At 38.3% G+C, this 72,089-nt stretch overlaps 3 protein-coding genes and 3 pseudogenes across 4 annotated transcripts; 3 read left to right on the forward strand and 3 right to left on the reverse strand.

The window, feature by feature from the left end:
- Positions 1 to 1,458: 1,458 nt before the first annotated feature.
- Positions 1,459 to 3,294, forward strand: LOC143620160 (feruloyl CoA ortho-hydroxylase F6H1-3-like; annotated as a pseudogene).
- A 5,740-nt stretch (positions 3,295 to 9,034) lies between these two features.
- LOC143620237 (feruloyl CoA ortho-hydroxylase F6H1-3 pseudogene) lies at positions 9,035 to 10,726 on the forward strand (annotated as a pseudogene).
- A 1,551-nt stretch (positions 10,727 to 12,277) lies between these two features.
- LOC143620316 (putative CoA ligase CCL12) lies at positions 12,278 to 21,005 on the reverse strand. Of its 2 annotated transcripts, XM_077092017.1 has the most exons (13): positions 20,724 to 21,005; positions 17,668 to 17,797; positions 17,337 to 17,578; positions 16,984 to 17,226; positions 16,748 to 16,876; positions 15,633 to 15,706; positions 15,329 to 15,549; positions 14,321 to 14,415; positions 14,034 to 14,250; positions 13,817 to 13,942; positions 12,948 to 13,046; positions 12,665 to 12,871; positions 12,278 to 12,585 (listed from the first exon to the last, which is right to left on the reverse strand). In XM_077092017.1, exons 1-13 carry the CDS (start codon positions 20,996 to 20,998, stop codon positions 12,472 to 12,474), a joined length of 2,172 nt encoding a protein of 723 aa, XP_076948132.1. In that variant the 5' UTR covers positions 20,999 to 21,005; the 3' UTR covers positions 12,278 to 12,471. The 2 variants fall into 2 exon arrangements, with proteins under 2 accessions (XP_076948132.1, XP_076948133.1); XM_077092018.1 differs by lacking the exon at positions 17,668 to 17,797 and having other exon boundaries at positions 20,724 to 20,844.
- Positions 21,006 to 56,761: 35,756 nt separating this feature from the next.
- On the forward strand, positions 56,762 to 58,230 carry LOC143620238 (feruloyl CoA ortho-hydroxylase F6H1-3 pseudogene; annotated as a pseudogene).
- Positions 58,231 to 59,445: 1,215 nt separating this feature from the next.
- On the reverse strand, positions 59,446 to 63,086 carry LOC143620317 (glucan endo-1,3-beta-glucosidase 4-like). The gene is made up of 6 exons (XM_077092019.1): positions 62,935 to 63,086; positions 62,344 to 62,386; positions 61,962 to 62,074; positions 60,601 to 61,848; positions 60,488 to 60,515; positions 59,446 to 59,802 (listed from the first exon to the last, which is right to left on the reverse strand). The coding sequence occupies exons 3-6, from the start codon at positions 62,023 to 62,025 to the stop codon at positions 59,670 to 59,672; spliced, it is 1,473 nt and encodes a 490-aa protein (XP_076948134.1). The 5' UTR covers positions 62,026 to 62,074; positions 62,344 to 62,386; positions 62,935 to 63,086; the 3' UTR covers positions 59,446 to 59,669.
- A 2,613-nt stretch (positions 63,087 to 65,699) lies between these two features.
- On the reverse strand, positions 65,700 to 66,944 carry LOC143620239 (F-box protein At5g07610-like). The gene has a single exon (XM_077091967.1). It carries the CDS (start codon positions 66,942 to 66,944, stop codon positions 65,700 to 65,702), a length of 1,245 nt encoding a protein of 414 aa, XP_076948082.1.
- Positions 66,945 to 72,089: the final 5,145 nt, after the last annotated feature.

Below are 72,089 nucleotides of genomic sequence, written 5' to 3' on the forward strand. Positions count from 1 at the left end.
ACACTATGGTTATGTTCTCCTCGAAAAACTAGGCGATTTCCGCTATTGATTTACTTGATTTTGTGGAGAAATAAGAAATATGGAGATGAAAACTGGTTATGGAGGTTTAGGGGTTAGAGGTATAAGATGATGAATTTTGTTGGATCCATTAGCACGTTGACACGTGACGCGATTTTAAAGGTCCACAAATTCTGTCGGGTGATGTTGAAATTCTGTCGGATCCGACCCCAGAAAAAATAGGCAATTTTGAAGAATTTTTATACATCTAAACTATTTTTAGAAAAAATAATCAGAGAAGGCTGTTTTAGGTATTTTCCTATATGTTATAACCTCTTAATAATATTCTCTATAGGCCGGCCTAGATGCAAATCATCTTTCACTAATTTCCTGTCACGAAGTTGCTGTTGAATTACCAAAAGATAAGTGTTAGATGGAAATTTGTTCTTCTCACTAACCAAAATAATGGATCCGGTCATTCATTAGCGATGCATTCATTGGTGATGCATGGACGAAAACACGTGGAGAGAGGTACCGGGCCTAAGGGAAGCTTCGTTGCCCCGGCCATTTATATTGATTTACCAAAAATAATTATTTTTATTGGAACGACGACTTTCATGTATTTAGTCCATCGCACTAGGAGAGCCTCGTTGCCTACTTGCCCCATTATGACAAGACTATAATATTGTTGTGTTAACCAGGTCCACGCATATTTCAGAGTTTGGCTTGGACGTTTCACGAAAAACCATACTGTTGGCTGCAACTTGACAATCTTGTGCCGCCACAAGAGTATGACGTATCATAACACACGATGTGACTAAAACCCTAGTGGGCTTGGGATTCAAACTGGACAACCTTGCTAGGCCTAACTCAAATTATTCATTGTCTTAATCTAAAAAAAATGACACAAGTTGAGATCGAATTTGAATCTCCATTAGAAAACCCAAACCACGTACAACTACGCCAGAGTGACATATACCAAAAATAAATATAGCAATCACAAACTTTTTTTACGTTTTATTTTAATTTTTGTTTTCTATTTCTCGTGATATAAGGCCATTTAAACATGTGACAAAATGGTCTCACTACCACCAACTTATATGGAAGATACGAGGGATGACCCTGGCTTGCTAGGGTTCGAGTCCTGATCTCACCCGGCTTTACCGGCTCCTCGCTGTCGTGCCGTTTGGCGGGCGTGGGGGTCGGGTTTTATCCGGTGAATCCCTCAACAGGTGGACCGCTAGGGGCTCCGTCCGTCCGGAGTAGTGGCCGGCTCGGGCTACCTTTAGCCAATGGGGGCCACGTACGGGGTACCCGGCGTTACTTAGTTGGCCGTTCAAAAAAAAAAACATGTGACAAAATACGTCCCATTTTTAAAGCATGAATACTACATGATCACTCCACCACTTGCTATATATATTGCAGCCCTTCATCTAAGCGAATTCATCAGATTAAACACTTGATCATCTATATATCTCACAAACCATGGCTCCATCAAACATCAACTCAAACCCACTCAATATTCTTGATTTTGTAGTGAACAAAGGTGAAGGAGTGAAAGGCTTAGCAGAACTAGGACTCAAGTCCCTACCAACTCAATACACTCAACCTCCAGAAGAACGTTTCGATAGGAGCATTGCACGAGTGCATGATCATGACTCCATCCCAGTCATTGATATGTCCTGCCCGGATGACCCGAAAGTAGCTGAAGCAGTATGTGATGCAGCAAATAAATGGGGCTTCTTTCAGATTGTGAACCATGGTGTTCCTATTCAAGTTCTTGAGGACGTCAAAGATGCAACTCACAAGTTTTTTGGGTTGCCAGCAGAAGAAAAGCTGAAATACTCAAAACAACAATCAGTTACCAGTAATATTCGTTATGGTACAAGCTTTTCTCCTGAAGCCGAGAAAGCTCTTGAGTGGAAGGATTATCTCAGCCTCTTCTTTGTCTCGTGTGACGAGGCTGCTTCCCTCTGGCCTCCCATTTGCAGGTAAGTATCTTTTGCGTCGACGCGTCAAAATATCTCTGGTTGTGGGAGCACATCCCGCGCGTCCCACAACTCTACATCCTCCAAATCAGCCTTGCAAACCTTTTTCATCCAATTTTCAAACCACAGGAAATGCATTCACCAAATCATATCATTACACCATTCCCAAAACCATTTTTCATTAATTAATATAACATTATTATTAAAATTAAATAACAATTAATTTTTATAATTTAACTAATTAAGTATAATGCATTTTAAGACCCCCAATAAAAAAAGCTACCTTAACGTTATATTAAGCTGAAACATCAAAATAAAACATCCAAAAACATTAGACGTAACAATTTATAAAATTACATTAAAAAAAACTCATACAATTCAAACAACGAGAAGTACTTTGTTTCAAAGTTCGCTTTAGGCCTGAAATATGTTGAGGCGCCACTGTTTGAAATCGAATACGCTATGATTTTCATCATACAATTTCGTTTGTATATTTAACGAAGTTAAATTTGACTTGGCTTTCTCGGTACAAACTCTAGTAATTTGTGGGAAGCTGCTCTTCTTACAATTAGTTTCCATGTTCACGAGAAAATAATATCGATGTGACTCCATGTTTAGAATTCCTTGCATGTAGGCCTGCTAGATGTGATATCTCAATATGGGACTTTGTTGGCCTGAAAAACTTAAAAAAAACTATTGCTACCAAGTTTACAATGTCAATAGTTTCATCTTTTTATGGCAGGAATCAAGCTTTAACATATCTCGAGAGATCTGAAATCGTTGTCAAGAAGCTGCTTGAGATACTTATGAATGGACTAAATGTACAAGAGATTGACGAGAGCAAAGAATCAACACTAATGGGGTCAAAAAGGATCAACTTTAACTACTATCCCAAATGTCCTAACCCAGAGAGCACTGTCGGTGTGGGGCGTCATTCAGACGTATCCACACTAACCATACTCTTTCAAGATGACATTGGAGGGCTTTACGTGCGCAATACAAGTACAATGGACTGGATTCATGTCCCCCCGATTAGCGGATCTTTGGTGATTAATGTTGGAGATGCACTCAAATCATGAGTAATGGGAAGTACAAAAGTGTTGAGCATCGTGTAAGTGCTAATGGAAGCGCTAACAGAATTTCAGTCCTGATATTTGTGAACCCAAGGCCTAGTGACATTATCGGGCCTCTTCCTGAAGTGCTCAAGAGTGGAGAGAAACCGGTGTATAAGCATGTACTCTACCCTGATTACGTCAAGCATTTCTTTAAGAAAGCACATGACGGGAAGGCTACAATTGAGTTCGCATAAGCATAAATTTGGTGTGGGATCAAATCTTTTCTCTATATTCCCATGTATAATGATCATATTTTGATCATAAAATAAAAAAACCAATCTCACCTTGGTTATATTAATTACGTGTTTCCTTTTTCATGATATGCACTTTGTTTCACCTTTTAATAACAATAATATTAATGCTTCAATTCTAGATTTGAGCTTGAGAAAAAACATGTGTTTATGATTTCATATTTCTAAATTAATTACCAGCTACCAGTTTCTAAATTATTGTATTTGAAGAAGAGTGAGACTGCTGACGATATTTGTATGTGATTTAAACCCAAAGTTCTTTTTAAGTCTTTTTTTCCTAAACTTTTATTCAACATTTTACTTGAAAACTTTAAGTTACAAAATGTTGACCGAAGTAAACTTTCTAAAACGTGAAAGTCAACTTCGTTGTCTTTCTAGAAAACCGGTAAAAACTTTCTAATCTACTCCTGAATCTACTATAAACCACCTATTCTTATACCTCGTATGATTTGAAGTTTGAACTCTCCATCTCTAAAATAAAGGCGAGGCATGTTACCACCGTATGTACCATGTCTCTTGGAGACGGTAAAAGTTTACAATTCATAGTAGAATATTCGACCCCATAAGCACATGATAATTAATATCAAACTACATTTGGGATGTACATATTAAATAACAAAACAAAATTCAAGAGAAGGCAGTTGTAGACATCAGGGACATCTTCAAGGATTTAAATATCTTGGCCGCTTTGAAATGAAAACGTTCGTAGTCCTTAACGAGTAATGAAATATATAAGTTATTTTTTTTAAAAGGTGATTAACATTATAACAATAAACAAGCAAAAATATAATGTTATAATTAAATACCGTAAAAGCTAACGCCTAACCAAAAATCATGAAGCTATCCTAGCATTCTTGACAATAAAGAATGAAGGATACTTGGAAGAATTTCAATAGGCTGCTATTTCTTTTATTTTTTTATTTGGTTTTTATATATTTTTTAGTTTTTAATTGTGGTTTGGGCCCAACAACTTAAACTTGATTAATGGAGCCATAACAAAGATAATCAAAACAGAAAACGAATCAAATGCTCATGAATTGGCTTGAAAGCTCGTTTTTAAATAAAATTTCGTTACAACAAGCTTGGTCGTGTATCGCGACGGGCCAGGGGTGGCTCCGTCGCGTAGCACGACGTAAACAAGACTATTGTGTGTTCTTGACTGCGTCGTGCTATGCGACGCGTCCAGAAATGTTTTTTTTTGACACAAATGGTCCTTGAACTTTGTTTTAGTCTTTTAGATGCAATAATGGTTCGAAATACATGAAAATTAACTTGTAAACAATTAACTAACATTCCAACAACATAACATGCATAAATGCTCTTGATAGAAACAGATCCGAGTTACCAAATGAATCGGGTAAACGGATTCAAATACAAATACAAAAACTAACAAATGTCACAATGAAAATGTGGGAAAAAGTAATTGAGACAAAATTAGACGGAAATTTAGGTTACAGTGAACCAATACGGATTTATGCCAAGGCGGTTTGTTATAGAGGCGATACACATCCTAGATATGGTTATTCACCTGGAAAAGTATAGCATGAAGAAGCATGACTTGCATATGGTGTTTATTCACCTTAAAAATGCCTATAAAAGTGTGCCTCATGGAGTAAGATTGTCTTGAGGGGAGAGGGGTTTTGGAAGGTACATAGACATACACTAAGAGCATAGGCTAGCCAAATAAGATAATGGTTTTGGGCCTCAAGTATTTTTAGGTCTTCAATTTTATATGAGTTATGTACTATAAGTTTTAAAAATGAGTTTTTTATTAAGAACTAGTTGATGGGCCACAAGTTAAGAGTGAGGCCCATGTGATTTTTGGTTTTATTTTTTTGCAACTTAGATTTTCTTTGAATTGTAGTTGTTTTTTAAAATCTTAGATTATTTATAATTAGATTTTTTATAATGTCAAATACAATTCAAAAGTTTGAATCGGATCATTCTAAAAGGTTAAAGAAATTTTTTTTTAACTCCACCAACTATAAACTTATTAATTTATTCTTGTTGGTTCCATGCTCGGGAAAAGGAGGATTTACATCAAATAAAGTTTTGAAAAAAGACTCAATAGTTTAGTTCGTTTTAGGCCTCCACGAACGTGGCCTTGACTAAGAGTCGTCTCGTGAGAGCTAGGGTGCAAAACTCTTTCTCCACCATATTCATCCAGGCAAACTAATAGCATGGAGTTAAATAGTTAATAACAAACCTAGAATATGTAAATATTATGCAGCCCATAATTAATTGTTTCCCATAGCAAAAACCTGTTTGCACTTTCCACAGTTTAGAAGTCTACAATGAGGGAAGCCTTGATTGTTCCAATTAATTAAAAAGCTCCACAAATTTGTCATAGGAAATCAAAGTTAACCAGAAAACGCAGACACCAATGTGGATCTTTTATATCAGTGCAGAATTCGCAGTGCCCGTTGTTGAAATGCATTACATTTTTCCAGTGAGATCGTTGACATGATTCCGAGCTGAAAGATACATTAATACAAGAAATTAAAACTTAAAACAAAGTTGAAACATCCAATGACATAGCAAAAGATTTCCACACGGGTGGACCTACCCCTTAGAGAACAGGGACGGCCGCCCACCTTAACTCTTTTTTTAGTGTTATTAAAAGTATGCGAAAATCTCAACCACCCATCTTAAAATTAGTGTTAAACCATAGGACCATTTGTGTAATTAATGTTAAACTATATTATATTGAGTTATTTTTGTGTTTTGTAGGCATTAGAAGTAAATAAGCTTAGAAGATGGATCTTTACTAGACTTTTTAAAAGTGTGTGGTTTAGAAAGTTGTTAAGTGATCATAGGTGGCCGGTGTTTAAAAAGTGGACATAAAATAAGTAGTTCGCTACTTGAATAAGCGGACTCCAACTAAATTTTATAACAAAAAAAATGAGGTGGTGCGTTGGAACACACACTTGTACTTGAGATTCCTAGTATGCTCCTTGAATAAGCAAGGTCACCTCTAGTTCTCTCACGGACTTGTATAGTTTGCTTCTTGAACCAGCAAACTCTAGGATATGACAAAATATAAAAGAGAATCAAACCTGCTTGCAAACTGAAAAAGTAAGTCCGCTTGATGAACAAGCGGACCTAGAAAACTTCAAGTGCAGCATGCATTTGACTTACGAGAAAATGAAGTGGCCCAAAATAAGTTCAACTGTTTAGCATTTGATCATCCATTAAATTAAAAGGTTAAACAGGCTGAAGAGGATACCCACAATAAAATGGAATTAAAACTGTGAGGGTTTGTATGGACACATAAGCTTTTGTACTGTAAAACATGCAGCCTAATGCCTTCCCATCTAATCAAAGAGCCGAGTGGCCACAGGTACCCCACTCCAACTTTGGGAAAGGCAGGTCAGGTGACTAATGATTATTTGACGCGTTACGGCGGGACAAGTCGGATCAGTTTATGTATCCATTGTGTTGCGGCGGTGCACTATTGTGGGTTCAGCTCGTATGGGCTAAGTTCATTAAAATACTGACACTAAATAAAAAATCTAACCTATCAGCACAATAAACACTAGCGACGCTCGTATAACTTATAATAAAATAATTAATATACTAAAAAGGTTGTAACAATAACGGCACTAAGTTTCTACGCGCCTTCATATTTATTTCACCTACTTGCATGCCCTGGTAAATGTTTTAACAAGAATAGAGTGATTTAGAAAAGATGATAAAAAACCACAATATTATAATAAGAGTATAATCAAACACATTTTGTCTGTTACAACAAGACACACACACACATATATATATAAGAATTGAAAGCTAACTAGGAATACATTTAATTATAATTATACGTAAGACATAGCTTATGGAGAGAATATCTCAATCTTTGACTAGCCATGATTCGTAGGATTATATTAATTATTATCCTTGATATGTTTACCCATAGTTTTTACGGGCCTTTATATTTATTTCACCTACTTACATGACTTGATAAATGTTTACCCGTAATTTCTATGCTAGGGGCGGATATAATACATAGAGGGTGAAAGGCCTCCACTTAATTCCTGGTCAATAGTGTAAAATTTAAAGTACACACATAATGTCACCAAGTGTTGAGTAAGGGCGCCACCAAACCACACCCATGGGGAAGGTGGCATGTTGGCGCCCTCACTCACAACACTTGGTATAAATGCCCTCTAAAATTAATTTGGACGTAATAGCGTTAGAATGACCCTAGTAATTTGTATAACAGTCCCCTAGTTTCAATCCAAAATCTGAACTTCCAAATCAAAAGAATTCCTGCATGCATTCCAAATGTTGTGTAGACTCTTCCCAACGCTCTCTGCTCCTTCATTTGTCAACTTCATTGTTTCAAGCATATTTCAATCCCACGTGTCACTAGTTATTTGACGACATCTGATTTATTTTTTTACTAGCTAGGATTATTTAGGTATCCTTAAAGATGTATTTTATATATATCTTTTATTCTTATGCATAAGATATGATTAGTGTATTAACTATCTCTCACCAAAGGGCTTATAGTTCTATGGTATCAAGAAGAAAAATAAGATATAGTAGAGTCTCTCTTAACTTAAGTGATGACTTTTGAGGATTCAAGTCTTATTATATGCAAAGTTGGTGTAATTTTGGAGAACGTTAGATTTCATATTTTGCTTGGTGGAAAGAAATTGAAAAAAAAGGAAGAATATCTCTGAGTTACACTTGCAATACGCTTCAATTGGAGAAAAATGAAAAGAAAAAAAAATGTAATTTGCCATGAATATAATGGAAGTAAATTGTCAGTCTTAGTTTTTTTATCTTTAAGGGGTTTTAGTAAAAACGACGTAGTTTTGAAGAGTTTTACGTCTAAACTTAGGTGTCTGACAACACTGTATTCGATTATCGCCACATTTCACAATTTTGTAACTCAATTTACTTTTCTCTTTCTCTTATTTCAACTTTCACTCAATCCTAATATATAAATTTTCAACTTGAGAAATAACTATCCACGGCCACATTTCACAATTTTGTAACTCAATTTACTTTTCTCTTTCTCTTATTTCAACTTAGTATTTATTAATAAATTATAATTATAAATTATTTCCAAACTAACATACGTGAATTTTACCCGACCTATTTTGACCATATCGTCTTAAAAACCTGACCCGTTTAGATCTAACATGTTCTTTGTAGTCCCACCAACGAAATTCTTGTAGTACTAGCCATAAATGACCTTCTCTAGTATAGGTCAGTTTGAATTCAACATTAATTTTTAAGCTTTTGTATAAGAGTATGAAGGGTGCTTGAAGAAGTACCAAAATGAACCTAAATCATCCAACCAATCATTTAAAGACACCATATTTACCTAGAGTACCCACATTGATGGATGACGGTGTTTCTAAGTACCCAAATGCATAACAACAATAATTCATCTGAGGTTTACATATATTCGGGTAGTATAACCCGAATTGCACGAGCTGGTTGCACTACCCGTGAGTTCAATGGAAGTGTACTTGTACTACCCAAAGAACCCGATTCCATTACCCGAGCAACGCCTCAGATGCCGTAAAGGCGTAAACCTCTTGAAAAGCTAATGAAATTAAAGAGAGATTGAAAACATAAAATGAAAAATGTTGCAAGAAAACTTTTCTTCTCACTGGCAACAATATAAGAGTTTTTGTTGTATATTTTCATATTTTGTAGTCTAAAACATATTGATATAAGGTGGTTTCTAATCTGCACAAAGCATCTAAGCGAACCCGTCTGGACATTAGCTACTTCGTCTACGCACATCATATTATTCATATCTCTTCGAACCATGGCTCCATCAATCAACAACTCAAACCCACACAATATTATTGATATTGTGGTCAACCAAGGTGAAGGAGTGAAAGGCTTAGCAGAACTAGGACTCAAGTCCCTACCAACTCAATACATTCAACCTCCAGAAGAATGTTACGATAGGAGCGTTACACAAGTGCATCATGACTCCATCCCAGTCATTGATATGTCCTGCTCGGATGACCCGAAAGTAGCAGAAGCAGTATGTGATGCAGCACATAAATGGGGCTTCTTTCAGATTGTAAACCATGGTGTCCCTATAGATGTTCTTGAGGATGTTAAAGATGCAACTCATAAGCTTTTTGGGTTGCCGGCAGAAGAAAAGCTGAAATACTCAAAAAAGCGATCAGTTACCAATAATATTTGGTATGGTACAAGCTTTTCTCCTGAAGCCGAGAAAGTACTCGAGTGGAAGGATTATCTCAGCCTCTTGTTTGTGTCGTGTGGCGAGGCTGCTTCCCTTTGGCCTCCCATATGCAGGTAAGTATATATGTTGCGTCTATACACATTTAGCACCCGTTTATAGTTATACATTTAATTTCAAGTTTTGACAAGAATAGTATATAATCACTATATTTGAAATGAATTTTTCTCACTAAAACTCACTTCAACTATAATATGTGCATATGATTGTTTGCTTTTCAGAAATCGTATACAAAAAATGTGTGTAATTGCATTCTCGCGTGTTAAGATCCTAAGCAAATTTTATTTTATTATTATTTTTTTTTACGAAAATGAACCTGATTTTAGAATCCGATTTTGATACTTGGGTTGATCAAATATATTTCTTTTTTAAAGTTTGCAACTTTTCAAAACATCCATTTGATTCGTGTGAGATTTAAGTGACACAAATCTACCAATTGATAATTAGTATATGATCGATCAAAGTGTCACCTCTAGTATATTTGTGTGTGCTACGAATTGAATTCATGGCAGGAATCAAGCTTTAGCGTACATAGAGAGTTCTGAAATTATTGTCAAGAAGCTACTTCAGATACTCATGAACGGATTAAACGTGAAAGAGATCGACGAGAGCAAAGAATCAATACTAATGGGGTCAAAAAGGATCAACTTTAACTACTATCCCAAATGTCCTAACCCAGAGCTCGTAGTGGGTGTTGGAAGTCATTCAGATGTATCCACGCTAACAGTCCTGCTTCAAGATGATGTCGGAGGGCTTTATGTGCGAAACACACATACCATGAACTGGATTCATGTACCCCTGGTTAGCGGATCTTTAGTGATTAATATTGGAGATGCACTTCAAATCATGAGTAACGGGAAGTACAAAAGTGTTGAGCATCGTGTTAGTGCTAATGAAAGCAATAACCGGATTTCAATCCCGATATTTGTGAACCCGAGGTCTAATGACATTATTGGACCGCTGCCAGAAGTGCTTAAGAGTGGAGAGAAACCAGTCTATAAGCATGTACTCTACTCGGATTATGTCAAGCATTTCTTTAGAAAGGCACATGACGGGAAGGCTACAATTGAGTTCGCAAAAAGCATAAAATTTTGTTTTCCTTTTCATGATTTGTATTTCGGTTTTAACTTGTCAATAATATAATAACCACGTAACGATTTTTACATAAATAAATGTAGTATTTTTGCCTCTGTTGATGAAAAATCATGCATCTGTCAATGGCTATACCCTTCTCTAGTATAGATCGATTTAAAATCCAACTTTCTGATTTTTTTGTATAATTAAGGCCCTAGAAAAGCTAGCTCACAGGATATCATTTTTTTAAAATTGAAAAATGTTACATCGAAACTTAAATTCTACAAAATAAGACACTGTGACCTTGAGTAGACTCTTCCCAAAGCTCTCTCCTCCCTCAGTGTTCAATAGCTTAAGGGTCGTTATATTCAAACACCACCCCTATGGTGTGTTTACGAGTCGTATAGCCCTCACATGACTAACTAATGTACTGATGGCAGCTTTTCCAGTCTATATAGGTCGTATAGCCCCTATACGAGCTTTATAGACGCATATGGTGTCCAAATAACGTATATGTTTCCATCTATTTCGATCAACAACCCAAAGCCACTCAATATTATTGATTTTGTGACGAACCAAGGTCAAGGAATGAAAGGCTTATCAAAACTAGGACTCCAGTCTGTACCAAATCAATACATTCAACATCCAGAAGAACATTTCGATACGAACATTGCAGACGAATCAAGTCCCTACCCAGTCATTGATAATTTGATATGTCCAACTGGGATGACCCAAAAGTATCAGAAGCAAGTATGTCATGCAGCACAAAATGGGGTTTCTTTCAGATTATGAAATTGTGTCCTAACCCGGAGATCACTGTGGATGCGGTGCGCCATTCATATCGAGGCACATGAATTCATGCCCCCCCCCCCCGGGTTAGCGGATCTTTGGTGATCAATGTTACGAGATACACTTCAAATAATGAGTAACGGCAAGGTTCAAAAATGTCGAGCATCGTGTAAGAGCTAATAGAAGCAATAACAGGATTTCTGTCCCGATATTTTTGAGCCCAAAGCCTAATGACAATATTGGACCATTGCCAGAAGTGCTTAAAAGTGGAGAGAGACCACTCTACAAGCATGAATCCTACTCGGATTATGTCAAGAGTGTCATCAGAAAAGCATATGGACGAGAGTTAGAAAAGGACTTATAGGCTATAGCTTGAAAGCGTACAGTGGTTCAGTTAAGTCTTAAGATCCTGTGAGGTGGCTTGGAAGATATCAAAGATAATAAATATTTTCCTTATTGGTTTATCCTTTAGCTCTTTGTTTTGGATTATGTAATTCGCTTCTCAATTAATAAAAAGAGTTTTATGCAAATCGTGTTCGTTTTTTATCCACTTGTCTAAAGTTTAACGGGAAGGCCACAACTAAATCCGCAAAAACATATATTTTGTTCTCATTTTCATGTACTTTTGTTTCACCTCTTCAAATATCAACTACAAATCAAGAACAAATCACACAATTTAATCTGTTTTTGACATCGTTTATGTAGTAGTTGAAGCAGTTGAACGGAAGTATGAAACGACATGATCAATCAAACTGTAACCACCTCACTGTCTATAACTCCCAAGCGTCATTTTAAACCTATGCGGACTAAAACCAAGCATAACAATTATAACCAGCACTTAACAATTAACAATTGTCATGATCAAACTAAATACATATTAATAAATGTGTTGACCCATTACACCTTTCATTCCCATATAAAGAAGAAATAGGCTTCATAACAGGCACCATTGAATAGTAATTATCATCTAAGTAACTTACATTCAAGAAAAAACTTACATTTATTTAGCATCAGTACCCATGTGCTTATATTTTACTTCGCCTGTGAAGCTCTTCCTTCAATTTATCTCTTAACACTCTTCTAAGTAACTTGTTAGAAGCCGTTCGAGGGAACTCCGGAACAATCTTAACAAAGCTTACCTGTTAATTAACATAATTAAAAACACATAACCAACTCTTGCAGTAATTTTATAAATACAAGAGCGCGTATTAAGGTAACCTTAAACAATGGGTTAAGGTTTCTTTGAATGGCCTTTGAGAATATCATCTTTAGCTTGTCTGGTTGAGCGTTGAATCCTTGCTTGAGTACCACAAATATGGCTAACAGTTCTGGACCACCGGTTGGGGGTTGACAACTTACTGCAGCGGTTTCCATGATGCTGACATCAGCTTGTTCACACACTCGCTCGATTTCAATCGAGCTTGTCTGCATGTACGTAACCGTTTTAGTTTCTTCGTTTTTTATAGTTTTGTTAATAGAGTTGTGATAACAACTTCTTTACCTTTATGCCACCAAGGTTCATGGTATCATCAGCCCTGCCTTGTACAATATAAAAGCCTCCTATCGTTCTCTTGATGATGTCACCATGTCTCCTGAGTTGCTGGAAAAACACAGCACGCGATCAGTTTCATTATGTTTTTTTAAGTGTTTCGCTAAAGTACCTTTTCTTATTTTAAAGGCATTCAAATTTCATTTGTGGTTCCAATCTTGTGAATTTATTTTATAAATACTTTAACTTCTTTTAAAAAATTGAGTGATCTGGAACACATATGAATACTAGTTATTATTTAGTGATTATATTTTTCAAAATTAACACAAATTAGGAGGTAATGGTGAAGAAAACAATCAGCAAATAATAACCAAGTTTGGTAATTGTCCAATTTAATTCAACTAGAAAAATATATTAATAACCAAGCTTCATAATTATTCCACTTAAGTCAAATTGGAAAAAAGAATAATAACCACTAAATGGTAACCAAGATTTATAATTGTTCAATTGAAGTCGAATCGGAAAAAAAATTCACTAAAGAATAACCAAGATTCATAATTGTTCAACTTAAGTCAAAAATAGGGGAAAAGATAATCACTAAACGATAACCAAGTTTCATAATTGTTCAATGTAAGTCAAATTGGAGAAAAAAAAACTTATCACTAAATGGTAACCAAGATTCATATATGTTTCATTTGCCTCAGGTAATTTTCAAAAAATCAAGCATTCCCAAAACAAATTTACAATATCGGAATGCCTTAATAGAAAATCTGACTGGCTTTAGAAGAATAAAAAAACTGACTGATTTTAGTGGGGACAGTAAGATAACTTGGTTACTATAGTGTAAAGTTGCCCTTTTAATAAATAATATATGATCATACCATTCCATTGTAAATAGGCATTCCCTTAAAGTAAATCTTTTCATGATCTGCATTAAGTAGTCTATTGGTTGCTCCCATGTAAATAGGAAACAAGCCCACTTCACCAACGCATGGTTCATCATCCGGCTGCCATAACACACATAAAAAGACCAAAACGAATCAAACACAACAATCTTGAGAAACCCATGTTTCATTTAAGAATTTTGAGAGATTTTACATAAGGAACTCCATGCTCATCAAGAATTACAACACCCGCTGTCAATGAAGGAGAGCTAAAAGCGCCAAAAGCTTGTGGCTCCAAAACATTCCCTTGAAGATAAGATGAAGCAAGCTCAGTGCCACCACAACATTCAATAACCGGTTTGTAATAAGCCCTTGAAGATAGCCAAAGGTCATCATCAACATTAGATGCTTCACCGGTTGTTGCAAATAACCTGAAAATATATACAAATTAAGCTTCATAACATCGCGATTTTGCATTAAAAACGTGCGCTTTAGTTTTACTTGATTTTTGTCCAATCTAGGCCTTCCATACATCCTGTACTGTGCCAAGCTTTAACTATACTTGGAACGGTGCCCAAAATTGTTACTCCTGCATCCTAGAAAACAACACGTGTATTGGTTGGCTTTTTCAAAGGGTAACATGCTAAACTGAATTGAAAAGTAAACAACTTTGGTTAACTTTATATTATAGGTAAACAGGGTTTTCTACCTTAAAAAAAACCAATCAATGTTTCAACATTTTCTGTTTAAGGAAATCCTCTAACTTAAACGATTTCCATATTCCGCAAAACAGTCAACATGGTCAAAGTTACCGACTCGTCAACAATCACTTCATTATGGGGTCAATAAATCATCATCATCATCGTACTCAGTATATCCCACCAATAGCAAAGCTATGGTAGGGTCTGAGGAGGTAAGATGTAGACAGCCTTACCTCTACCCTTTAGGAATAGAGAGGCTGCTTCCGGTGAGACCCCCCGGCTTGATAGTAGTTTTGCATCAAGCCTTGGACATAAGGCACATAACACTCAACCATTGGGACACCGCCGATTGGTGCATGTACCCTTGTCTTTCGGCTATCAACGGCCACCACATGATGCCTGATTAACCTTCCACCACTTTTACGTTATTTTCACGAAATTAGTAAAATAACGTCAAAATTAGTGCAAACTCAAAATATTTGAAAGTCAGTTACTTTGCATCATACTTTTTTAAGCGTTTAGGAAAAAACCATCAAAGTTTCAAAATTTTAAGGGAGTCTTCTATACTAACCAATTTCCATATGCCAAAAAAGTCAATATGGTCAGAGTTACCGATACTTCAACCGCCATTTTGACTGGGCCAGATTAAGCTTAAATCACAATATTTGAAAGTTTGTTACAATTTATCAAAACTTTTTGAAGATTTTTGGGTTTTAAAATATAAATTTTACCAAAGTTGGTTGCTTGTTTCTACAACAAGCCTTTTATTTCCATCTTATATACATGTGACAAGGTTTTAAAAACCAACCTGAATAAATTTACCAAAACCATGACCAAGTGGAGAGCCATGATAAAGAGCTAATGTTGCACCGTTTAAAAAACTTGCATAAAGTAAAATGGGCCCCATTACCCAGCCCAAATTTGTGGGCCAGCAAAAAACATCTCCAGGCTGAAGATCCAACTGGGCCCATCCTTCAGAGGCTGCTCGAATGGGAGAAATTTGTGTACATGGTATAGCTTTAGGATCCCCTAAAAGAAACAAAAAAAGTTGAGTAACAAAAAAGAACTAAATCAATAAAAATAAGATCATATGCAAATAGCAATCTTTGAACCTGTTGTTCCTGAAGAGAAGAGTATGTTTGTCACCGAGTCTGCTGATTGATATACTGGACTGCAATAGTCAGGCCTGCGTTTTTTTATAATTAGATTATTAAACATAATTGATGCGGAGTGGAAGCAGAAATAATAAAGAGCATTTTTACAGGAAAAAAATTGATATAATACTTAATGCATAGACTATTGCATCAAGCCCTCTTTTATAGGCTAGATCCAAATTTTGCAGGTTGAGCCCAAATTTGTAAAACTGAAATGGACTTCGTTATAATCAAACTGGCTTTCTAAATAAGCACATAAATTACTCATTTTTACACTGAAGGTAAATAAATTCAAAGTAGTAAACTTGGGGAAAACCGTTGAGTTGGAAATCAGGGCTCCAAATGTTGGAATTTGGAAACCATATCCATCTAATACATATGGGTAGGGGTGTCAACTGTCAAGTGTAAACAAGCCAAGCTGCTCATTAGCTACTCGAGATTAGCTTGCTAAAAGCTTGAATCAAGCAGAGCTTAAACGAGGTCGAGCCTGAGGTCAAGTCTAAAATTGTGCTTGTTTAATCAACAGCCCAAGCCTGAGCCCAAGCTTCATTTATCGAGCTCAAGCTAGCTCAAGAGCCTAAACGAACGTATTGTTTGTATAAATTGTTTTTAATATACTGAATATATATTTTATATAATAATTACTATTATATAAAAAGTTATGTAAAAAAATAGCTAAATAATATATATTATGTTATATATAAAAAATATAACTAAAATACATGTATATGAAAAGTAATTAATAATGTATATACACTAGTTAATAAATAAAACGAGCTGAACCCGAACTGAGCTTGAGCTTGAAAAACTATTCATGAGTTGAGATCGAGCTTTAGAAATAGACCTCAAAACGAGTTGAGCTCAAGCTCGGGCTCTCATAAGCTAAGCGAGCCGAACTTGTTTACACCCCTACATATGGGTCCAATGTAACGGGATTTATGCATTTCTTAAGTTGGGCCTTTTTTAGTCCAGCTGCCTCTGTCTAGTCGGTCTAGAGGTATGAGTCAGCTAGCTAACTCTTGCATAAATTCCGTATCAATAATATACACGTTTAAATAGAATTAGTACCATACCTAGAAAGGTGTTTTGTACTAGAAAGAAAATCCTCCCAAGATATATCCTGTTTTCTTAGTTGGATGTCTATGTTTTCTCCAATCGCAGGAACCACAATAACTCTACAATCAGTAGCCTCAATAACACGACTGCAAAATAAATAAATAATAATAATAATAATAATAATAATAATAATAATAATAAAGCTTCAATATTATAAGCATGATTAACTCATATGTAGTTAATTAGTTATTACCTGTACAACGGAAAATTTTTACCACCTCGAACAATATAGTCTTGAGTAAAAATAGCCTTTGCTTTTGACACCCGTAATCGTGTAGCAATCTCCTTTGGTGCAAAACTATCAGCTATTGATACAACCACAAGTCCAGAATATATAATTGCTAAATATATAATAACCGCAGTCACAGTCATTGGCATATCAATTGCAACTGGATCTCCCTTTGAAAACAATATTTTTAATGCATTTGCAACCAACCTGTATATTCAACAATAAAGTTAAGGATAAAAAAGGTTTTTTTACATGAAGACCCTAAAATATGTAATTTACAAAGAATCGTTTACTAATCAAATGAAAATTGATCATACATTACTTGTTGTCTCAATTCTTTTAATGTCATCTTGTTCACATCAAGATTATCAAATCTTTCATCACGCCATACAATTGCAACCTTTTCATTAGCTGATAGCAAACTACACTCAGCAATGTTCAAAACTGAACCAGGAAGCCACGTGCCCCCATGGTTTGATTTATCCGAGGTGTCCAAAATACACTTTGGAGGTTGATGAAATCGAATCGAAAGTTTTTCCAAGGCAATTGACCAGTATACCTGAACACAGGTCGAAAAATAACAAAATTCATCAAATGAATCCAAAATTGTGAACTGTTTGTTACTTTGATGAATTGTCCTGAACTTGCCTCTGGATGTTGAACCGAAAACTTGTAAAACTGTTTAAAACTTGTAATAGGGTCCTTGTATGCTGCTCCTAGAAGCTTTGGACCATGAGTTTCAATAACTTTCCACAAGTTTGTTTGTTGAGAATCAATCCTAATTAATAAAGTGAACACGTAACTTGTTACATATAACTACAAGCATCAGAAACAAACATACAAGCAGTTCAATTGCAGATCAAACTAACACATTCTCCGAATCAATTAAAATATACATCAAATGTGTATCACAATTTGATCAGGAACTGATCCAGTGATCCAAGAGTTGACAGACTCTTATATGGCACCGCTTGATAGTGGAAAACAGGGCAAAAACGGCTCAAACTAAAAAAGAGCATAACTTGGACTACAAGTGGAATTACGAGGCCCATAAACAGTCAACGGAAAGGTCATGATGAGCCGGATATTGTCCTAAAGCCTCCGATTCCACCAAAAAAAACTTTCTCCACATGTTTCCAACAATAGAACCTTTCCAAAATTAGCTCTAGGTGTTTTCTGGCTGTCCTTGGTAATTTAAGTTATTATTTAATGAATTACTTTCTCTGTTTATTGGGAAAATTACCCAAATAGCCAATTTTGACCAAGGTTTTCACCTTTAGCCATAGTTTTCAAAGAATTCCCAAAATAGCCAAAATTTAATGTCGGATCAGACGTAAACAAAAAGCTGATCCGACGTATTAATGTGGCCTATCAGAAGTCGCCACGTTTTCCATTTCCGGCGGATCCAACAGATTGGGAGTTTTTCTGACGCATTCGTAAGGAGCCGACGTAAAACTAAACCACGGTTTAATTCCTGTTACCGACGGATTAATCTTCCATCGATTTTTTCTAAGTTGAACTAATTTGTTCGTCACTTTCTTGCCCGGATTTGTCAACAACAAATGTGTTAATTCATGGAAAACAAACACTATGCTTGTGTTCTCCTCGGAAAACTAAGCGATTTACACTATTTATTTGCTTCCTTTAATTAGGTCAAAATAATCATATTTTGAGGAGATATAAATAATGAGTTTGGATTAAATACAAATAAAATTAACGTGCTAAACGTGAGAATCAAGTAGAGTAATTATGTAATCAAATCATTGATTAATTACATAATTACTCCATGATATAATTACATAATTACTCTAATTGTATATATAATTACTCTACTTGATTCTCACGTTTAGCACGTTAATTTCATTTGCCTTATAAATAAATATCCGACAGAATTACAAATTTTGTCCTTAAAAAAAAGCCAAATTTCGGTTCGTGTCCTTTGTTAAGTTTCCTTGCAGGCGGTGTACTTTAAACATTTTTTTCCTACACGTTATGTCATTTACGCTAACTGGGTTAGAAAAACTCAGTTAAGTATGACATGTGCCAGACATGTGATGGGCATAATTGTAATTTTAGTGTATCTTTAAATTAAAAAAAAAAAGAAAATATATATAATCCCCTCCTTTCTCTCTTCTTTCTCTCTAAGCCACCACCATCACCATAAACTCCGGCCACCATAAATTCCAGCCACCGCAAACGATCCCTATCACCCGAACCCGACCCATCCTTTTCCAAAACCCGTATCCCTATCACCCGAACCCGACCCATCCTTTTCCAAAACTCCGGCCACCATCCTTTTATATTATAGATAATATAAAATATAAATACGTTAAAAAAAATAATAATTCACAACCAATACCACAAGATCATGTGTTATCAGCTGCTTTGCTTAGTGTGTGTATATGTATATCTTATCATATCATATATGCAACAACTGTGGACACGTACTTATAGGGATAGTGAGAGACGACAAAAATGGCCGCTCGAAGAATCTCCGGCGTTATTTCCCGTTCACTTTCTCTCCGCCCACTTTCGTCTTCAGTCGTTACTCGAAACCAGATCACTCACAGCGGTTTGTTCATCAGTAATAATATTATTATTATTATTATCTGCATGTTTGTTGCTTTGTTTTTTACCATCTTTTTAAGTATGCAGACCATGTGTTCGATGAAATTCCTCAAAGAAAACATAACCCTGTATGCATGTTGCTGAATACCAAGTTGTAGGCAGAGTGATGACCATGTCCATATTAGAGAGAAAGAAGAGAGAAACCCTCCACTGACCACCATCGCCTGTTACCGTCTCCACCCGACCCCTACCATCGCCTATTACAGTCACCTAACCCGATTTTCCGGCGAGCCCACTTAACCTAACAAATCTGAGATCCGGGTTAACCTAACAGATCTGGTTATATTAGCCCACTTAACCTAACTCCAGCCACCATAAATTCCGGCCGGAGTTATGATTAGCCCGATTTTCCGGTAAGATGTTATGATTAGCCCGATTTTCCGGTAAGATGTTATGATTAGCCCACTTAACCTAACAGATGTGGTTATATCTGATCATGTTAACGGTGGTGGTGGTTGTTTCCGGCGAGATTCGGGAAGATCTCGAACCACCAATGATTTTCCGGCGAGATTCGGGCAGATCTCAGTGGAGGGTTTTGGAAAAGGATGGGTCGGGTTCGGGTGATAGGGATATGGGTTTTGGAAAAGGATGGGTCGGGTTCGGGTGATAGGGATACGGGTTTTGGAAAAGGATGGGTCAGGTTCGGGTGATATGGATCGTTTGCGGTGGCCGGAGTTTATGGTGGCCGGAGTTTATGGTGATGGTGGTGGCTTAGAGAGAAAGAAGAGAGAAAGGAGGGGATTATATATATTTTCTTTTTTTTTTTAATTTAAAGATACACTAAAATTACAATTATGCCCATCACATGTCTGGCACATGTCATACTTAACTGAGTTTTTCTAACCCAGTTAGCGTAAAGGACATAACGTGTAGGAAAAAAATGTTTAAAGTACACCGCCTGCAAGGAAACTTAACAAAGGACACGAACCGTAATTTGGCTTTTTTCAAAGGACAAAATTTGTAATTCTGTCTACATATCCAATGAACCTAATTTTAACAATCTACTATCCAATTAGACAAATATTCAAATCAATCAACACCGTACATCTGTACACGTAAGCAGCAGTACAGCTTACTCTGACGGGAACCAATACAGCGGCGGACCATAAACAGCCACATCGTAGTTATCGTACACCGCGTTGTACACAAGCCGATGCAGCGAATGAGGATAATCCGGTTTCAACAACCTTCTAGAAGTGATCTCACGCCATCGGTCAACTGGACTGGAGCTAATGGCGCCATTAATCGCGTTATTAAGCTCGATCTGCAGCAACTTCGCATCGTATACTGCCAATCCAGTGTTCAACAGGTCTTGTAAGCCTAATTGGTGGATACTCTTAGGTTCACTCATCTTCAATTGGATAGTTATTATTATTAGTTATAGTTAAGAGGTTAGTTATATCACTGAATTTATAGAAGGAGGTAAGGGTAGGTGATTCATGCAGTCAATAAAGGTGATACGTGTACGGGTGTGACATAATAATAATTAATTTCATTTTGGGAAAATGTGGGTGTAATGAATAATAATAAGGCTGAGGGGTGTGGGGGCTCTAATGGGGGCGCGAGTGGGGGCTCCAGCCAATAATATTATGACGTGTGCCAGAGAGAGAAACTGGATAAGGGGGGTGTTGGAGCCCCCGTTGGAGCCCCTGGCCCTGGTGTGGAGGGGCTCCAGCGGATTTTTTTTTTATTTTTTTATAAATATATTCAAAAAACGTATTATTAAAAAAACTCATAAATTATTAAAAAAAACACACATTAATGAAAAAACACATTAATATTTAAAAATAAAATAAAAATAAAAGTACTAAAAAAAACATTATTCTTATTCTTCGGCTTGGTCTTCTTCGATCAACCTCTTTCGGATACGTTCCTTTTGCTTTTCCTTTAGCATTTGATCGACCGGATTTAGGTTACTGAAGTCTCTAGTAAGGAAGTCCAAATCTCTCATTCGACTTTTTTCCTTTTTGTCATTAGAGACCACCTCCATGGTTTTGTTGAATTTATTGAGGGATTCAACAAGATTGGCGATGTTTACGGCTTCCCCCTCAGCCGGTTTTTTCCCCTTGGCGTCCCGTCCCAATGGCCGCCTCCTCGGCGGTGAAGACGTTTCCTCCCCCGCAATGTTTAGGTCGAATCCAACGCGGCAATCCGACCCGATTGAAGTGCTATACGCTCCGGACGAACTTGTTTTAGTCCGTTTCGGCCGTACTTCCGCATCAACGTCCGGCGCCACCAGCTCAACCCACTTGGAACACCTTTTCAACCTCTCCCACAACTTTACATCGTCCCACGTCTTCACCGTCCCATACCTCCGCAAACACTCCTGCTTCCACTCTTCGACAGTGAAATTGTAAACCGCCAAATCATCACTGCCACTTGGTCTCATACGACCGCTGTTCCTGTTGAAAAGATTAGTAAACAAGCCGACAAATTTTCTGATTTCGGACCACCGACCCGAAATCATATCGGCGTTCCGCTCTGTACTCCCAACGAGCGTATAGAACGTCTCCCTAACCTTTGTCCAAAAAATCTTGCTCTTTTGGTAGTCGGCTGCAAAATGAATAAATAAATTTGTAAGTCATTTAACTTTTTTATTTAACTTTTTTATTAAAAATCATTTTTAAAAACGTTAAAACAATTACCGCAACGCCGATCCTCAGAAATGACTATCCAAGCCCGACACAAGGCTTCCTTCTCATCCGATGACCACGGAGTGGTTTTCCGTTTCGTCCTCGGAGTCGAAGCCGGTCCCGACCCGTCCGTTGCAACTTGTTTTTTCCGGTGGGCGCGTCTTCTTTGTCCCGTAGCTTCACCGTGTGATTCTTGTGTCTCCGGAACAACAAAGTTAGGAGACGGTTGTATGTTTGATGGTTGAAAGCCGGATGATTGTTGCGGCTCCGAATAAAACATCGGTTGGTGCGGTGACGACCATAAATCGTCGTCAATATAATCTGAATCTAGGTTTGGGTACCAATTTCCAGCCATGTTTTTAAAAAAAAGTTTGGAAGATGGGTTGATTTTGGGTTTTTTTTTGAAGTTGTGGTAATTGTTTTATGTGAAATGGGTTATATATAGGAAGAAAAAACTTTTTTTTTATTAAAAAAGAGCCCAACGGCTCATTTTAAATGTCCAACGGCTAGATCACACATTCCCATGCATCTTTACGCCCATCCTCAGCCGCTAAGGGGCTTGCGCCTGCTTTGTTTTTCGTGCTCGCGCCCCTCTCGCGCCCCGGGGGTGTGGTGCTAGCGCCTGGGGGCGCGAGCGGAGGGGCTCTAGCGCCCCGTTAAAGCCCCACACCCCTCAGCCTAATAATAATAAGTTATATGATATGTCACTGTCGTTAGTTACTAATATGGTGGAGTAAAGCGATATTTGAGAGACTGAACATATGATACTTTTTATATTTTATTAGATGAAAATCACCTAGATAAGGATTTCATCTACTTAAATAATCGTAGAATATTTGTTTAAGCTATTATTTAACCTTAACACGTGTTTTAGTGACCGAACATGTATAAATGAAATTAAACCATGTTTAAACTAGAAGACAAATGGCTTGAGTTCTTTTTTGTTAAGGCTGAGGGGTGTGGGGGGCTCTAATGGGGGCGCGAGTGGGGTCTCCAGCCAATAATATTATGACGTTTGCCAGAGAGAGAAACTGGATAAGGGGGGTGTTGGAGCCCCCGTTGGAGCCCCTGGCCCTGGTGTGGAGGGGCTCCAGCGGATTTTTTTTTTATTTTTTTATAAATATATTCAAAAAACGTATTATTAAAAAAACTCATAAATTATTAAAAAAAACACACATTAATGAAAAAACACATTAATATCTAAAAATAAAATAAAAATAAAAGTACTAAAAAAAACATTATTCTTATTCTTCGGCTTGGTCTTCTTCGATCAACCTCTTTCGGATTCGTTCCTTTTGCTTTTCCATTAGCATTTGATCGACCGGATTTAGGTTACTGAAGTCTCTAGTAAGGAAGTCCAAATCTCTAATTCGACTTTTTTCCTTTTTGTCATTAGAGACCACCTCCATGGTTTTGTTGAATTTATTGAGGGATTCAACAAGATTGGCGATGTTTACGGCTTCCCCCTCAGCCGGTTTTTTCCCCTTGGCGTCCCGTCCCATGGCCGCCTCCTCGGCGGTGAAGACGTTTCCTCCCCCGCAATGTTTAGGTCGAATCCAACGCGGCAATCCGACCCGATTGAAGTGCTATACGCTCCGGACGAACTTGTTTTAGTCCGTTTCGGCCGTACTTCCGCATCAACGTCCGGCGCCACCAGCTCAACCTACTTGGAACACCTTTTCAACCTCTCCCACAACTTTACATCGTCCCACGTCTTCACCGTCCCATACCTCCGCAAACGCTCCTGCTTCCACTCTTCGACAGTGAAATTGTAAACCGCCAAATCATCACTGCCACTTGGTCTCATACGACCGCTGTTCCTGTTGAAAAGATTAGTAAACAAGCCGACAAATTTTCTGATTTCGGACCACCGACCCGAAATCATATCGCGTTCCGCTCTGTACTCCCAACGAGCGTATAGAACGTCTCCCTAACCTTTGTCCAAAAAATCTTGCTCTTTTGGTAGTCGGCTGCAAAATGAATAAATAAATTTGTAAGTCATTTAACTTTTTTATTTAACTTTTTTATTAAAAATCATTTTTAAAAACGTTAAAACAATTACCGCAACGCCGATCCTCAGAAATGACTATCCAAGCCCGACACAAGGCTTCCTTCTCATCCGATGACCACGGAGTGGTTTTCCGTTTCGTCCTCGGAGTCGAAGCCGGTCCCGACCCGTCCGTTGCAACTTGTTTTTTCCGGTGGGCGCGTCTTCTTTGTCCCGTAGCTTCACCGTGTGATTCTTGTGTCTCCGGAACAACAAAGTTAGGAGACGGTTGTATGTTTGATGGTTGAAAGCCGGATGATTGTTGCGGCTCCGAATAAAACATCGGTTGGTGCGGTGACGACCATAAATCGTCGTCAATATAATCTGAATCTAGGTTTGGGTACCAATTTCCAGCCATGTTTTTAAAAAAAAGTTTGGAAGATGGGTTGATTTTGGGTTTTTTTTTGAAGTTGTGGTAATTGTTTTATGTGAAATGGGTTATATATAGGAAGAAAAAACTTTTTTTTTATTAAAAAAGAGCCCAACGGCTCATTTTAAATGTCCAACGGCTAGATCACACATTCCCATGCATCTTTACGCCCATCCTCAGCCGCTAAGGGGCTTGCGCCTGCTTTGTTTTTCGTGCTCGCGCCCCTCTCGCGCCCCAGGGGTGTGGTGCTAGCGCCTGGGGGCGCGAGCGGAGGGGCTCTAGCGCCCCGTTAAAGCCCCACACCCCTCAGCCTAATAATAATAAGTTATATGATATGTCACTGTCGTTAGTTACTAATATGGTGGAGTAAAGCGATATTTGAGAGACTGAACATATGATACTTTTTATATTTTATTAGATGAAAATCACCTAGATAAGGATTTCATCTACTTAAATAATCGTAGAATATTTGTTTAAGCTATTATTTAACCTTAACACGTGTTTTAGTGACCGAACATGTATAAATGAAATTAAACCATGTTTAAACTAGAAGACAAATGGCTTGAGTTCTTTTTTGTTAAGGCTGAGGGGTGTGGGGGCTCTAATGGGGGCGCGAGTGGGGGCTCCAGCCAATAATATTATGACGTGTGCCAGAGAGAGAAACTGGATAAGGGGGGTGTTGGAGCCCCCGTTGGAGCCCCTGGCCCTGGTGTGGAGGGGCTCCAGCGGATTTTTTTTTTATTTTTTTATAAATATATTCAAAAAACGTATTATTAAAAAAACTCATAAATTATTAAAAAAAACACACATTAATGAAAAAACACATTAATATCTAAAAATAAAATAAAAATAAAAGTACTAAAAAAAACATTATTCTTATTCTTCGGCTTGGTCTTCTTCGATCAACCTCTTTCGGATTCGTTTCTTTTGCTTTTCCATTAGCATTTGATCGACCGGATTTAGGTTACTGAAGTCTCTAGTAAGGAAGTCCAAATCTCTAATTCGACTTTTTTCCTTTTTGTCATTAGAGACCACCTCCATGGTTTTGTTGAATTTATTGAGGGATTCAACAAGATTGGCGATGTTTACGGCTTCCCCCTCAGCCGGTTTTTTCCCCTTGGCGTCCCGTCCCATGGCCGCCTCCTCGGCGGTGAAGACGTTTCCTCCCCCGCAATGTTTAGGTCGAATCCAACGCGGCAATCCGACCCGATTGAAGTGCTATACGCTCCGGACGAACTTGTTTTAGTCCGTTTCGGCCGTACTTCCGCATCAACGTCCGGCGCCACCAGCTCAACCTACTTGGAACACCTTTTCAACCTCTCCCACAACTTTACATCGTCCCACGTCTTCACCGTCCCATACCTCCGCAAACGCTCCTGCTTCCACTCTTCGACAGTGAAATTGTAAACCGCCAAATCATCACTGCCACTTGGTCTCATACGACCGCTGTTCCTGTTGAAAAGATTAGTAAACAAGCCGACAAATTTTCTGATTTCGGACCACCGACCCGAAATCATATCGCGTTCCGCTCTGTACTCCCAACGAGCGTATAGAACGTCTCCCTAACCTTTGTCCAAAAAATCTTGCTCTTTTGGTAGTCGGCTGCAAAATGAATAAATAAATTTGTAAGTCATTTAACTTTTTTATTTAACTTTTTTATTAAAAATCATTTTTAAAAACGTTAAAACAATTACCGCAACGCCGATCCTCAGAAATGACTATCCAAGCCCGACACAAGGCTTCCTTCTCATCCGATGACCACGGAGTGGTTTTCCGTTTCGTCCTCGGAGTCGAAGCCGGTCCCGACCCGTCCGTTGCAACTTGTTTTTTCCGGTGGGCGCGTCTTCTTTGTCCCGTAGCTTCACCGTGTGATTCTTGTGTCTCCGGAACAACAAAGTTAGGAGACGGTTGTATGTTTGATGGTTGAAAGCCGGATGATTGTTGCGGCTCCGAATAAAACATCGGTTGGTGCGGTGACGACCATAAATCGTCGTCAATATAATCTGAATCTAGGTTTGGGTACCAATTTCCAGCCATGTTTTTAAAAAAAAGTTTGGAAGATGGGTTGATTTTGGGTTTTTTTTTGAAGTTGTGGTAATTGTTTTATGTGAAATGGGTTATATATAGGAAGAAAAAACTTTTTTTTTATTAAAAAAGAGCCCAACGGCTCATTTTAAATGTCCAACGGCTAGATCACACATTCCCATGCATCTTTACGCCCATCCTCAGCCGCTAAGGGGCTTGCGCCTGCTTTGTTTTTCGTGCTCACGCCCCTCTCGCGCCCCGGGGGTGTGGTGCTAGCGCCTGGGGGCGCGAGCGGAGGGGCTCTAGCGCCCCGTTAAAGCCCCACACCCCTCAGCCTAATAATAATAAGTTATATGATATGTCACTGTCGTTAGTTACTAATATGGTGGAGTAAAGCGATATTTGAGAGACTGAACATATGATACTTTTTATATTTTATTAGATGAAAATCACCTAGATAAGGATTTCATCTACTTAAATAATCGTAGAATATTTGTTTAAGCTATTATTTAACCTTAACACGTGTTTTAGTGACCGAACATGTATAAATGAAATTAAACCATGTTTAAACTAGAAGACAAATGGCTTGAGTTCTTTTTTGTTAAGGCTGAGGGGTGTGGGGGGCTCTAATGGGGGCGCGAGTGGGGTCTCCAGCCAATAATATTATGACGTTTGCCAGAGAGAGAAACTGGATAAGGGGGGTGTTGGAGCCCCCGTTGGAGCCCCTGGCCCTGGTGTGGAGGGGCTCCAGCGGATTTTTTTTTTTATTTTTTTATAAATATATTCAAAAAACTTATTATTAAAAAAACTCATAAATTATTAAAAAAAACACACATTAATGAAAAAACACATTAATATCTAAAAATAAAATAAAAATAAAAGTACTAAAAAAAACATTATTCTTATTCTTCGGCTTGGTCTTCTTCGATCAACCTCTTTCGGATTCGTTCCTTTTGCTTTTCCATTAGCATTTGATCGACCGGATTTAGGTTACTGAAGTCTCTAGTAAGGAAGTCCAAATCTCTAATTCGACTTTTTTCCTTTTTGTCATTAGAGACCACCTCCATGGTTTTGTTGAATTTATTGAGGGATTCAACAAGATTGGCGATGTTTACGGCTTCCCCCTCAGCCGGTTTTTTCCCCTTGGCGTCCCGTCCCATGGCCGCCTCCTCGGCGGTGAAGACGTTTCCTCCCCCGCAATGTTTAGGTCGAATCCAACGCGGCAATCCGACCCGATTGAAGTGCTATACGCTCCGGACGAACTTGTTTTAGTCCGTTTCGGCCGTACTTCCGCATCAACGTCCGGCGCCACCAGCTCAACCTACTTGGAACACCTTTTCAACCTCTCCCACAACTTTACATCGTCCCACGTCTTCACCGTCCCATACCTCCGCAAACGCTCCTGCTTCCACTCTTCGACAGTGAAATTGTAAACCGCCAAATCATCACTGCCACTTGGTCTCATACGACCGCTGTTCCTGTTGAAAAGATTAGTAAACAAGCCGACAAATTTTCTGATTTCGGACCACCGACCCGAAATCATATCGCGTTCCGCTCTGTACTCCCAACGAGCGTATAGAACGTCTCCCTAACCTTTGTCCAAAAAATCTTGCTCTTTTGGTAGTCGGCTGCAAAATGAATAAATAAATTTGTAAGTCATTTAACTTTTTTATTTAACTTTTTTATTAAAAATCATTTTTAAAAACGTTAAAACAATTACCGCAACGCCGATCCTCAGAAATGACTATCCAAGCCCGACACAAGGCTTCCTTCTCATCCGATGACCACGGAGTGGTTTTCCGTTTCGTCCTCGGAGTCGAAGCCGGTCCCGACCCGTCCGTTGCAACTTGTTTTTTCCGGTGGGCGCGTCTTCTTTGTCCCGTAGCTTCACCGTGTGATTCTTGTGTCTCCGGAACAACAAAGTTAGGAGACGGTTGTATGTTGGATGGTTGAAAGCCGGATGATTGTTGCGGCTCCGAATAAAACATCGGTTGGTGCGGTGACGACCATAAATCGTCGTCAATATAATCTGAATCTAGGTTTGGGTACCAATTTCCAGCCATGTTTTTAAAAAAAAGTTTGGAAGATGGGTTGATTTTGGGTTTTTTTTTTGAAGTTGTGGTAATTGTTTTATGTGAAATGGGTTATATATAGGAAGAAAAAACTTTTTTTTTTATTAAATAAGAGCCCAACGGCTCATTTTAAATGTCCAACGGCTAGATCACACATTCCCATGCATCTTTACGCCCATCCTCAGCCGCTAAGGGGCTTGCGCCTGCTTTGTTTTTCGTGCTCGCGCCCCTCTCGCGCCCCGGGGGTGTGGTGCTAGCGCCTGGGGGCGTGAGCGGAGGGGCTCTAGCGCCCCCGTTAAAGCCCCACACCCCTCAGCCTAATAATAATAAGTTATATGATATGTCACTGTCGTTAGTTACTAATATGGTGGAGTAAAGCGGTATTTGAGAGACTGAACATATGATACTTTTTATATTTTATTAGATGAAAATCACCTAGATAAGGATTTCATCTACTTAAATAATCGTAGAATATTTGTTTAAGCTATTATTTAACCTTAACACGTGTTTTAGTGACCGAACATGTATAAATGAAATTAAACCATGTTTAAACTAGAAGACAAATGGCTTGAGTTCTTTTTTGTTAATATATGACAGTTTCAACATACAAGACTTGCTATTATTATCTTTTTATCTAATTAGAAGTCCAAGGGCGAAGCTTTATGGGATGTTGACCTCGGTCACTGCCGTTTCTCGATTAATGGGTAAATTTCGTGATTTTTTTCCGAAAAGTTTTTATAGGTGTTGAATGTGGTCACCCACGAGGTATCTCTCCAAAAAGCTACCGGTCACCACTAAACTTCTTTTATAATATCCCAGCATTTGCTTTATATATATATATATATATATATATATATATATATATAATACTAGTCGGCAAAAATTGTTATTTTCTTTCTCTTTCTAATTTATGTTATTCTATAAAAAGTATAATTTGTATTATATATAAAGGTTATATATAAAGAAAGAGTGATGGGCACAAACGTCTTTTCATAATTGTGTGCGAAGGACAAAACCGACATTTCATAATAGGGCAAGAAAAGTAATTTGTCAATGTATCCATCAACTCTTAAAGCTCTTAGTACAACATCATGAAGCTTCAATTTTTGAGACATTACTCTTCAATCCTTTAGAAAACAAAAGGGTTTACATGTGTTATTATTAAGATTATTATTATTATTATCATTATTATGATGACTATCCACATTCTTAACTCACATGTGTCATTATGTTTCTATTAACTTTGTTAGCCTATATATAGTGCATTCTTGTGCTTCTATTACATAAACATACATACATACATACATACATACATACATACATACAAATGAATAACAACCTCCCTTTTCTCCACTTATCATACCCTCTATACACTATTTTCTCACAGTTCGAAAGATGTAATAAGGAAAAGTTGAGGCGATTTGGGCTAAGGAAAAAGATGATAGTGTAAAGTTAGGACTAAAGTAAGCACACTTTTGATAGTGTTGGAAATTTGTAAAAACACTTTTGGTAGTGTTGGAAATTTGTAAAATCAATAGATAAAACAATATGTATGAAAAGATTCAATTAACTTAATGGCTCACGTAAACAAGCCATAAATGGTTTTTTGTTTTATTCCTTGAGTGTCATTCCCTTTGTGAATGATGATTACATTTACTTTCCGTAGGTGGTCATTATGACTTCACAACAAAAAAGAGTTCTTAAAGAAACAATAGTGACCCTGTTACCAATATTGAAATTAATGGAACAATAATACAAAGTTGACAAAATTACCATATAAAAACTGTTTAAACAAACAATTAACATAAGTTTGAAAATAACTATTATGTTTGTGAAAGTTTAATAAAAATATTTTGGAAAGTAAAAAATTAGGGATTTGATATGAACACACCTTTCATGAATTAATTCACCAGGTTAATAATATTATTATTTATAGCCTTGCCGAACAAAAGTCTATGGTTTAAATATGTTATTACTATTATTATTTTTGTAGTCACTACCCACATTCTTAACTCCCACGTTTCATTAAGTTTCTATTAACTTTGTTAGCTTATATATAGTAGCTTGTTTTTTTTTTAACCAAAGCCGGTCACCTATATATTATCCCAACAACTATATAGACACGAAAATGAAATACGTACTGCCAAAAAATTTCAACGTGTGCAAGTGCACAACCCTGTCATCGTCATCGGCTTCGGCTGTCAACAATAAGGTGGGAGGATATTGACGAGAGCGATCATTAGATTGCTCCCATGGTCTCCTAACATTATGCATTGGTTACATTGCTCACTTGATTAACCATCAAAACTCTTCCTCCTTTATCACCACTAATGAAGAATATATCCATTTCACACCCATTCAACCCTACAGTAAACACACCTTTACCCTCATTCTAAGAAATTATAACCACTATTAAACACATATTAATTATAATAACTCATCAACTTATATTCCTACATACATATTCAAAAAAATGAAACCCGCACTGCATTTACTCACAACTTAATATCTATATTTATACATGCATTCAATGACAACTTCATATTCACCAACACCCCCTACATAGTCCCACTCCTCATAACCAAACTTCTCACGCTTGATGTCCATGCATGACCTACGACAAAAGTGTAAATAATTAATGCAGCATTTAGATGTGAGTTTAGAAAGAAGTTACGTGAAAATTGGAAATCAAAAGAAACCATACCATAATAAGAATTAAATGACCACAGTTATTTTCATACACAATTTAGGTTGTTAGTACGCATTATACGTCACTGAAAGTTGTTTATCTGTATCTATATCTATACTTATATATAAAGGAGGAGTGATGGGCACAAAAGTAATTTCATAATTGCATGGCAAGGGTAAAACAGACATTTCATAATTGGGCAAGAAAAGTAATTTCCAATCACCTCGATACGTTTTTAAAGCGTTTGGTACAAGTTGACGAAGCTTCACAATTGGTAAGAAGAAAGCAAAAGGTTTATATGTATATTTATTAGATAGTTAACATTCATTATTTCTTTACAACTTAATTGAAGGTTATAACATGCCTTTAATATTTTGATGCATTTATCATTCTACTAGGGATTCAATCGGTCATGAAAATTTAATCTTTAATGATTTGAATCGACCATGTTGTTTAAGTTTTGCACTAGCCCTCTGCTATAAGTATGGAGTCGCAAAACAAAAACCAGGTATGTATTCATCTTCTCCGGTTTTCTTTAGGCTCAATTGATTATAGAGTTTCATTTAATTTCATGTGCATGCTTTCAAACCAATCCAATTTGGGTTTGGATTTTTGCATTGATTTCAATATCTCTGGTATTGCTCAGATTAGATTTGACTGGTACTTCACAACGTCATAATGTTGAAATGCTACAGTTTGATCCATTTTATGTAACGAGTTATGTTGTGGATGATGTGTAGCTTGAAGAAAGTGTATTTGGTCAAATTTTAGAACAAGTAAAAATTTCAGGCTAGGAAGGCGCCTTAAATTTCAGTATGCTGCTCTTTCTTTATTCAAATTGATGAAACCCGAATACATCGATTGTGTTCAACTAATTGAGATTTAAATTTTGTGTTTTGATTTATGTTGCCACTGTCCAAGTCTCACATGCACTTGTTAATGGAGGAGTGAGTAATATTAAATGTATTTAAATGTGTAATGCATGTGATATGAATTACTTTGATGTTTCTTTTGGGTTAGTTGATAAAACTTGGTTATTGTGCAGGGTAATTTCATGGTGATTTCGCCCTCTCAGATTCAATTATATGTATGTATTTTAATGCATTTCCTATAATGATAAAAACTATCTCATCGTTGATGTTCATATGACGTATTTTTTGATTATATATTTTTGTTTTGCATATTTAAAGCTGCATGAAAGGCCAAGCAAGTTACACATCAAGTGAAGATGTTGCAGTTAGATTCCTTCCCAACAAATAACATTGTGTGTTTCTTTTTTTGGTTAAACCAGCCTATAATATTATGCTTAGCATTGTATAAGTTTTCATGTATGCTTTTACACAGGTTCGAGTATGTTCCTGTAAACATAACTTTTTTATGGCCCAGTGATTAGCTGCGTCTGGCACATGTATAGTCCGCGTGTTGAATTCAGCTGACCATTTTGTTTATGTGTTGGTTTTTTTAGCTTCTCGTTGTTCGTGTTGGTATTTCTCTAAACCAAACAGGTTTGTCATAATAGGTTAAAAGAAAAGTAAATTTGGTTCAAAACGGGTTCGTTAAAAAGCATCAATTTTGGTTTAGGGTCAAAACGGATTATATGAAAATTGAGTTTGGGTCAAACGGTATCAATTTTAGTTTGATTCAAAACTGGTTAAAAGCAAACTGAGATCAGGTCAAAACGTTGTTTATAATATGAATTCCGGTTTAGATAAAACGTGTTATAAGAAAAATGAGTTATGGTCAAAACGGGTTATTAAAAAATATCAATTTGGTTTGGGTTAAACACATGTTTTGAATAGGATAAAGCGGGCTGGTCTGGTTGGGCATGGTAACAGGTTGAACTGGTTCAACTCAGAATGGGTTATAAGAAAAGTGAATCTGGTTCAAAACGGGTTGCTTAAAAAAAGTATCATTTTGATTTTGGTTGAAACATATTATAAGTCAGATAAGTTTCGGTTAAAATGGTATCACTTTTGTTTCAGGTCTGAACTGGTTAACATAAAAATAAGTTCAGTCAAAACGGGATTTAAAAAAAAATTATCAAATTTTGTTCAGGTCAAAACCTGTTATAAGCAAAATGAGTTCGAGTTAAACCCTGCTATTTAAAAAAACATCGATTTTGGTTCGGGTTAGAAAAGGTTTTAAGTTGGATAAAATAGGCTGGTTGGGCATGGTCGTGCCCGGCAACAGGTCAACAGGTTTAGGTAAGAACAGGTGATAAGAAAAGTGAACATGGTTCAAAACGGGTTGGTTAAAAAAAGAATGGTTTAGGCAAGAACGATGACTTTGGGTCAAAATGGTATCAATTTTGGTTCTGGTCTGAACTGGTTAAAGGAAAATTGAGTTCGGGTCCCAACGGGTTTTTATTTTATATATAATGGTTTAATAGTATATATCTACATAATATTAATAATTATTCTTATAGATACATTATGTTAAAAATAACTAAATGATAAGCGGGCCGAATTCGTGTTTTTTGTAACTTAAAGAAGCTTGTGGTGAACATAAGCCTACAAATAAACCTATTTAATAAGCGAACCCAATAATTACTTATCAAGCTTAAGTAAACTCACTAGCCTAAATGAGCACAATATTTAAATAATTTTTATTTAATGTTTAATATCTTTATATATAAATTATGCTAAATAAACTAAATGATAAACAAGCCGAATATGAGCTTTTGTAAGTTAAACGAGCTTGGGCTTAACTTGGCTCCTTTAATATACCATTTGTATGGCCTTTTGATTTAAAGAATTTGACTTCCTCTCATCATAGTCAAAGTCAAACTAATATATTTAATGCCCTTTTATTTACCGCACCGCTAAAATTTGATGAGTTCAAAATTGTAATTGTAACTGTAACTTTTGTTTATTCAAATTGTGCTTTTGAATGTGTTTATGTGAAATTTGTTTACTTGGCATTGTAATTGTTCATACTGATGGTAGAGAGTTATGAGAATGCATTGCTCGCCTCGAGCAATCATTAGGAATATTTATGGAAATTGGGTGGCTTGACATGTCAGCAAGGAACTGCAAGGTACAATTATGTCTCTCTTTGTTTGGACTACAAGATTAGTTAAGACTATTAAAATTGAATCAATTGAGATTTATGAAGATATAGCGAGACAAGGACTTATTACTAGATATTATTTTATTAATTGTGGGGTTATTAGGGCATCTTATTCTTAATATGCGTGTTTCTACAGGATTGGGATCCAACTTTTGTTGTATCACGTGAATACCGATTGTTGATGGTATGTTTTGTTAACGGGTGAAAATATTTTGTTAATTTTAATCAAATGACTCGTTTCAGTCTACACTTATTTTTGTTGGAACTTGTTTGGACTGAATTCATTAATGACAGTCTTTGGCTTCTTCAGTTGATGAGGAAGATGTTGAAAAGTTTTTTTGATGCAGTCAAAGAATTTGATAGTGTAACTAAGCTGGTAAGTTTTCAACTTCTATCAGTTAATCTTTTTCTTACCTTGACTTTGACTTTACGAGGGTGTGTGATATTTGGTGACACGGAATACATAGAACACCGCCCTTTTGTTGCGAGTGGAAGAAAGCTTAAGGCTAAAGAGTTGGTGGAAGATAATAACTCTTGGTGTGTTGTTGCTCAGTAGTTATGTGAGAAATTTCACTGTAATTAACTATGTGGTTCGGCTCATGAATTTAGGTCACTTTTATTGGATCGTCGTTGTTACTATAATTTATGTCAGTATAAATTCTAGCGGTCAGCACTGGCTTTGGCCCGTCCTCATTGCATTTGTAAGGTACTTTTTAGTACAAAGCTAATTAATATATTATTGATTATTATTTATTAGGAAATTTACATCTATGCAGGATTCATGTAGGTAATGTTTGCGAAATTCCGTTAATTATAAGGTGTAGCAAATAATGGCCCCAGGAAATGCGTAGCAAGTAATTTGTGTTTTTTTTATTTTTCTTATCATTTTTCTAATAATGATGTTAAAATTCATCTAATTTAGCAACATTATAATTTTATTTTTATTATAAAAATCTAACGAGTTCTTCAAGCATTACCACACATCGTGAAGTACGCGGTGTAAAAATCTTTGATAGCATTTAACCAAAAGGTGACAAAATCCCCATTGTGTCTAAAATTGCAGCAACTTGAAATGAGAGGGCGCGATTTTAGTGAAAACAACTCTTGCGACTTTTGTGCTTAATGTACCTTCTATAATGTATTTGTGGATTAAAGATTATCGAGCCAGTGTAAACTGTAGTGAAGTATTGGAAATAGCCCCTCCGTTTTGGACTATGGATTTGATTTGTTCTGAAGGAACCGAGGTTGCACCCGAGAATCCCAATCAACTGCAACCGTCGTCTTTGCTTGCATATTTTTCACTTGGGGGGGGGCAACGAAACGATTTCCCATAAACGATTCTTCATCTAAATCTGCCGCCTGTGAACTCCTGTGAATGTGAACCCTCATTCTCAAGTAACTATCTTTCTTTGTTATTTTCATTTGTTTGATTTGATAAAAGTTTGAGACATTGTTGGAATGGTAAAACTGACCGCAATGCACAAGAAGAACAGGAAACCTAATATCACCAATTCATACATAAACACTCCTTCAAGCACGGGTAAGCATAAGTCTAACACAAGCCCATAAGATGACAGAGACTGACAAGACAGACGAGCCGTCAGACCGCACATGCGATACGTGCTCCTGTCACTCAAGTTGAATTTATTTGATAAACTAAATACTTCTTTGGTTTTCATGTTGTTGGAAGAACGTAACCATTAAAGCCTCCATCGCCTGCATTTGACCTTTGTTTTACCCATCTGGGTATTTTAGATCTCTGTTTGCACATACGGTCTGCTTTCATCGACTAATTAGTAACTCTATTTACATGGTCGGATTTTATTAAATTAATTATTGCATACTAATGGATCTTGTGCTTTTACATCTACAAAAAACATCTATACAAATTCCAAATTGTCGGTAACAGTGTACCGTGTTAAACTAATACGACCCCTTTAATTTTTTATTTTTTTTTACCAATTAACTAAGGTGCTGTTTGTTTTGAAGACAAAATATGTCTGCAATCTGATTTCATCTGATTTAATGTCTGCAACTAAAGATGTGGTCTGAAGGTCTGCAATCTGAAAATATAATATTGTTTGTTTTATAAACTGGAAATCGTCTGCATAAGTTGAAAATTAGTTACCTATCATATATATTACAGTAGATAAAGTCATTTAACGTTTGTAGGCTGCTAAAATAGTTGGTAGTGGTGTACGAACTATGGAAGTGGGTGGTGGTAGACGATTGTGGTAGGCGGTGAACGGTGGGTGGTGGTGATGGACGGTTATGGTAGTGGACGGTGATGGTGGCCGACAATGGGTGGTGGTGGCGATGCACGATGGTGGTGGGTGGTGGACTATGGTGGTGGTCGATGGTTGTTGCGGGTGGTGGATGGTGGTGGCGGCGGACGGTGGGTGGTGGTGGTGGCGGGTGGTGGGGGATAGTGGTGGTGGGTGGTGGTAGTGGATGGTAGTTGTGGCCGATGGGGGTGGTGGTGGTGATGGGTGGTTAACGGTGGTGAGTGGTTGACGGTGGTGGTGGCAGACGGTGGGTGGTGGTGGTGGTGGTGGGTGGTGGTGGTGAGTGGTGGTGGCGGCGGACGGTGGATGGTGGTGGTGGTGGCGAACGGTGGGTGGTGGTGGTGTTGGACATTAGGTGTTGGTACTTGGTATGATGTTAAGAAGTGTGAAGATGTGTGAAGATGGTGAAAAAAGCTTATTTTTTAAGACAATAAAAGTAGTTTTCAGATCTTTTTTTTAACAAACAGTCTTCAAGAGCTTATGTCTGCGCGCCCGCAGACATAGGCTCCTTGCAGACCTTATAAGCAAAAACAAACACAACCTAAGTAATACCTTGTAGTTAATTCTCATTGAAAGTTGTTATTGTGAATTGTTTCATTAGTTTATTAGTAACCTATTTTAAAAAGAAAACACATACTACCCCGAAGCGGTACAATAATGAACCAACCCCCTATCTACTAAATGCCCATGAGCCACGCTCCCCCGCCGCAATGCCATGCTCTTAAGTTGAGTGAAGCCGAAATTAAAAATAGAAAATAGAGAAATAAGAAAATCATTTATAATTTTTCAGCTATCAAACATAATAATATACCAAGAATCAACATTTCAAGCAAATATATGAATCATCAACTAATAAGTTTAATTAATTTAAAAAGAGGTAGTAAGTGTGAAACGCTAAAAATGGTTCCTTTACGTAGCTGTGTACATCAAACCTGGGAAGCGAGTAACATCAAATAGCAGGTGCTACAACAATTTCCAAGTACACAACACCTACATCGCCGTCAAGTGAGTTGACGATGTGGAAGTATTGAAGGGGCCTCATATCAATAGAGATTTCATAAAGGCCCGTGAGTTACTCATGACAAACCACTTCCCATTTGTCATGTAGTGTGTAATTGAGCACCATTAACGCATTGGTATAAGATTGGTGAAGACATTGATCCAAATGAATCCCATGGCCTTTATAACACCATCGCATACACTTGGGATTATGCAATGGCCGCTCAAATTACTACATATTAAACATGCAACGGGTTTCATTACAAGATATATTTATCCAATACAAACAAAATATGGACACAAATACCCTTCAACACAAAAAGGAAATATGTAAGAACGACTTCCATGCGGTTCAACTGAACTCTATCTCAACATGCGTTGTACTTCGTCGTTTTGGAGGCTTAGTTAATATAAAGAGATAGTCTTCCCCCTTGTTCTATCAAAATCAATTTTTAGGATCCATTTGAGAAACATTGACAACTCCGAGCACATGCTACTAACTCATGGAAGCCGAAACATATCATGCAACCTATGGTCTTTATCCTAAGATAAGTGGATCCTCATGTTCACAGCCCCTGCAATTCCATCAATATCCTTGCAATTGTGGATCCTCATTACCCATTACGTTACAAACGGAACACTATTTGCTATGGCTGACACAACAAAACTATATGAAATTGCGGTAGTCACCAAACCATTGGGGCGTGCCTACCACATGAATTGTTTTACCAGCAAAAGGAGGGCAGTCTTCACTAAGACCGTTGTCTCACTCGCTATTTTAGTCTTTCAATCTCGTATGGTTTTCTTCATTCCCATCACATTCCTACTTGTCAGTTTGCAATGCCCCAAATAAAGTTTTTTGTTTTTGCAATTCAAGTGCCAATCACTTTATAACACCATTACCCAATATATATCCGTACGTCAATATGCATATGCACAATCAAATCACGTATGCCCACTACTTTACCTTTTTCTACATTCGTTGACCGGAAAATTTGTGGCTTTAATTTGAGCATTTCTTTCATCTCCTGACTAAACTTTAACTCTAACTACTCACCAATTAACACACATTCAATACTTTATGTTGATTAAAAATCACAAAACCCACAAGCCTAATTTATTAACAAATATTTCACAAAACACGATATATCCAATATATATGCAGGCGTTAATATTTTACTAAGCACCCCCGCACGAAAATCATCCAACAAACATATACACATGGGGCAACACAGTCGCACGGATAACTCATTACACACCACACCAAACACTGCAAACCAACACGAGGGGTTAATCTGCTCGAACCCACGGCAACCACTTTTGCTAGTAATAATAATAGGACAGAATTACAAATTTTGTCATTTAAAAAAAGCCAAATTACGGTTCGTGTCCTTTTTTTAGTTTCTTTGCAGGCGGTGTCCTTTAAACATTATTTTCCTACACGTTATGTCCTTTACGCTAACTGGGTTGAAAAAACTCAGTTAAATACCCTCACGTGAGGCCCATGCGAGGGCATTTTTGTCTTTTCGTATATATCCTATTATTTATTAATAACTTCTCATGGGCCCAGCCTCTTCCTTCAAAACCAATTTCATCCTCACTTGTTCCCACATCTTTCACTCTCTCTCCGGCAATGGAACCGCCATGGACCGCCGATGACATCTTCGACGAACTCCAAAGCATCAGCTTCAACTCCACCACCACCACCGACATCAACCGCAACACTAGCTCTAACTCCGAAACCACCTGGACAACAACCACTTCCAAACACTCCATTCATTCCAGATTTAAACCCGGTTCTAGTTTATCATTTAGAGATCTCCGGTGAAAGACGGCGGTTTTTTACAGTGGTTTTTGCCGGCGGTTTATCATATACAGATCCCCGATCGTCGCTCTATTATGAGTATTAATAGTTCTTGTGATATGCCGACGGTTTTTGGGGCGAAAGTTATGGATAAGAGAGAGTTTGCGAGCCGGTGAAAGACGTTGAAGGTGGCGAGTGGCGGCTAATTAAACCCAAATCAAGAACACCTAGAAACCCTAATTTCCAAATTGACGGCTAATTCGTCCTCAACGGAGGTCAAACTTGATTCAATTGATCAGCTTGTGGGTTATCGAAGCGGGATTTTGAGCTTCGTAAACGATTGACGAAGTCTGGTGCTGTTACGGCGGTTTTGAAATGTGTAAAGATTGGTGCTTTACAAGAGAAAGCTTTGAAATTGCTGTTGAATTTGAGTTTGGATGATGATAATAAAGTTGGGTTTTGGAGGGGAGGTTGGTGGGCGGTGATGGTGGTTGCTGGAGGTTGAAAGGTGGTGTGATGATGGGTGTTGATGGTGAGTTTGGTGGTGGTGGATGAGTTCTGGAAGAAAGAGATATTGTTATATAAACTTTTTGAATGTATAGACGAAAAGACAAAAATGCCCTCATATGCGCCTCACGTGAGGGTATTTGACTGAGTTTTTCTAACCCAGTTAGCGTAAAGGACATAACGTGTAGGAAAAAATGTTTAAATGACACCGCCTGCAAGAAACTAAAAAAAGAACACTAACCGAAATTTAGCTTTTTTAAAGTACAAAATTTGTAATTCTGTCTAATAATAATAACAATAATAATAATAATAATAATAATAATAATAAATAAAGGCCAACTAACAAATATATATAGTCGGAAGCTAAACAAAAGCAGACTCTTATCTTTCGTAATAGAATAAATGTGTTATTTTATTTTACTCTTTTCAAACCACACTATGTAAGTAAGATTTTACTAGATGCGTTTGTTTATTTGTTTAAGTAATAAAAAGTGTGTGCTTGTGTGTATACACACGTAAGGATAATACTAAATGGGCCGATCGAGCCACGCTTAAACTTATAAAGCACCCACAAGCAACGCTCGAGCTTTTTCTTAAAACAAGTTAAATGCTTGACTCATTTTCTTTGATTATCATGCAGTTTGTATTTTGTCACATGGAGAAACTGTTTTTAAGTGTTATGATATACTTACTATCCTTTATTATTTCCTTTATTATTTACCTTGTTAATATTATTGAATCTATACACCTCCACTTTTAAATTAGTGACAAATTTTTTTCTACATTAGCCAATTACTCACTAGGGTATGTTAGCCAACCCATTCTAATGTGTTAAAAATCAACTAGTACAAATAGTTATTATAAACGATGTTATTAATAACTATCGTATAGCTGAAGTTGTTTACTTTTTCAATAGTTAGGTTAAAGTATTCAAGCTAATCGAAACACACCAAACCCTCGACTAAATGTTATCGAAAAACACCGAATTCATTTAATAAGTTTAGTTTGTTAAAGATTTGTCACTATCCAGAGCAATTATCAAGATTTATAATCTTTGTATCAAACCAAACTACATGTAAATAAAGAAGAAAATGAAATGACCAAAAATAACGAACCACCAATAACAAGTGAACAATTTCTGGAACTTGAGTTCGTCTCAAAAGTCAAAACAATACAGCAATATCAACCTTAAACTTCAAGAAATTAAATTCCCACAAATGACATCATCTCCAACCATAACCCTCAAAACTTACGCTTTGTGAAGAAACACAATTCCATCCCTCAAGGTCTAACACATTAGTCTGAGAGTAATGGTTAAGTATTCTACACGATGGGTTATAAAACCTTTTTGGCGCAGACAAGTGTATCCTGCAAAATAGAACACCGTGAGCTCCTTACGAGGAATGGGGGGGGGGATTCTCTCATAACCACCCTCCGGCGTGAAAATCAGTATTTGATAATACGAGAGGGTATAATTTGATAGTGATAGTGAGAGTGAGTATATCCCTTACCATTTGGAGGTTTACTGGTATTTATAGCCGGAGGAGAGAGAGTGTGACCAACTACGTTGTCAGGTTTTCCACCAATAATATTCCCCACTCGTGCGGTCGTGGTGGTTGGTGGAAGTTGGTGGGCATCATGGCCTTTTGACAAGGATTTGTTTGTACTATTTGTACCATCCTTTATGTGTTGTCCAATCCCCATTGGTTTGGTGTTTATCCCTATGTGGGTTACCATCTTTTTGTCCCATGCTGGTGGGACCTTTGCATTACCATTCCCGAGGTGTCAGGAAAAGCTATATTGGACTCCACTCTTCGCGCCATGCACTACACCTTGTGTTAGTGGCTTCCTGGCGCCTAGTGTTCCGCCCGGCGTATGCAATTAGTGTCATACTTAGCCAAATGGTGGGTTTTATACCCTACCTCTACAAGTCCCCCAAGTCCATAGTCGCCCTTCCTTTTAGAAGTGGGGGCTGTGGACTTATCTTGGGCTTTTGGCTTTCACCTTATTTCCTTGTTGGTTTGGTTTATTTTCGTGGGTATTTCCACATATTGGACGGGTGACTTCATTAGTCGTAAACGTTGGTTGACGGTTGATTCATGTTGGGTCATCCCGTTTGGTAGTCTACATTGGCGGGTGATTTATACTTAAATCATTCCGTGATGTCGCCTATTTCTGCGGGTGATTTATCTTAAATCATCCCATTTTGGCGCCTGCTTTGGCGGGTTATTTATCTTAAATCATTCATTGATGGCGCCTATTTTGGCGGGTGATTTATTTTTAAATCATTCCATGATGGCGCCTATTTTGGCGAGTGATTTCTTAAATCATTCTATGATTGCGCCTATTTTGGCGGGTGATTTATCTTTAAATCATTCCATGATGTCGCCTATTTTGGCGAGTGATTTCTTAAATCATTTCATGATTGCGCCTATTTTGGCGAGTGATTTATCTTTAAATCATTCCATGATGTCGCCTATTTTGGCGAGTGATTTCTTAAATCATTCCATGATTGCGCCTATTTAGGCGGGTGATTTATTTTTAAATCATTCCATGATGTCGCCTGTTTTGGCGAGTGATTTCTTAAATCATTCCTTGATTGCGCCTATTTTGGCGGGTGATTTATATTTAATCATCCCATGATTGCGCCTGTTTTGGCGGGTGATTTATATTTAATCATCCCATGATTGCGCCTGTTTTGGCGGGTGATTTCTTAAATCATTCTATGATTGCGCCTATTTTGGCTGGTGATTTATATTTAATCATCCCATGATTGCGCCTGTTTTGGCGTAACCTTTTCTGCCAACACTTATCGTTTTTGTTTCCCTTTATGTGGATGACGTGTAGTTTGGCGTTGGTGAGTGAATTAAATGCAATTCAGTGAAACGACTGCTGGGCGTGACAGTTTGACGACGGTTGCTCTGCCCTGCAGACTTTCTACCTGTGTCAGGCGAGTGGGCGAGAATCCCGGTGACGCGCCCAGCTGTAGTGCATACCCTCTGTCACGTTATGAGTGGAAGAGTGTACTCTTCTACGTCTCCGCTCGTGTGGTGCCACACCCCATGTTTTTCGCGGATGTGAAAGAGCTTCCTGAGCCGAAAGTGGTTCCTTATTCCGGTTCAGACTGGTTCACCACTTTGCAGGCTAGCCTGTCTCCGCTCCGTCATTATTCGGAGCACGCGTTGGTGTTATTCGGCATGAGTCGTATCTGGGATGATGCGGCTTTCGTATCGGTCATTCTTAATGGCGATCAAGGTTAGTATTTATTATTGTTATTATAATTTTTTTTTTTTGATATCGTAACTTGTTTTTCTTCAGAGGTGGATGACCGCATGCTCCTCCTGCAACCTGCGGCTAAGGGCGTTAAGATGTTGGGGCGAAGGGAGTTAGGTCCCCGTGAAGATCCGATCCTTACTCGGACCGCTCGAAACTTTGTGTTTCCTCTTCCTATGGGGCGATCACCTGCCTCGCAGCCGCTGCCACCTCCTAGCTCTGTTACCCTTCAGAGTGGTAAGTTCTTCAACTGTTTCCACCGTTTTCTTTGTTTATTTTACTAACGTTTCATTCTCCTTTCAGGCAGACGATCTAACGTTGTGCGCCTTCCTAAGTGCAGTGGTAGGGGCGCACAAACCAGTGGTGGGGAAACGGTTGCGTTTCCGATAGACGCCGCCGCAAGGGACGCCGTGGATGATGATGACGATGTCGTCGAGGTCTCTGCCATTCCCTTTGGGGTTCCGGTGTCGTCGCCGGTTTCATTGCTTGAAGCACTCGGTGTGAGTGCCAGTGTAGCGTCTTCCCCAACCACCTCCGCCCAGGTTTCTGTTGGCTTCTCCTCGCCGACAGATTCACAGGCTGTGGTTGTTGTTTCTGCGCTAACCACATCGGTTGCCACTCTTATTTTGGTGGCTACTGATGTGTTTTCTGCAGCTGCACCTTCTGGAACCATTGTGGATACGAGTTTCATATCTACCGGTCCATCTTCTTCCTCTTCCTCCTTAGCGGGTGGGGCATTCACTGTTCCACACCATTTGGGTCCCACCCCTGTGATAAATGAGGATGATGAAGAAGTCTTCTGCGCCGTCAAGAAACCTCGTCTTGGCGGTTTTGTCAAGCGTGGTCTTGTTAAATCGTCAGGTATATGTTTTTCTACTCTTTCTTTTGATCAAACTTAGACCTTCTCTGAAATTATTTGTTTATTTCAGGTTTGATGGCGATTTCTTCATCGACTGTTTCTCCTGCAACTTCTGACGTTACATCTTCTCTTGCGTCTCTTTTTTCCAGTTTGCCGATGATGACAAGTGTTGGCAGCTTGTCGGAGGCTGGGCCAACTGTACAGATGCTGAGTTTGCCAATGATGGCGGGTGTGGTTGGCCCGTCTGAGGCCGAGACCATTGTGACGACTGTTCGTGCTTCAACTGGGTCAATTCCAGTTGTCTCGCTGCCGGCGTCGTCTGTGCAACCAATGAAGGCGATTGTGGACGAATCGCCTAAGGTTAGTCTTGAATCAGCAGGTCTCTCTGTCGCTGATTTTTTGAAAGCAAGACAGTCGTCACCGGATAAGACTTTAATTCTTGATGGTGATGAGGCTGTGTCGTTGCCTCCTTTTCTCCTTGGTGCGACGGTGCAGGGTAAATTTTTCGAAATCCCAGGCAGTAGCAGCGGCGGGTTCAGCGGATGTTTGAGTGGGGGTGTACTGGATGTGGATATGGACCCCCGCGACTCCATGGAGGCGAGCCAAGTTTTCCGCCCCCTCTGGAAGGTTAATTGTGGGGCCTATTTTGAGGATCCCGCTACCTGTTCCAAGTTTTTGGAGAATGTCGTTTCTCCCGGTGAGCGCATTGCTCGTAAGATCCAGCCCCGAGGCACTTTGTACTCCGATGCTGCTTTTCACCAAGTCCAGGCCTTCTCTTGTTTTGCGGAGTTGCTGCGCGAAAACCGTGCCCTTCATGAGGACAAAATCGATGCCGGTGTTCGAATGAGAAAGATGGAGCAGTTGGTGAAAGACGCCGAGCCCGGCGCCTGGAAAGCGGGTAAAGAATCGGCTGATCATCGTCACGCTTTAAGCGATGTTGAAGCGAAATTGGCTAAGGCTGAGGCAGACCTGGCGGAGTCTGCCCGCGACCGCGCTGCCCGCTATAAGGAGTTTGAGGCTGCGTGCAAGAAGTCAAACGCTGATCTTGCGGACGCACGCAGCCGCGCTGTTGCTGCCAAGGAAGCTTCCGCTCGACTCGAGAGTGAAAACGCTGACCTTCGCAAGCGTATTGAAGAGTTGGAGACGGAAGCCGCGGTGAGGAAAGCGGATGCTGGTAAGTTGGCTGATACGCTGGCTTCTAATGAGGAGGCCATTAAGGTATTGACCTCTGAGCTTACTGCCACCGTTGCCGACCGCGATTGGTTGCTGAAGCATGCTATTTGCAAGGTATTATCTTCTTTCGTTGCTCTTCCCCCCTTATTATATATATATATATATTTACTCTGATGATGTTTTCCTTTGTTTAGGTTGCTCAACGCATCATTAGTGATGATGATTTAACGCGCTGCGTTGGAGGCCTTGTCAATGCTTCTCAACAGCTTGGTCATAAGGCTGGTTTTCATGATGGTATTGCGCATTTGCGGAACAACCTTCCACTTGAGGCCTATGCCCTTCACGCCATTGACGTGGAAAAGGAGTATGCTGCTGCTGAGACGGACTATGATTCCCTCACGTTTCCTATTCTTTCTGAAGTTGCTCAGTATGCCAAGGAAGAGAATGGCGTGCATCTGTTGAGGAATTTGCTTGAGCCTTCGCAGGCTGGTCCTTCCACCGCTCCTGCTGGTGATCAAGAGGATATTTCGGTCGTTGACTCTGGAAGGAGTGTCAACGATGTAGATTAGGCTTTTTCTTTTGTGTTCTTTTGTTGTATTTCTCCCTTTTTTTGTGTGTGTGGGCGTAAGCGCTCGCTTGTAAATTTTTGCTTATAAATGAGAAGGTTTGTTTTGTGAAATGCGGAGTATCGTTTCCATTCATATTTGACCCTTGACCTGTTTTTACAATTGGAATCGATTTACATATAACATCTTCGTAATTGTGTTGCGTTTCATGTTCTAGGAATCGCTGAGCCATCGAGGTGCATCAAAGTGTAGGCGCCTTTTCCCAATACTTCCTTGATCTGGTATGGGCCTTCCCAAGATGGCGCTAGCTTGCCTTGCGGTTGTGCTCTTGATGCCTCGTTGTTGCGAAGGATGTAATCTCCGATGTTGAACTCACATATTTTCACTTTAGCGTTGTAATACTTTTGTAGCTGGCGTTTGTAATTTTGTTCTCTTACTGCCGCCAACTCTCGACGCTCTTCAAGAAGCATTAGGTCTAACTTCGTTTCTGCGTCGTTGTCTTTCGGTATTGTGATTCTTGGCGATGGGACGCCAACTTCGGCGGGGATCATTGCTTCGGTACCATAAGTTAGGCTGAACAGCGTTTCCGCGTTGCTTGTGTTTTTGTGTGTTCTTATGGCCCATAGTACGTGAGGTAACTGATCGACCCATCCGGATTTGTGGTTTGTTAATCTTTTCTTGATTCCGCCAATGATTGTTCTGTTGGCGCGTTCTACTTCGCCATTCCCTTGTGGATGAGCAACAGAAGTGAATGTCTGCATGACATTGAGCTCTTTCAACCATTTTTGGATATGTTGGTCAGCGAATTGTGTTCCGTTGTCACTGACTAAGCTCATGGGTAATCCAAACCGACAAATTATAAACTCCCAGATAAATTTCTTGATGCTCGTTGCGTTGATTGTTGCCACCGGCTTTGCTTCGACCCACTTTGTGAAGTAATCGATCGCAACGATCAAAAATTTTACGCGGCCTGGCGCCTCTGGAAATGGTCCAGTTATATCAATTGCCCATTTCTGAAATGGCCAAGAAGCTGTTACTGGTATCATGGCGTTTTTCGGACGCAGGGTGTTTGGTGCATGGCGTTGACAAGCACTGCATTTTCTCAATTCTTTCTTGGCGTCAACATGTATGCCTGGCCAATAGTATCCCGTGTTCATGATTTTTGCCACCACCATTCTCGGACCTGCGTGTATGCCACATATTCCTTCATGGATTTCTCTGAGCAGATAATTTGCGTCTTGCGGGTCTACGCATCTGAGAAGTGGACCCAAGTATGATCGCCTATACAGGATATCTCCTTGGATTGTGTAATTCAACGCTTTATGGCGGATCTTCCGCGCATCTGCTTTCTTTTCTGGCAAGATACCTCTCGCGAGCTAGTTGATGATTGGTGTCATCCAACTGTTTTCTGTTTCTGAGCAGACGAGAATTTCTCTGTTCATTATTGAAGGTGTTGCCAGGACTTCGATACGGACATCTTTTGCAAGGTGTTCAAATCCAACGGATGCGAGTTTGCTTAGGGCGTCAGCTTGTTTGTTCTCGCTTCTATTGATGTGTTTCACCTTGCATGTGGCGAAAGTTTCCATTAGCGCCTTAGCTTGTGCCATGTATGATGCCATCTTGTTGTCCTTCGCGTCGTATGATCCTTCAATTTGGTTTGCCACTAACATGGAATCCACATGTGCTTCCAAATGGCGGGCCCCTAGTTTTTTAGCGATTCTCAACCCTGCCAACAATGCTTCGTACTCCATCTCATTGTTTGTGCTTTTGAATTCTAGGCGTAATGCGTACGTAAAATGTTGCCCTTCTGGGTTGGTTATTTTTAAGCTTGCTCCCGCGCCTTCGTCGTTGGAGGCTCCGTCTGTGAACATCTTCCAGACTTCGTCTTGCTTTTGATCCACGGGGGCTTCGATTTCTTTTTTACATTCTTCTTCTTTTTCTTGAGGGATTTCTGCGATGAAATCAGCCAAAACCTGGCATTTTATTGCTGGCCTTGGTTTGAACTCAATGGCATATTCTCCCAATTCTATCGCCCATTTAGAGAGCCCCCCAGATAATTCTGGCTTGCTCAGTACATTTTGCAATCGAAAGTTGGTGAGAACATGTATTGGGTGGCCTTGAAAGTATCTTCTTAAACGTCGCGCTGTCTGGACCAAGGATAAGACTAATTTTTCCAAGGTGGAGTATCTTGTTTCTGCATCTGCCATAGTTCGGCTTATGTAATAAATGGGCGTTTGAATGCCATTCCTTTCCACCATTAAGACTGTGCTGATTGTTTTTTCTGATGCTGCTAAGTATACTACTAATGGTTCTCCAGCTTTGGGCGCTGTGAGCGTTGGCAGCACTTCCAGGTGTGACTTGATTTCTTGGAACGCTTTTTCCGCTTCTTCCGTCCATCGGAACTGAGACTTCTTGAGGCAATTTCTCAAGGTTGAGACGAACGGGAATGACTTTTCAGTATGACTAGACAAAAACCTATTCAATGCGACTAACCGGCCATTGAGTGTTTGCACTTGTTTAACTGATTTTGGCGACGGCATTTTTCGCACGGCCTCCAATTTTTCTGGATTGGCTTTGAAGCCACCATTTGTCACGATTACTCCTAGGAATTTTCCCTCTTCCATGCTGAAGAAACATTTTCCTGGGTTGAGCAATGCTTATTGACCTTAGAGTGTTGAAGGTTTCCTCTATATCTTTTAACATGGTTTCTTATGTCTTTCTTTTAATGACGAGATCGTCCATGTAAACTTCCAAATTCCTCCCAATTTGATGGTTAAACTCTTTTTCCATCAACCTTTGGTACGTAGACCCGGCATTCTTGAGGCCAAATGGCATCATTTTGTAACAATATGTTCCGTTGTTTGTTCTGAACGCTGTTTTGTCTTGGTCTTTTGTCGCCATGTGGATTTGATGGTACCCCTTGTAGGCATCTAAAAAGCACTTTAACTGAAAGGGTACCAGTGCATCAACTTTAAGGTCGATTTCTGGCAAAGGGTAGCAATCTTTCGGGCACACCTTATTCAGGTCCTTGAAATCGATACACATGCGCCATTGGCCACTCGCCTTGGGTACCATTACCGGGTTCGCTACCCAAGTTTGGTACTGAATTACTCTGATTATACCTGCATCGATCAGTTGCTGGACCTGCTCATCACAGGCTTTTGCCTGTTCTGGCCCCATCTTTCTTTGCTTTTGTACGACCGGGACGAACTTTGGGTTAACTTTTAACTCATGTTCTGCCTTGCTTCTTGGGACTCCCATCATATCTGCTGGCGTCCTGGCGAAGACATCGATGTTTTTGAGTAATAAGGTTTTGAGTGTCGCGCGTGCTTCTTCTGAGATGTTTGGGCCAATGGTTATGCTTTGCTCTGGGAATATCTTGTTGAGCACCCACTTTTTCGCTTCTTTGATCTTGTTTGTTTTTTGCACTTTTGGCGCTTTTCTTTCCGCCATGTTGCATTCTTTGTTGGCGTGGATCATCGCTATCCCGGTCGGGGTTGGTACTCCGACTATCCCATGTGATGTTGACGGGGTGGCGTTGAAGTCCCCAATGGCTTCTCTTCCCAAGATTATATCGTATTGTGGGTGAGAAGTTTCCATTACTAGGAAATCCACCTCTTCTGTTCGGGAGTGGAGCCCATCGCTTAGCTCGACTGGGAATGTCAGCTGTCCTAGCGGGTATGCGTACTCTGGTTGAATCCCGTGATTGGGGCGTTAACTGCTATTAACCGGCGTTTGTCTTCTTCGTCTACCAGGTCGAAACACTGGCGGTACATGATATTGGACGTTGCCCCTGTGTCGATAAAGAAACGTGGCGTTCTGTAATTTCCAAAAACGGCTGTAATTACTAAAGGTGCCCTTTTGTTCGCCCCTCCTCTGACTCTTGGAAAGATAACTTGTCCTTCCTTCCATGGCGCCCATTCTGTCCTCCTTTTCTTGTTCTGAACGTTGCTCATGATCATGTTACCGTGTAGGTCTTTGATATTCTTTTCTGGTCTTCCGCCATCTTTTGGAGGTGGGCGTCTGTACTTCCCTCGTATGTTTCTCACAAGGTGATCCAGTTTGCCATTTTTAACACATTCTTCGATCGCGTCCTTCAAGTTGATACACTGATTTGTCGTGTGGCCATGTTTCTCATGAAAGTCGCAATAACTTTTCATGTCTGTGCCCGGCCCCTGTTTAACTGGTGTCGGCTTCTTCAGTTGGATCCCTCCGTTGTACATTATATGGGCTGGGCTTCTTGTCAGCGGGGTCCATCTAGATCCGTTCGTTTGGGGCGTACTTGATTGACCTTTTTGTCTTGCTTTGGATGGATCGAATGTGGACTCTCTTTCGCTGTTCAACCTTGACCATACGGAGGACATTCTTTTGCCCTGGCGGGCCCTATTAATGTCGTTCCTGGCATCGTTCTACGCCAGTTCTTTTCCCAAAATTTTTTCCATTCGCGCGTATCTCTTGGCCGCGGTCATAACATCGTCCCATCTCTGCGGCATGCCATCTCTACCCGTAAGGTTCCGTATGAGGTCGTCGCATTTTACGTTTTGGCGAAAGGCTGCCCGTAGAAGTTCTTCGCTTACGCCACCGATGTCCAGGCCTTCTTGGTTGAATCTAGTGATGAAGTCTTCAAGAGTTCCATTATCTTTTCTGATGACGTTCAGAATATCTGCTGGGTCACTGATATGTCGCCGTTGCTGGCTAAACTGTTGAGTGAACTTTTTCCCAGCTTGTGATTTGATTATCCGGTAATCTTTCGAACCATGCTCTAGCGGCTCCTACTAGGGTTAGCGTGAAGATATGGCACCATAACGGCATGGTCCATCCTGATACTAACCCCGCCGCTGTGAAGGTTTGTAAGTGATCATCTGGATATGAGATACCATCATATTGACACACCGTTGGAGGGATTTTGGGATTTTCTGGTAGTTCAGCTTCGGCTATTCTTGCCACGAACTTTGATTTTCCCGCCGATGTTGTTGGTCGGTATGGTTTGGAAAAATCTACCGTTGCTTCTGGGTGGTACTTTACTAATTTTCTGGCCTTTGGTCCTTTCCAGCTCTCTTCATAGTCAGGGTCGTCTAGGCGTGAGTCTGCCTTTTGGTTTGACCTATGAGATTTCTCTCCTGCTTTGATGTTCTGCTTAGCAGGAGATGTTTTGGCGAATGGTGTTTTCTCCCGAGCCGGTGTTGAGTTTTCTTCAGATTCTTCTTCCTCGTTGCTACTAGAATCTGTATCAAACAGTGATCTAGGTTTTACAACGGACTTCATTTTTTCTTGTACTTTGTCTCTCAACTTTTGTTGCTCAGCCTCGAGCCATGCCATGATGTCTGGCGGCATAGCTGTTTTTGAACGCGCTTTTTCTTGCTTTTTATCTATCATTGTAGGGTGAACGGTGGAGGCGTTAAAGAAACCTTCGTTCGTATTTTCTACGTCCAGGTTTTCGATGTTTCCTTCGAGGTTGGTTTTTTGACCAACCTCCTTCGGTGTAGTCTTGCCACTCATCTGAGCCAAGAACGGAGTGAGTTACTGTTCTAGCTATATGCACGGATGGGCGCCAATGAAGAAACACAAATCCACCTCTCAAGGTCAAACACGTTAGTCCGAGGGTAATGGTTAAGTATTCTACACGATGGGTTATAAAACCTTCTTGGCGCAGACAAGTGTATCTTGCAAAATAGAACACCGTGAGCTCGTTACGAGGAATGGGGGGGATTCTCTTGTAACCACCCTCCGGCGTGAGAATCGGTATTTGATAATACGAGAGGGTATAATTTGATAGTGATAGTGAGAGTGAGTATATCCCTTACCATTTGGAGGTTTACTGGTATTTATAGCCGGAGGAGAGAGAGTGTGACCAATCACGTTGTCAGGTTTTCCACCAATCACGTTGTCGTGGTGGTTGGTGGAAGTTGGTGGGCATCATGGCCTTTTGACAAGGATTTGTTTGTACTATTTGTACCATCCTTTATGTGTTGTCCAATCCCAATTGGTTTGGTGTTTATCCCTATGTGGGTTACCATCTTTTTGTCCCATGCTGGTGGGACCTTTGCATTACCATTCCCGATGTGTCAGGAAAAGCTATATTGGACTCCACTCTTCGCGCCATGCACTACGCCTTGTGTTAGTGGCTTCCTGGCGCCTAGTGTTCCGCCCGGCGTATGCAATTAGTGTCATACTTAGCCAAATGGTGGGTTTTATACCCTACCTCTACACTTTGCAAACCAACAACAAAAATAACCCAGGATTTGACAATCATAGCCAAATCTTTACCAATTTAATCTAGAATTTCTGTCTAATTTCGTGATATTCCAAACACTCGGCATGCGAAAACCCCCAACATCAGCTAGCTATACAATACTGCAAAAGATCTAAACAACCAACAATACAACTATCGCCAAAACCAAAACCGAGATGTCACAAAGTTGACCCGGAGATGAATTTCCGGGTGGCCCCTCGGGTCAAAATGCAGGTGTGACCGTTCCACCAATGCTCACGTTTGTATTGTTTATAAAACCAATTTACATGTTAGCATTTAAATAAAAATGGGTGTTTCATTGTGAAACAAAAAAAAAAGGTTTTATACTAATTCCCTTCTGCTAGAGGCCCCCAACTTTCAATGTTTTTTTTTAACAAGCAACATAAAAAATATTTATTAACCTTTACACACCCAAAGCTAGCAAAAAACCGGTAACCTTTACACACCCAAAACTAGCAAGAAACCGGCAACACCACGGTTACAAACACCAAGCTTTTTTTGGTCAATGTATGTCACACCACCCAAAAAAAACCCATTACACCCTTACACCAAATTATATATATAGATAAATATCAAATGCGTGTGACAGAACTTTTTAGAATTCCACTGTTTTAGTATTTATGCTTTTAGTTTCATCATTGAACCAAGTTTGTTAGTGGTGGTATGTTGGTTGAAGTTTCTTTTGCTAACTTCTTTGTGGTTAACCTGCAAGTGTTCGAATCCTTGGCTTTGGTTGTTCATATGCACCACACTTTTAGCTTATTTATTGTTTTAATTATAATGGACTGTGACACGTTTTTGAAATCCTTGGCTTTGGTTGTTCATATGACCACTTTTTTAGCTTATTTATTGTTTTAATTTTAATGGATTGTGACACGTTTTTGAAATCATTGGCTTTGGTTGTTCATATGCATCACTTTTTTAGCTTATTTATTGTTTTAATTTTATTGGACTGTGACACGTTTTTGAAATCTAGATTTTTTTAGTATAATAATTTGAGATATTGAGCTTTAATTTAGTTTCGGTATCGTAACGAATTTAAACGGCAACTAAAAACGCAACGTCTCGTCGCCGCAACACCCATGTGGTTGTTTATTTAGTTTCGGTACCGTAACAAACCTAGCCAATAACGAAACTATTTTTATGTTTACTTCTGGTACGATAATGCACCTAATCGTTACCGACCGAATGTATGTCGATTGGCCACTGCAACGCCTTTTTTTTGGTATTTTTGTTTATGTTTTTAGTATGCCAATTTTTCAAAAATATTTTTTGCGTTTAGTTCTAGTGTTGTTGTTAACCTATAGATACTGAAGGAATTTTCGTCATAACGCCTGTAATTTGCCAACCGAATAAGCATCGTTTCACTTGTATTATTTTTTGTATCATAAGCTATGTGTTTGCTAATTTATTTTTCCATCAGATATCGACTGTATATGTGTCGCTTTCATCATAAGGTGTACGTGTGCTGACACTATTTTGGGCGTTCACATATAAATTTTTGATTTAGTGTGGGTATCATGACGAACTTAACCAATACCGACAGACTTTGCGTCAAGCCGCCGCCGCAACGCGACGGGTTTCAAATATAGTATAGACAAAAAGCAAATGTTGGTGCCACATAAGTTTTTTAAGGCAAATATTTTGGCCTTTTATGTAATTACTTTCAAAGATTCTACAATCTTTCTGTTTGGTTCAATGGCTTTTGGCTTTGGTCAACTATCTCAACTCTCTCTTGATCTTGTTTGCCCAAGTTCAAGTCTCTAATCCAAAGTAACAACTTAATTTTTTGTTAATTATCTCTTGTGTGTTGCATTATTAGTTTTTTTTTCATGTACATTTTATTTTTTAATTTTATTTTTTGGTTTAAGTATAATGAGATAATCTAACAAAAATATTTTTTAGGTTTGTTTCTTGTATGTGTAAAATGAACCTAATGGATATCAATCGAATTTGTATCAAATCGCCGCCGTAACGCCCGAGTTTTTGCTTCAAATACGTTAACTTTATGGAACTATTTTTTTGTTTTAGTTCCGAACCATAGAAAATATAGCCGATACTAACTAAATTCGCGTCGACTCATTGCTGCTACAACAACCATTTTTTATTGACTGAATAAACTTTGATTTAAATAAATTTTTTATTGTTATTTTTTGTATTATATGCTATATGAGTCACTACTATTATGAGTGTTTACTAATTTATGATTTGTGTTTAATGATTGTACCAGTACAAACCTACCTGATCACGATCGAATTTGTGCCCACGGCCGCAACGCAACGCGAAGAGTAGCCACCTAGTTACTATTATTATTATGAGGCTAACAGCAAATCGTGGGTCTTTATTTCACTGAATGGGGTTATCATGATCTCGTGGGATGATTAAGTAGTTGAGTCCCTCATTGAAGTCTTCTTTTACTCGTTGTGGTCATCCATGTTCGTTTGGGCTTCCATTTGTTTGTTTGAAAATGTATCGCTTCTGTTTTCACCGAACGGGGCTCGACGCGACTCATAGGCCTTTGTTTTCACTAAACAGGGCTATCATGGTATCGTGGGATGATTATGGAGTTAAGTCCCTCATTCAAGTCTTCTTTTACTCGTCGTTTTCATCGTTTGTTCGTTTGGGCTTTCATTTGTTCGGTTAAAAAGGGTCGCTTCTATTTTCACTGAATGGAACTCGCAATGAACGTGAGCCTTTGTTTTCACTGAACGGGGCTATCATGGTCTCGTGGGATGATTAAGGAGTTGATTCCATCATTAGAGTCTTCTTTACTCGTTGTGTTCATCATTTGTTCGTTTGAGCTTCCATTTGTTCGTTTGAAAAGTGTCACTTATGTTTTCACTGAACGGGGCTCGCATCGACTCTTGGGCCTTTGTTTTCACTTAATGGGGCTATCATGCTCTCATGGTTTGATTAAGGAGGGCGAGTCCCTCCTTTTAGTCTTCACTTACTCGTTGTGGTCATCATTTGTTCGTTTGGGATTCCATTTGTTCGTTTGAAAATTGTCATTTTTGTTTCCACTGAACAAGGCTCGCAGTGACTCGTGGGCTTTGTTTTAACTGATCGGGGCTATCATAGTTTCATGGGATGATTAAGGAGGTGAGTCCCTCATTCTAGTCTTCTTTTTCTTGTCATGGTCTTCATTTGTTCGTTTGGGCTTCATTTGCTCGTTTGAAAAGTGTCGTTCTGTTTTTATTGAGCGAGGCTTGTATCGACTCTGTGCTTTTGTTTTCACTGAACGGGGCTATTATGGTCTCGTGGGATGATTAAGGAGTTGAGTCTCTCATTAAAGTCTTCTTTACTCGTTGTGGTTATCATTTGTTCGTTTGTGCTTCCATTTGTTCGTTTGAAAAGTGTTACTTATGTTTTCACTAAACGGGGCTCGCGTCGACTCGTGGGCCTTTGTTGTCACCGAACGGGGTTATCATTGTCTCATTGTTTGATTAAGGGGGTGGGTCCCTCCTTTTAGTCTTCATTTACTCGTTCTGGTCATCATTTGTTCGTTTGGGATTCCATTTGTTCGTTTGAAAATTGTCGTTTTTGTTTTCACTGAACAGGGCTCGCTGCGACTCGTGGGCTTTGTTTTAACTGATCGGGGCTATCATGGTTTCATGGGATGATTAAGAAGGTGAGTCTCTCATTCTAGTCTTCTTTTTCTTGTCACGGTCTTCATTTGTTCGTTTGGGCTTCATTTGTTGGTTGACAAGTGTCGTTCTGTTCTTATTGAACGGGGCTCGTATCGATTCGTGTGCTTTTGTTTTCACTAAACGGGGCTACCATGGTCTCGTGGGATGATTAAGGAGCTGAGTCTCTCATTAAAGTCTTATTTACTCGTTGTATTTATCATTTGTTCGTTTGTGCTTCCATTTATTCGTTTGAAAAGTGTCGCTTATGTTTTCACTGAACGGGGCTCACATCGACTCATGGGCATTCGTTTGAAAAGTGTCTATATCATGGTCTCGTGGTTTGATTAAGGGGTCGGGTCCCTCCTTCTAGTCTTCATTTACTCGTTGAAATCAAAAGCACGCCAACTTACCCATGTTAAACTTGGAATCCTTGAACTATATCGCACCAAAAAAAAAAAACTCAAAGCTTTAATCTCACCAACCACATAATTCATCAAAGCCGGTTTCCTTTCAAAAACCAAAGAGTATCTTGTCCTCCAAAATACTTGCACTGGTTTCATCAATCCAATTAAATAACGTGAGCTTGAATAAGAAGAAATATTTGTATTTGTCTACCAGAAAGATTCCTTTTATTAAAAAAAATAAATAAATAAATAAATAAATAAAAAGGGTTCCTACATGCATTTCAAATGTTGAGGAGATTCTTCCCAAAGCTCTGTCCTCCATCAGTGGTCAACTTAATTCATAGTTTATCTATAACACATTAACCATGTCTTGAACCATCTACACACATCATATTATTCACATTAACCATGTCTTGAACCATCTACACACATCATATTATTCACATCTCTTGAACCATGCATGGCTCCATCGGATTCAACCAATAACGTCCCAGAACCACTCGATATCATCGATTTTGTGGTGAACCAAGGTCAAGGAGTGAAAGGCTTATCAGAACTGGGACTCGAGTCCGTACCAAGTCAATACATTCAACCTCCAGAAGAACGTTTTGATGCCAACATTGTTGAAGACTCAAGTCCCTACCAAGTCATTGATATGGATGACCCGGAAGTAGCTAAAGCGGCGTGTGATGCAGCACAAAAATGGGGTTTCTTTTAGATTGTAAACCATGGTGTTCCTATTCAAGTTCTTGAGGATGTCAAAGATGCAACTCACCAGTTTTTGGGTTGTCGGTAGAAGAAAAGCTGAAATACTCAGAAGGACGGTCAGTTACCAATAATATCAGTTATGGTACGAGCTTTACTCCAGGAGCCAAGAAACCTCTAGAGTGGAAGGATTATCTTAGCATCATTTTATGTGGCGTGACGAGGCTGCTTCCCTCTGGCCTCCCATTTGCGGGTAATTAGTGTTAGGTAAAATGAATAAGTAAAGCAAGAACACAAGATTTACGTGGTTTGGTCTACATCTCTATATATGTTTCCTCATCCATAGGCTACAACTAAGGTTTTTTTTATTATTGATAAATAACAACACAAAGACTACAATACACAAACTAAAATAGGTCCGAAAAGCCTTCAGCGTGCATACAAAAAATAAGCTGATATTTGGGTTCATATTTAAAGGCCACCTGTTTTTTTAAGGGTTCAACTGTAGCTTAATTTTCAAGGCTTGATAAAAAGAAGAGAATCACAACATTTAAAAAGGTTTATATTATGTAAAACTCACTTCAACTCTAATATGTATAATTGTGCGCCTTTTAGGAATTGTATCAAAAAAAATGTGCCATTGTATTACCATTTTATAGGTTCCTAAGAGAGGGGGGGGGGTGTTGAAATCCTTATCAAGAAGCTGTTTAAGATACTCATGAATGGACTAAAAGTAAAAGAGATCAATGAGAGCAAAGAATCGGTACTAATTATGTGGTCTAAAAGGCTTAAATTTAACTACTATCCAAAATGTTCTAACCCGGAGCTCGCTGTGGGTGTGGTGTGTCATTCAGACGCGAGCATACTAACAATACTACTTCAAGATGATGTTGGAGGGCTTTACGTGTGAAACCCGAATACCATGAAATGGATTCATGTCCCCCCTGTTGGCAGATATTTGGCGATCAATGTTGGAGATGCACTTCAAATAATAAGTAACGGAAAGTACGAAAGCGTTGAACATCGTGTAAGTGCTAATAGAAGCAGTAACAGTATTTCTGTCCCGATATTTGTGAGTCCGGGCATAATGACATTATTGAACCATTGCCAGAAGTTCTTAAAAGTGGAGAGATCAAAGCACTCTATAAGCATGAATCCTACTTGGATTATGTTAAGAGTCTCTTTAGAAAAGCATATGGATGGGAAATAGAAAAGGACTTGTAACTTGAAAACATTCGGTTAAGATCTCATGGGGTGGCTTGAAAGAGATCAAAGATAATAACTAAATAACTATTATCCTTGTCGGGTTTTTTTAAATGTTGTTATCCATTATCTTTTTTTTCCGAATTTGATTTGTTTTCGCATAAGTATTTGAATTCGAGTAAGAGTCATTGTGAGGATCTATATAAACCCGATAGCTCTTTGTTTTGATTATGTAATTCGTTTTTTCTAATTAATAAAAAAGAGTCGCATAACTTAGGAGTAGGTGGTTCATGACTTCATGTAGTCAATGAAGCCAAAGACTAGTTCAAAAAACATGATATTTTTATCTTTATTAAAGGAAAAATCACTGATTTAATCTGTTAAAATATTCTTTAAATATTTTTTTAATACCTTTACACGTGTTTTAGTGACTTGAAAAATGATCGCAATGGAACATGCAGCGATATTTAAGCTAGAAGACAAGGGCCAAGTGGTTAAGTTTTGTCATAAAAGTAGTTAATGTAAAATGATTCATATATTTTTGGTATGGTTGGCAATACAAGGATAAAGTTTGTTTGTTTATCATACACACAAGGATATTTAAATACTAAATGAGCCGATCGAGTCAAGTTTAAACTTGTAAAGTTACTCGCTTGAGCTTTTCTAGATTAAACTAGTCTAGATGCTCGACTCAACTTCCATGAATCATGATTATCATGCAGTGGCTCTATTTTGTCACCTAGAAAAACTGTTGAAAAGGTTATGTTAAACATGCCCTCACGCTATTATTTTTACTGAATGTAGCAACTCCCTCTAGACACATTCTCTCTCTATTTTACTTACTAAGGGATATGTTTACATTTGGTATGTTCAACCAATCCTTTCGGATGTATTAAAAAACAACCAGCACATATTAATTAATCAAAACCGAGTATTTAGTTTTAATAACCATCATCTAGCTGAAAGTTGTTGGCTATTTAAATAGCTGGGCTAAAGTAGGTTAGCGCCAAACCCTCGATTCGGTCTAAACACAACGAATTATTAGTTCGTTAAAGACGTGTCATTTTCTAGAACAAACAAGCTTACCAGGATTCATAATCTCTATATCAAACCAAACAAACTACATATTAATGACAAAAAATATACAACCAACTTAAAGAAATTAAGGAATTTATTTTAATTTAAAGGGATTCATACACAAGTACAACCAACCAACCAAACAAACCAATGGCTTGTACAAGCATATTCCCATAAATGACATCAACTCCAACCATAACCCTCAAAAACTTACATCATCAAAATGCAAAACCAACAAAAAATAGCCCAAGATTTGAAAATCACAGCCAAATCTTTACCAATTTTAATCTAGAATTCCTGTCTACTTTCGTGATATTCCAAACGCTTGGCATTATAAGGCGAAGACCACATACATCAGCTAGCTATACAATACTGCAAAAAATCTAGACAACCAACAATACAACCGCCGCCATAAGCAAAACCGAGATGTGGGGAAGTTGACCCGGAGATGCATTTCCGGGTGGCCCGTCTGGTCCCAATGCAGGTGTAACCGTTCCACTGATGCTCGAGTTTGTACTGTTTATGAATCGATTTACATGTCAGCACTCAAATAAAAAATGGAGATTTAATTATGATAGGAAAAAAAACCATATATATACATTCTATAATAATTCCTTGTCAAACACCTCAGGTTCATATCCAGCTTCCACTTATTTACCTAGGGGTGTGCATAGGTCGATTTGGGCTCAAACCAAACCAAACGCAAAAAACTTGGTTTTAAGTTTTTGGAACAGTTCGGTTTGGATTTTTCGGACCTAACGCAAAAAATAGTGAATTTGGACCAAAACTATTTTGTTACTTAATAATTAACTGATTATTATAGATTTGGGCAATAATATTTAGTTTACACTATTTGTTAAAAGCCTCTTATAAATTACTTAACGTTCAAAATTAAAAATATATATCCATAAATTCGGTTCGGTTCCATTTTTTTAGTTTTAATTACATGCAAAACTGAAAATTCATCTTTTACGAAAACATAAAACCAACCCGTCGATTTTTTTGGGTGGGTTCGGTTTGTTTTTTAGGGTTTTTCGGTTACGAATCAGTTTTATTGGTTAGTGTAAACCTTTTACCTGCCCGGTAAAAGTTGGTTTTACATGGCCCCACCGGCTAGCAGGGTATTGGTGCCTGGTGGGGCATGTTAACAAGTTCTCATAGTTACCAAAAAAAAATGTGTTCTATAAGTTCACATTGTTACCTTCCTGTAAATATGCATGACCCGTTACCTACAAAATAACAATGCACACAAAATAATTAAAATCATTTTTGACAACTTACGAAATGATTAAAAAAAAGGCAGGTTACACGTACTGGGGTCATCCGTTGTCAATAAAGCAGTGCCACCAAAGTCGCATGTTCCACCGACGCTCCGCATTTTCTGATAATAATCATTATAAGCAAATGAAGCATGGTTTTCTATCGTATCAGGCATATAACACGGCTGGCCAGACTGAATCGCACTACAATTAGCCTGGCCCGGCCCACAAGCCCAATTCAGCCCATCTTGCAAGCTACCAGTATCAGCTCCTTTCTTAGCAACACAAAACCCACCAGAACCATTCACCGCTCCTTGGTCCGACGCACCCAAACTAAACGTATAAACCGAACTCCCATTGCTAAAATACACACCATAACTTTGTTCAGATAATGGGCCGGGCTTCTTATCTTCATTAAACAGCTCATAAATGAAGGTATTCATAGGTATCGCGGGCTGACTCGGCGGGCCCGACCCATTTAGAACCCGTTTAATTAAATTATTATTAAAAGTCTCGGCGTTTTCAACCGTGGCGTCACGTTCGCTTGCCCCACCGGCCCACGGCCACCCGGTTTCGGTTACAATGATTGGGATTACCGAAACGTTTAAAGCGGACATGGAGTTATAAGTAGCATCCACCATAGAATCAAACATGCTGTCATAGTGAAAGAGTGTGTTCGGGTCAACTATTTGTTTGACCGGAGGCAATGGTTGAAAAAGCGCGTACTCAATCGGAAATATACCATTACTTTGCACATAACCGTAGTACGAATAAGCGTTCAACATAAAAAAAGAATTTGTGGATTTTAAAAACTGAAGAACTTCTGATATTATGGAGTCCCATGAAGAATTGAAAGTGGAGTCTGATGGAGGGAACGGTTTCGGGATCAAATCCATCGAGAACGGGGTTGACACTTTGACTTGGGAATTAAGGTTTGAAGAAACTAAGGATTTGTGAAGGTTTTTCATGGCGGGAACTAAAACCGGGCCTGCGTGTGGGATAGTGGAAAGGACTTCACTGCCGACAGCAATGGCGGTGATGTTGGTGGAGGGCACAAAGGCTGCTATATTTTTGTTGACCCAAGCGGCGGCTGCAGCTGGTGACTGTCCGATTCGTAAAACCTCTTCATTTGTTACACTGACCATAACCTCGATTTCAGTGTCGGAAAGTGCACTAAGGAGGTGGTTATCGGCATCAAAAAGACGCACGTTGGTTATTTGGTGGGATCTAAGGATTGCCACCACTTGTTCCGGTGACGGTAGGTTTAAAAGATCGGTTCCGATGTTAATTCCCACATAAGCACCTGCAAGTTTAAGACTTTATTATGATTTATATAAATATTGACTGCATTGAGTTTAGTTTGACAATGACATGCAAGTCAAAGTCAATGGGAGTTATGAGAAAAGTTGGCATTACCTAATGCAACGGAACAACTTCCAAACATAAGCAGAAGATACCCAAACAACAGTTCACGCCTCATTGTTCGAAAACAGTTTGACCGGAACTTTGACCAAGAGTTTTCTTCGCTCCTAAAGTTCAAGAACAAAGGTCAAAATCTATATATTTGACTTTATTTAGCAAATAGAGGAAATGATTATGAATTGAAACATAAACTCAACAGAATTGGAAGATATTGGAGGTAAATCTTGAAACCTTTTGTGGCTAATGTACATTTAAATTAAGTTTAATTTAAGAACAATTTCAATAAAACCCTTAGCAACAATTACGCAAAATCGACACTCAAATTATGAATTCAACAGACAGCAGAATATGATTAGAAGCTAGGTTCAACCGTTACCTCGAAACGCCCGATTAAGCTCAAATATTTATTCAAACAACACCTGTAAATTGATTTCAGCAAGACCAAAGTCAACAAAATTCAAGATTTTAAGAAACTCACACACAAAACACAAAATACCCTGTCAAGCTCAAATCTTTTCCAACACAAAACATTGATTTCAGAAAGATTAAAGAAAACAAACTTCAAGATTTCAAGAAACCCACATTCCCAATTAAATTGGCAGACATTGACAGATTATTTCAATTTAAGAACAATTTCATAAACCCTAAGCAACAATTTAACAAAAAGTGAAGCTAAAATCACTTCAAATATCCAAAAAGAACAAAGCTTTTAGGGGTTTATGTCAATTTTGATAAATCAGTTCAATCATTACCTCAAAACACCTAATTAAGCACAAATCTTTATCCAAACAACACCTGCAAATTAACTTCAGCAAGATTAAACACAACAAAATTCAAGATTTCAAGAAACCCACAAAATACTCAATTGATCTCAAATCTTTATCCCCAATTAACTTCAGAAAGATTAAACACAACAAAATTCAAGATTTCAAGAACCCCACATTAAAAAAAAAAAAAAAAAGTTTACCAGTGCTCAAGAAAGTTGTACAGTACAAGTTGTTTGTCAGTAGCAACTTAAGAAGAAGATGAAATCTAAGAGAGGATCCAAAGGCACATTGAAAGGAAGCAGAGACAGAGAGAGTGAGAGCAAATAATATTTTGGAACTTTTCAGAAGAGGAAACTATGACAGCTGGTGTCCATTTATATATACCACCCTTCAATTTATTACATAATAATTGTCAATTATTTTCTAATTTATTAATCATCTTCATAAATGGGGATGTGTGTGTGTTCAGAGAAGAGATCTTGCTCCTTTGTTTTCAAATTTAATTTAATTTTATTTTTACTTTATTTTAACCGCAACTCACAGGTACAATACTCTAAACCAATATTTTCAAACCTGGTCTGAACGTAGACTCGGACGTCTTACCAGGTTAAAGGCCGGACCGACCCGGAAGGATGAACCGGTGTTTGACCCAGATGACATCATAAATAATTTACATATATAAATTATTCATATACATATAATAAATACCGTGTCTAACTTGTTAAAAACTTTAGTTTGAACTAATGATTTTGGATTAAAAAAAATAATTGCATACCATCAAACTGGTTCGAAAACTTAGCCCGTCTGGTATGTTTGTACTACGTGATAGTTTTTAAAAATAAAATCATACTATAAGTATAAACACATTTTTAATTATTTTTGGAATGCTTTTTAGTAAGATGGGTAATGTTTAAATGTTTTTCAAGGTAATTATTGAAAGGTTTAGAACAATTACAAATGGAATATATTTTTATGCGAATTTTCTACTAAACTGTGATTTATATATTTGTTTATTTGTAACATGATAAAAAAGCTATAGAAAAAGAAGAAAAGGGGGTTGAATAAAGGGGACCTTGAGAATCTTTGAAGTGTGAATGAGTCATTGTGTTCACCTAGTTAATAGTATCCACCTCTTTTCTATCCCGTCACCAACCCTATATATAACCTTAACAATTATGGATAATTAATATAAAAGAGAAAAAAAAAGAAGAATATAAGAATGATTTGTAGTCACACAACAAAAAAACTTTTAAAAAAAGTAAAAAAATCATAAAATTTAATAAAAAGACGGAAAAAGTAAAATCACAAAAATGTTTTCACCGTTTTCCTCATTCTCAAAAGTAAATAAATAAAAAAAACACAACTGTGAGTGAAAAATATAATTGTGTCTTTTTATTTATCATTGTGTTTTTTGTTTATTTTCGTCATTAATTGTGTTTTTTTCCTTAACATTGTGTCTTTTTTTATAAATCATCATCATCATCATCGTACTCAGTATATCCCACCAATAGCAATGCTATGGTAGGGTCTGAGTAGGGTAAGATGTAGACAGCCTTACCTCTATCCCATAGGGATAGAGAGGCTGCTTCCGGTGAGACCCCCGGCTCGATAGTAGTTTTGCATCAAGCCTTGGACATAAGGCACATAGCACTCAATCATCGGGACACCGGCTGATCGGTGCATGTGCCCTTGTCTTTCGGCTATCAACGTCACCACATGATGCCTGATTAACCTTCCGCCACTTTTAACGTTATTTTCACGAGATTAGTAAAATAACGTCAAAATTAGTGCAATTTTACTTTTGCCCACCCGAGGGTTCACACATATATACATTATATGCGCGCACCGCAAGCAGGGCGTTCTTTTTTTATAAATATTGTGCTATATTATTCAACATTGTGATATATTTTGTTTGGCATTGTGTTATATTTTAAGATTTATAGTGTCTATATTTCGTTATAAATGTGTCTTTTGTTAATTTTCGTCATTGTGTCTTTTCGTCAATTTTTTATTTTTTTTATTTTTTTGAACAGGAATGATTGTGAAAACATTTTAGTTACTTAAATTTTTTCATTTTAGTTACTTTATTGTAATCGTTTTATAGTAAATTATATAAAATTGATGATTGAGAAGAAAAAAAAAAAATTTAAGTTTATTGTTTTTTTTTTATTTATTTTTAAAGGGTTTTGATGTGGTGACAAATTCTTCTCACAGTTCTCATTTTTGTCTCCCTTTGCATTTTAACTTTACCCAACAATTATATGCATGTTGGTGAATAATCTTTATTTATAAAAAACTTAACTTTTTCTTTTGTATGAAAGAGTGTCAGATAGACAGAAATCAAAACAACGGAAAGGTTACTAACGATTGTTTCTATGCGCTTATTCATAAAATTTATGATATTTTAAGGCTAATGCGTAACGTTATTACACCTTATAATTATCTATTGGTTTTGATACGGTGTCCCACTTTACAAATGTGATTCTTCAATCAACATTGGTTGGCATCTATAAAACACATGTTTTATTCTAATTTCTAACTCATGATTCATGAAGGATTCACAATTAAGATCCTCAATAGTATGATCTATTGCCTGTTACATGCCATATTGTTATTTGAAGAGTCTACAAACTGATGATAATAAATTGTCACAACTGAGTCAAGAAAGTGTAGCTGCAAAAGTGTTAACACCTGCTTAGCAAAAGGACTATTGCTGGACATGTTACACTAACAAGTAACTATTGCTGTTAAAATAACCATCACAAACACTTGTAGCTGATGTTATATGTCATGTTGCTGCTCCTCAATCCAATGATGTCAAACAAGATTTATAAGTTATAATCTCAACCAGAGTCTTAAAAACCATAAAACAAAATAAAGCATTTCATCAAACACAAATCCAAGTCATTATTAAGTCATTATATCAAACACCTTAAATCCAAAAACTCACACACTTTGTAACTGGTTAGAATGAAGTTAAAGACTGGATATAACGATGAATTTTCCCGCGTTCAAATCTTACGATGTCATAGTCGGTGGTGGTCATATCAAATAACCACTTAACACTTTTATCCTTAAGATTGTACCTTACGATCGTCCTTGAAGTACTTGACACCAGGAATGTATCCTCTTCTTCTTCACCTCTAACAACATCAAGTATATTAAAACCGCCATAAGGGTCATACATGTTGCTCTGGATTCCGGGATAGCAATCCATATGATCACGGCCCACTTCGTACTTGACAAACCACCCTGAATGATCCCCTAACATCTCATACACAGTCAGGTGAAAACGGGATTCATGACATGTGACATTCACCAAATGCAGATGGCCTCGAGATTCCCCAAAGTATATAGGGGGCAAAGGTACTAATACGATCCTCAGCCGCGCCTGCACTGGCAACGGTATTGGCAACTTTTGCAGCTTTTCTACATTCAGATTGAAATAGAACAGACTTCCACCACACGGGTCCCAGTGAATCGCTCCATTCCAGTAAACTCCACTTCCGAAAGATACGTAATATCTTCTCTCAGGGAAATTAATGTTTAGAGCCTTCCATTCCTTTGTCTCAGAATAATATATTTTCATATGAAATGTATACTTATTACCAAGGATACAAACAACTTTGTAACGCGGACAAGTTGTAGGATGAAACGCGAGCCCCATGAACCGGATCATTTTACGAGCGTTGTCAACTCCGGGGACTGATGGGATAATCCCAAACTGTTTGGTGGTGGGATTGAGCACGTAGTACTCATCATTGCGTGTAAATCCTCGATCGCTACAACAAAGCAATAGTAAACCATTACAAGATTGCACGATTTTTATAATGTGGAGATCATGGCAGAAATTGAGATGACGGAAAGGAGGAGGACTTCGGTCTTCAGCATCAAACGGGACGTACTTTTTGTCCACAAAAAGACCAGGAGAGGTAGGAAGTTTGTTGTATCGTAGGGTGAAATGCCGATGACTTAAAAGCCAACGCCAGTGTTTAGATACAGATATGAACCACAGGATGGAGGTAACAGGGAGCTGAAGAAGAATTTCGGTTAAAATATCGTCATTGGAACTGATTAGTTCTGCGGACGAGTTCAACTGATGCTGCAGGTAGCAGTTTGTTAGGTTGTTTCGGGTTTTGGCTCTGGTATTTACCATGTTTGGCTGATTAATCACCTCGTTACTGACTTGTGCATCGTCTGGCGATCGCATTATGATCTAACAGTAAAATGGAAAACAGTTATAGATTGGAACAGAAGCATTTGAAAATGTACTAATAGAGAAACAAGCTGCATTTTGTGAACAGAATTATTATAAGCTTTAAGAGTAGTTTCTGTATTAAGACTACATTCCAGGTAAGAATTAAGTTTCTAAAATATGTTTTAGGCAATGTTTTATAAACACCGTTTCATACCGACTGGTAATACCAGTTAAACTAGCTACCTGAAAAAGCAATGTGATATGAACCACAGGATGGAGGTAACAGGGAGCTGAAGAAGAATTTCGGTTAAAATTAGAGATGGTCAAAAAAACCGGTTGGGGAACCGGTTTGCCGGTTTAAACCGGAAACCGGTTTTTACGAAAACCGGTTTTTTAAAAACCGGTTTGACCGGTTTACAAACCGCAGGTTCGTATTTCGGTTACAAGTTTTAGATCCAAAACCGGTTAACGAACCGGTTAATGAAAAAACCGGTTTTTTTTAATAACCGGTTATGGAAAAACCGGTTAACCGGTTTATTAAAAAACCGGTTTTTGACCGTTGTGGAAAAACCGGTTAACCGGTTTCTCCATAACCGGTTAACCGGTTAAAAACCGGTTTTTTAACGTTGAAAAACGGCTATATGCCCGTTTTTTTTTTTGACCGTTTTTTTTTTTTGACCGTTTTGCCCCCACAAACATCTATATATAGTTTAGGTTGGGTATTGGTTAGATCACACTCGATTATACAACTCCAAACGCTCTAAACGTTTATTTCATACGCGATTATTTTGTTATCTCACGCTCAATCATACCACATTACCACTCCATACGCTCTTATTTCGTAGTCGTTTATTTCATACTCGAGTATACCACTCTTATTTCGTAGTCGATTATCATGGCCTCCCAAAGTGCTGCTTCATCCGTCAACATGGGTGCCTCGAACACGGGAGAAACGGTCGTTCGGGTCATCCCCACGAAACGAAACCAAGATGTTTGGCAACATTTCGACCTATGCGAAATGTCTAACGGTAGCCAAAAAGCTCGATGCAAACATTGTTTGAAGTTTTATGGCAAAGATGCAAACTCCACTTTAAAAGCGCATGTACAAAGGCCCTTTTGCAAGGCCTTGAAGGACGAATCGGGAAGTAGTTCGCAGCCGGAGATGACGAATCAAGGAGCGGTGTTTACGTACGACCTTGAAGCGGTACGTCAAAAGTTTTCAAACTTTGTGATTCAACAAGGTCTTCCTTTCAACCACTTCGACAACCCTCAATTCACGGAGATGATGCAAAACTATGTTCAACCACGCTACCAACACGTAAGTCGTTCGACCCTTAAAATAGATTGTCTTAAAGCATGGAAAGACGCTAAATCCGAACTAATTTCATACTTTTCAAACTTACAAACTGGTGTAAACTTAACAACGGACGTGTGGTCGGCACCTCATGGTTCGCCCGACTCATACATTTGTGTGACGGCTCATTGGGTTGACCCCGAGTCGTGGCAAATGATGAAACGAACCGTTGCGTTTCTATTGTTTGATTACCCGCACACAGGTAGAAATATTTTTAAAATCTTGGATAAAGTCATTCGACAATACAAGATTGAACATAAAATCTTTTCAATTTCGTTTGATAACGCGTCCAACAATACGGCCGCGGTTGGCCATTTAAAATTAAAGTATAAACCTATTTGTGATGGAGCGTTTTTTCATAGCCGATGCATTGCACATATTATCAACTTGGCCGTGCAAGATGGGTTAAACGTGATCGAAACGCAAAGAAACAATTTTAAAAGAATGTTACGAGATGTTTTTAGCAACAATAAAACATTTTCAAGATACAAAAAATTTTGTGTAGAAGCTAATTGTCAATGGTTGGGGGCAAATTGGGATTGTCCAACAAGATGGAACTCGACTTGTAATATGTTTGAGAAAGCCATCCAACAAAAAGAATCATTAATTGCGTTTCATCAAATTTTGTCAAGTAGGGGTAAATGTGCACCGTACGATCCTAGAAACTGGTTATTGATTGAGATCGTTACGGAGGTCCTTCAAATTTATAAATCTTGCACAACTAGTTTATCCGGGGTTTACTATCCAACAAGCCCCATTGCTTTACCAAAAATTGTTGTCATGTGCACAAAGTTGAGTGAACTTCATTGTAGGGGTGCACCTTATTTTGATATGGGTGTAAAAATGAAAGAAAAATTTAGAAAATATTTTCAAGAACTACCCGCTGTTTTGACATGCGCTGCTGCGTTAAACCCTTGCATCAATGTTGGTGGTGTTGAAGCTTTAATAGAAAAAATTTGTGATGAGCTAGAGTTAAACGACGATCAAAACCCCTATTATAGCCAAACTTTAAAGAATGCTTTCAACACCACCTTGTCAAACATGTATGATGTCTACCTTACAAAATACGGGTCGTCTTCCCAAATTCATGACTCGTTAAGAGCTGTTGCCCAATCCCAATCCCAAACCGACCTTGAAATGGGGATGTACTACATGATTTGGGAAGACGCTGGTAAACGTCAAAAGGTAAACACCCCAAGCAGTGAACTTGGAAGGTATGGTGGTACCAACTTTGTGAAACACATGACTCCGGATGAATTTAGAAGTCTTGATTTGCTGGCTTGGTGGAGAGGTAAGGAGGATGAGTTTCCGATCCTCGCCGCCATGGCCAAAGATTTACTAACGGTCCAAGCTTCCACGGTAGCTTCGGAGTCTGCTTTTTCTGTTTCTGGCAGGGTTATATCGATTAGGAGGACTCGACTCACTCCACCAGCTATAGAGATGTCGATTTGCTACAAGGATTACTTGGACTCTTTAGATAGGGCACAACATCAACGCTCACTCGAGGGGGAAATGGAGTATGAAGCGGGCTTGTATGACCGATGAAGAAGCCGCGTACGACGATTACCTAAGAAATAGCTCGGGATCGGGTAGCGAAGAAAATTAGTTATGTGTTTGTATTTTTGAGTTACGAATATGCGATAACGATTTAATGTTTGTATTTTTAATGTAAAAACTATAAATGAAAGTTATGTGTTTTTAATCTTTGGTTTGTTGAAAACACATTCACCAACACACACTCATACTCATCTTCCAAGCAAAGAACCCTAACAACGAAAGCAAAGAATGGCTTCGGTCAGTCCGTTTTGCCTTGTAGTTACCGGTTTGTTTATACTGTGAAAAAATAATGGTTATTAAAAAAAAAAAAAAAAAAAAAAAACCGGTTAACCTAAAAACCGGTTAATAAAAAAACCGGTTTATTAACCGGTTCTAACCGGTTTCTAAACCGGTCCTAACCGGTTAGACCGGTTAGGGTTTTCACAGACAAAAACCGGTTATTAACCGGTCCGGTTATTAACCGAACCGGTTTTTTTCCGGGCCAAAAAAAACCTGTCCGGTTAATAACCGAACCGGTTTTTTTAAAAAAACCGATTTGTGCACCTCTGGTTAAAATATCGTCATTGGAACTGATTAGTTCTGCGGACGAGTTCAACTGATGCTGCAGGTAGCAGTTTGTTAGGTTGTTTCGGGTTTTGGCTCTGGTATTTACCATGTTTGGCTGATTAATCACCTCGTTACTGACTTGTGCATCGTCTGGCGATCGCATTATGATCTAACAGTAAAATGGAAAACAGTTATAGATTGGAACAGAAGCATTTGAAAATGTACTAATAGAGAAACAAGCTGCATTTTGTGAACAGAATTATTATAAGCTTTAAGAGTAGTTTCTGTATTAAGACTACATTCCAGGTAAGAATTAAGTTTCTAAAATATGTTTTAGGCAATGTTTTATAAACACCGTTTCATACCGACTGGTAATACCAGTTAAACTAGCTACCTGAAAAAGCCCGGTACGATCTAGGCTGGTAAATCCAGTTTTTACCGTACCGTCAAAACCAGTTTGCAAAATCTTAAAATTTAATTTTTACATTTAAAAAAAATCTGATATTACGGTATAATAAGGTTGACGATGATAGTGAATTTTATCTTGTAAGCGATCGTGAACTTGATGTATTCAACATTCCAATGCCATAAACACATCGTAAACTTTTATTAAAAAAAAATTTCTGTTGGAAACTTGATCAAAGATTATGGAATCATGTGTTGTATTTTTTTGGAATTATAGGGTTAACTAATCGTACCGTTTCGAAGCCAATCCAGGTTTGGTTAAAAAACCAGTTTTGAAAACATTGGTTTTAAGATAAGTGAATGGTACGATTGGTACGAAATAACTCTAAGCTGTTAAGATACGCCACTGAAGAATGTTGACAATACACTGTAGTTACGGGTTTAATAATGTTAGATGATAGTAAATTAAACACATAGGTTAGGTTCCCTATCAGCAACAAAAACTATAAATAATTTAAAATATATATATATATATATATATATATGAGCAGAACATAGACAAATACCTCCGAGATAATAATCAGACAACTGATGAGAAACCGAATGCAAGCGTAATAGCAACGAATTGTGATGGTGAAGATATAAGTTATTAGGCTTTTAGAGAAAGCAGCCAAATATTGAGGGGAAGAACGGAGTATAAAGTATAGATACGTTTGAGTTTACAAGCGTAGTAGTTAGATCATTCTCATCGTTAAACCAACCCAACATTTTAATAAAAAACTAATTTTTCTCTCATCAACAAACACAACCCAACCTAATCTAAATATTCACTCTCATTCACAACTCAACATAAACCAATATTTTTATTATATAAATACAATTTATTGTTATTCAAAATATATATAAAAAATAAAACATAATATTTTATATATTAATTTCTATATCGGAAAAGTTTACTTGAGTTAGTAAATGAAATAATAATAAGGAGAAAAAGATAAGTAAGCTAATTAGATGGATTAAGCATGGACTAAAAAGGAAAGATGAGCCTTAGGTTCATGGGCTTAAGGGAGTATAAATACCCCTTAAACCCTAAATCTTTACATTTTTATCCATCTTATTCTCTCTCTACACCTTAAAACACACACTTAAGCCTAAGAACACCTCCTTAGCCGCCGGCCACCATCCGAATCCACAACCAAGCATCGTGACTAAGGATCTTCAATCATACAAGCAAGATAACAAGTCCAAGATCATAAATCAAGCAAAACCGTAACTTAGAAACATCAAAAGGTATG

Source organism: Bidens hawaiensis, unplaced genomic scaffold, assembly GCF_021521415.1.
Source record: "Bidens hawaiensis isolate Kalapana, Puna unplaced genomic scaffold, B.hawaiensis_p1.1 tig00002553_1, whole genome shotgun sequence".
NCBI classification, from domain to species: Eukaryota; Viridiplantae; Streptophyta; class Magnoliopsida; order Asterales; family Asteraceae; genus Bidens; species Bidens hawaiensis.

Bases quoted from the DNA above. Each gene is read 5' to 3' on its own strand.
- LOC143620239 (XM_077091967.1), bottom strand. From the start codon at position 66,944: ATGCGATCGCCAGACGATGCACAAGTCAGTAACGAGGTGATTAATCAG.
- LOC143620317 (XM_077092019.1), bottom strand. From the start codon at position 62,025: ATGAGGCGTGAACTGTTGTTTGGGTATCTTCTGCTTATGTTTGGAAGT. The intron at 61,849-61,961 runs GTAATGCCAACT...TTAAACTTGCAG, and splicing joins AAGTTGTTCCGTTGCATTAG to GTGCTTATGTGGGAATTAAC. The intron at 60,516-60,600 runs GTACGTGTAACC...GTTATTTTGTAG, and splicing joins ATTGACAACGGATGACCCCA to GTAACGGGTCATGCATATTT.
- LOC143620316 (XM_077092017.1), bottom strand. From the start codon at position 20,998: ATGAGTGAACCTAAGAGTATCCACCAATTAGGCTTACAAGACCTGTTG. The intron at 13,047-13,816 runs GTATGATCATAT...GTGTTTTTCCAG, and splicing joins TGCCTATTTACAATGGAATG to CAACTCAGGAGACATGGTGA. The intron at 12,872-12,947 runs GTAAAGAAGTTG...ACGTACATGCAG, and splicing joins TGAACCTTGGTGGCATAAAG to ACAAGCTCGATTGAAATCGA.